This window comes from Salminus brasiliensis, chromosome 9 (assembly GCF_030463535.1).
Source record: "Salminus brasiliensis chromosome 9, fSalBra1.hap2, whole genome shotgun sequence".
NCBI lineage: Eukaryota > Metazoa > Chordata > Actinopteri > Characiformes > Bryconidae > Salminus > Salminus brasiliensis.
This window is the reverse complement of record NC_132886.1, coordinates 12,046,405-12,107,540: the sequence shown is the minus strand read 5'-3', so window position 1 is coordinate 12,107,540 and position 61,136 is coordinate 12,046,405. Positions and strand designations below refer to the sequence as shown.

The window sequence follows — 61,136 nt, the reverse complement described above, 5'->3', positions numbered from 1 at the left end:
GTCCATATATTTAATGATTCTCATTTTCAGACTGACATATGGATATTATAGGATTAATTAACTTAATTCTAATTGTTTTTTCAAAAGTATCTAGTAAAACTAAAACTAAAAAGTCTAAATTACAATCTTTGAAGAGATGCCACGAAGGGTTCTATCAGCAGACTCCAGAGGCCAGAGTACAAGAAGACATTTTGACAGTATATAAACAATTTGATACAAAACAATGTAATTAATTAGCCATAGTGTCACACTTGCCCAGGGTATATAAAGTCCAGGACTGGAAACTGGATTCAAGGTCCAGATTTGAAAACCTCTGGTCTAGATATTAGTCTTTTATGCTTATTGGTGGGTCAAGCCGAGCCATACTCTAATCTTGAAGGGCTTTTGGTGTGGATCAGGTTTTGACAATTGCCATCAGGTAGAGAGGGCATTTTTGGCTTTGTAGGCCAGCATCAGGGCAGCCAGGAAGAGTTTTCATGTGGTCAAGGCCTTTGAAATAACATGGGTCTGAACAAGAACCAGGGTGGCCTCTCTTTTGCTGGTATAGTGGCTTGTCTGTTAGCCAGGTAATCAAATATCAGTTTGCTGCATGGAGAGCTGTGGTGTTACACTCTAATGACTCTGATTTTGTGCACATATACAGTACAAATAGTGCCACTGTACTACTATTCTAGTTCACCACACTGAAGAGCCAAAGCTGTCAATCAAACAAAACCCATGCTGACATTTTCTTCCCATTTGGCATTTCCATTTTGAGAGAACATGTCCCATAGCACCTATAAATCCAACTCGTTATCTATTATCTACGTCTAAGTAGTGAAAATCCTCTGTCAGTTTGTGTGAAATCTACAGCCTAGAGAGACGAAAGTATCAGACAGATTTAGGTGGTCTTATTTAAGCTTCATTTCCTAGATGCATGCTGTTTCACTATCCTAGGGTTCAGTAATATAAGATGGCCAGCTGCCCAGAAGAAAGACATGAGGTACAGTAAGTGCGCTGCAAAAAAGATTTGTTGTTTCAACTTAAGAAAGTAACTGGCTGACTTACCATTTTAGATCACTGAACATTAACCTGACGGTGGTCCAGACTGATAATCCTCAATCATGTAAATGAAAAACACATTTTGCACTAGTTTGCATTATAGTTTGATGTACATATTTAATAATAATGCTCAAGATGTAATTTAAATATATTCAGTGGTTGGTATAGTGTATGGGGTAACAACATGGTTTTCTGTGCTGCAGACTGGGGTTCACTTCCCTACCCAGGTAGGAATACCACACTATACCACTAAGAGTCACTTGACAAGTATCACTGGCACATCAGTCCTGTAAAATGTCTACACACATGATGTCTAACACTCCATTTGCCCACCTCTGTTAAATGACTCTTAACAATTATACACCAATCAGCCATAACATCAGTATCATCCCTAATATTGAGTAAGAACCCCTTGTGTTGCCACACCAGATCTAAGCATTCAAGGCATGGACTCTACAAGACCTCTGAAGGCATCCTGTGGTATCTGGCACCAAGAGGTTAGCAGCAGATCCTTTAAATCCTGTAAGTTGTGAGGTGGGGGCCTACATGGGCATTAGTGAACCAGCCTTAGGTGCCCATGACTCTGGTTCACCGGTTGTCCTTTCTTGGACTACTTTTATTTTGTTACGCTTGACCATTGACCACATCCTGCTTTTAACACATCATCTTCACAAACTGACTGTTCACTTGCTGCCGGATATATCCACCACTTTACAGATGCCACCGTAACTTTTCAGGCTGCAAGGCTCTAGATATTTTGTTATGTCATTCTTTACAGTGTAGTATCTCTACTCCAGTAAATCACATTATAGGCTGAAGATGCCCTGTAAACAGAGGTCTGTGAACTCTATATCTCTGAGTTTTAAGTTATCAAGGTAGGGCAGCTGCCATCATAACACCAACAAGCTCTCAGCCAGGCGCTATCTATCTGCTCCTCATAGCACATACTGCTGGACAAGTGTCAGACATGATATAAAGAGTGACGAGAGGAAGAAAAAGAGTCAGACCTTCATCTTAAATCATCCACAGCTCAAGCATCAGTGGAGTGTGTTTGTGTGTGACTAGTCATGTCTTTGCATAACCAGACTGTCGAGAGTGCTTAGGGTCTGTTGATGCCATTGATGCCTCTCCTATATGTACATTAAATGATTGTCTGTATGTAAAATAATGCAGGATGACTTGGGGCTTTATTTAGAACCTGTTCAGTCCACCAAATCAGATGTAGTGAATCATTTCTGTTGCACTTTCATGTAACTCTATTACTTTTAACATAATGTGTTATTTTATTGCACAAAGACAGTGTTCAGGTATAACTACAATGATATGTAAACCTTTTAACACTCAATAAGAAAAATTGGCTAAATTGGCTATATGATCATCTGCAGTATTTATACTGACCTAACGCTGGCTTCCAATACTGTTTACCATAACTGGGAAACTCAACCGAGAGGTCACATACTTTTTGGGTAACACAGAGATGCTTTTTATCTTTTTGTTTCTGAACATGAAATTAAATCTATTTTTTATGTAGAAATATATTTTTTCTTTCTAACTTTCAGCATAGATTGAAGTAAAAGTCTAAAGAGCCACATCATGCCAATACATTCAGCTTTTAGGCATCCTTTTTCGACATTGCCACCTAGCGGTATAATTGGCATTACACACTCTACTCAATGAGTGGAATAAGGCCAAACAGCCAAACGTCTACTGTGCTGTAACAATGGCGGCTAAAAGGTTAAACAGTTTATTAGGTACCTTGAATCTATGCCATTTTTTTCAGAAACACCTACCAAAGAGGTGCACTGTGTAGGTTTGCAGTTATTGACCAACAGCAACATGACCCCATGAGTATAACAGACTACCCCCATGCTTTGCAGTTGACAAGGTGTCCTTTTCATCAAAGGCTGTGCTTTCATTTTTCAGATCATTAGACGGTTGCTTAGAGCTGTGGTTCCCGGTCCTGGTCCTGGAGGACTCCCTGCCCTGTAAATTGTAGTGGTTTCCTGCTCTGCACACTACCTGTGAATCTGAAAGGGCTTGATAATTGATTTGATCAGCTGGATTAGGTGTGTTGGGAGCAGGGTACACAATAAAATGTGCAGAGCAGGGAGTCCTCCAGGACCAGGATTGGGAACCACTGGCTTAGAGGAACACATGTTTACCTGTATGGGATAATACAACCTATCTATAATTAACCTTTAGCATTGAGACAAATGTAACTATTGGAAGTATGAAAGAAAAAGGAATCTACACAAACCAATAAAATACTAAGAATGCTGGGAAGCTCCATCTTCTCTGCCAGGGTTCCCTGCTCTGTTTATGCCTGCTCTTTTTCATGTGTTCTTGTGGTGTTCATTTTTGTTTGGGCTTAATTAATAATTAATAAACATAAATTAAATGCTACAGAAAGTTGAGATGACTTAAGATGATTAAGCTATCATCAAACTAACTCAAAAATGAATACGTGGATGACATAACTCAACTTTGAGAGAAGGACCATGCCTCAAACTCCTACGCCTGGCCCTCAAGCCCCTTGCCCCTGCTTTTCAGTCCAACTCCATATCAAACAAACGTCGCACCCACCCTCACTCGTCTCCTTCCTTTCTTCCATCACTTGCCACACTAACAGGGGTCTGGCTTCACACGCAGACCACAGGAAAGCCAATCTGGATTCCAAGCCAAAAATATTCAGGGTCCACACTCCCAGTCTGCACTAGCAAATTGAGATACACACCTACTTTGCTTAAGATTGTCAGTTGTTCTGGTGAAATATGGTGACATTTTGTTCAGCTAGTACAACCTTGATGAGTAAAACTAATGGCTCCTGGCACCATACATTTGCAAACAGCCCCCACCTCCTTTACTCACCATCATTGTGTATTCTTTGCCCCCTGGCTACCTTCCCCAGCTGCAATCTATTTTGTGGTGCAGCCGCCTGGCCTCAGTGTTCAAGGCTGTAAGAGCTAGTTACCAATTTCTCTGTTGCAGAGTGTGGCTTTAAGTTGGCTAGATGCCAGTGGACAGTGTCCACTCATGTGCAGAGTTATGCTATCATCATTTGGCTGGATTCCCTGCTCAGTTTTGTGCCATTCCTGCTTAAGCACACCTGATTCAACTCACCTGTTAATTGCTCGGGGTTGTAGGGCTGTTAGAGCAGGGGTATCAATCAACTGTGCTGGACTATGGCCTCCATTGCCCTCCTTTGCAATCTGTCAATTACAATTCACTTTTTTACTTCAAGTGCATCGGTTACCTCAAACCATCAGAGTTTAGATAACACATCAGGTTTTACAGTGTTGGCAACTCGCAGTACACAATGTTCGACCTGTGTTGCGGAAAACAGCCCCCGCCGCCTGCATTAAATCCCCAGGATGCTGTAACATTGCTGACAGCGCTGAGGGATAAGCACAGATAAACAGAAGTCCACTTTTACTTCATCTGCCAGATAGCATGTGACCTTCATGGAAATATATTAGAAGAACCAGAGTGTGACACACACCCCTGCTGTTTTCTCTCGGGCTACGGCTGTGTTGAGTAAAGTTGACACAGTCTGGCAGTAGATACTGTATGAGCTCAGTTCTTGTATTTGTGTGAGTGTGTGTGTGTGTGTGTGTGTATGTGTGTGTGTGTTTGTGTATGTGAGAGAGAGTGACAGTTTGGCATATGGCTCCCTGCTTCAAAAGAAATGGGGATGACACAGCCGCCTCACTGACACCAGCCCCCACAACACACATGCACACGCGCACACACACTTGCATCCCAATGGCTGTCATCGCTCGCATTCTGAGAACTCTTGACATGGCTCTCATCACACGGAAGTTGATGTATGTTATGTAAGCCCTGTGTGTGTGTGTAAGTGTGTGTGCCACTGCATTAAGAGCCAACACTGAATGTAACAGGATTAAACAAGACTCTGATCCAAAATCTAAATCAGACTCAGAGAGGGCAGAGGGATAATTTGGTGCGGCAGAGCTCACACAAATGGAGTGTTTGGAGATCACGCACAAACAACTAATGAGAAAGCAAAGGAAGGGACATGGAGGAGGGAAAACAGAGGAAGATGGAGAGTAGGGGGTAGGTATTAGAGGACAGCAGAAGGATGAATTAGCAGCCAGTGTGCTGGGATTCCTCGCCTTCACACAACTTTAATTGGAATTTTTGTTCTGAACCATTTGTCTTTATCAGGGCTGCTGGAGAGGGGGCTTCCTCACTGAGAGGGAGAGAGAATGAGAGGGACGCCTCTAGGGACACGAGAGTTGAGAGTGTACCTTTCTGGCTCACCATCAGTCACATTTGGTAACACACACACACACACAGATGCTTTTAGCTGTTATAAGAAAACCTTGTTTCTCTAAACAACACCTTTGTAGGTGATGGAACAAATGTTCATAAAAACTGCTGAGAAAAAAATTTTTGAAGTATTGTCCTCCAGTTTATGATCATTATTTTTGTTCATAGACTTAGATCTGTGAGTAGAGATTGAGGCATAGGGGAGTGTGCTAACCTGATATATGGCCATATATGCACATACACTATATGGACAAAAATAGTGGGACACCTGCTTATTCATTGTTTCTTCTGAAATAGAGGGTTTTAAAAAAGGAAGGCATTTCGAGGCATTGCTGTGAGGATTTGATTGCATTCAGTGACAAGAGCATTAGTGAGGTCAGTTGTTGTTGAATGATTACCACCCCAATTCATCCCAAAAGCATTGGATGGAGCACCAACCATCATTCCAGAGAGCACAGTTCTATCTACATTTACATTTATGGAATTTAGCTGACGCGCTTATCCAGAGCGACTTACAAGGTAACTTGTATTACAGAGATGGGCCAATGTAGTGTTAGGAGTCTTGCCCAAGGACTCAGCATAGTCACTCAGACCGGGAATCGAACCCCAGTGTCCAACATGGTGAGGTAGCTCAGTGGCAGGTAGTGGTGTTATCTGTTGCGCCACACCAACCAATCTATCTATCTATCTATATATATATATATATATCTATATATATATATATATATATATATATATATATATATATATATATATATATATATATATATATATATAGATAGATAGATAGATTGGTTGGTGTGGCGCTCAATCTCAATTATGGTAGCTTTATACCCCTTGTGTATTTGCACATTAATGTCAGTTGAATGCATTCGTTAGAAGGGATGTCCACAAACTTTTGGACATGTAGTGGATGTAGTAAACATTGAAGTAAATATCAATAATACTACAGATATGTACAATATGTATGATACATTCTATATGTTGTACACTTGTGTATTTGATATGTGGCTGAAGAAGAGTTTTACAGTTAGTTGACATGGAAACTCAGAACTGGAAAAAAAAAAAATCACTCAATTTAAGTTGCACCTATTGCTCAAACAGATGTGCAAACACTTACAACCTTGTCTAGTCCCTGTAGAGAAGTAAGGCCAATAGAATAGGTCTCTCTGGAATAGGTAAATATGAACCCATAGGCGTGGTGTATGACGATTTAGGCATGCAGTTTGTACAATACTAATTGCTGGGGTATACATTTCCATTCCTACTTAGCAACATTAGCCTTGTAGCTCCAGTTCAAAATATAGAAGCAAACTTCAGACATCAAACAAGTCCCAACTCATGATCTACATTTGGGTTAAGGGGGAAATTGTGTAAGTTTGTTTTCTACTGGACTTTGAGCTGTGGTCTACTTCCAGCCTTCTGGTGCAAACATGTGGGTTTCTCCACTTTAGTGACCGCAGAGGACTGTAAAGCTCTTTTAAACAAGGTGCATCCCTGAACAATACAGGCATTGTCAGACAGAGGTTATTACTGCTTATCTGACAGTCATTGTCAGAATACAAAGCAGCCTCCCTATTTCCACTCCCTTTGTTGGTTCTATCGCTAGACGTAAAATGACCCACGTTTTTCTATGGTGATCACAAGAATGCGCTTATTTACAAGAATATCCAGGTCTCGTTCATGTCTAGCTTACAATAGATTATGCAGATTTGTGGAGCATCTTTGGCTGTATCTCCATCACCCATGTGGGCTTTAGCTTGTGTTGATTGCTCCGTCATGGTTAGAAAGCCAATAGTAACCTTCTAGTGTGTGCTCAGCCATTTCAGAAGTCAATTGCGGCCACTTGTGTTTTGAAGGTCCTATTGATTGTTTGATTGCTGGACTGCTTTGCTTGATTGATTGCCAATACGAGAGGGTTCATCTGCACCATTGGGGAAGCAATGTGTATTCCCCAGAGTGTGCAAGTGGCCAAAAAAAAGGGTGCATACCAGATTATGACCTTGGGAAACAACCATACTCCTGGATCCTCTGTCTGAAGTAGGCCTGTTAGGTGTAACTGGATTTGTAATTGTGTGTGGGGGGGTGTGGGGGTGTGTGTAAGTGAGAGATATATACACACAGCGAGGCTGATATGGCCTTGAGTGCAGTGGGAGATGTATGTACAGCAGAATGAGGAGTGACAGACAGAACTCACACAGCCATCCTCCTGCTGCTACACACGCACAGGCACATGCACACACACACTGAACATAATGTACCGAACATTAAGAGAAGAGTATGGATATGAAGTCTAGTTTAACGAACTTGCTGGGTAAGATAAAATGTAAATAAAAATAAAAATGTACACAGATTACACTACTATTAACTGATTATAACTGGACTTATTTATAAGCTATAACCTGACAAATAACATTACATTGGCTACAATTTAAAATAATTGTCATTCAATTATACAATTTAAAATAATGACATTCCTATTGTTCTTCCACTGACCAATAATAGAGAGAATAACCTATAATCTCTGTTGTTGCTAATGCCATGCTGCAAACTGCACTACGTAACTTTGGTGAAGCAGGAAGCATACTTGTGAGAATAGTGTAACGCTATATAACCCACCTCAGTCCACATTCCTTCACTTTCAGCGACAGTTCTGTATCTTTCAGCTTGTCAACAAATGCTGTGAAGAGCACGTCCTTGGGGTGGCTCAAACTGCAACATACATTTCCTGACTGTAGGGGGAGCCAGGAAGCAGGAAATATCAACATTTAATGGATGGATTTTATGGTTGGATTTTAATGGATTACTTACCTCTCTGTGCTGCTTCCTGAAGAACTGTTTAGCTGATTCTGCCTCCCTAGGTGTTCTTAATTAACACTGATCATGAACCCATTGGCTGGGTTGTTACTACTACTGGGGTAGACAAAAACTACCATGCTGTGGAAATAACCCATCAAAATGACCCAACAGGTCCAAGCCAGCATTTGGCTAGAAAAAACAACTCAGGTCTAATATTACTGTAATAATATTACAACATTATTATAATTTCATTTATTAAATCAAGAAATCATAAGTTCAATGCTTGGTGATGCCACAGCTGTTCATACTGTACCTGGACATCCAAGAAAAAAAGCTCAACCATGGAATTTGTCTTGTAGCCATGCATGTTGATGTTGTACAACTCCTTCCCCAGGTTTCCCCTCGCCTTGTGTCCTGAGAGTTCAGTGGCTGTAGCTCACTCACTTCCAATCACAATGGGGTCACAACACTGTTCACACTACTATAACAACAAGAATAAGTACACTGTATGTCCAAATGTTTGTGGACACCCCTTCTAATGACAGCATTCAGCTACTTTAAGTTGCACCCATTGCTGACACATGTGCAAACACACACACACACTACCTAGTCCCTTTAGAAAAGTACTGCCAGTAGAATAGGCTCTTTGAGGCAGATAAACATGAACCTATTGGCACCATACCTAATGCCGGGCATGGGCTAGAGGGGTAAAAAGACCCCAGCATTGAGCTGTGGAGCAGTAGAACTATGTTCTCAGGAATGATGGTTGGTGCTTCATCCAATACTTTCGGGATGAGTTGGGGAGTTGGGAATGAGGTGGTGTGGTGATCATCCAACACGCTGTGCTTACTAATGCTTGTCACTGAATGCAATCAAATTCCTCACAACAAGTCTAGACAGTAGAGATAGTTACTCCAACAAAAGCAGGATACTCTTTTTTTTAGCTTTGATGTATAATGAATAAATAAATAAATAAATGAGCAGATGTCCTAATACTTTCCCCCATATAGTGTATTTTACATACACATAGCTACATTAGAGGTGTAATGTTAAAATAATAAAATAAATAAATAAATAAAAGTGTATTTCACATCAATGTAGAATAATTGTATAAGAATGAAGCTCAGTGGTTTCGACAAGGCTTTCTATCACCACTAGTATAAATACCAGTGTTAACTTTGTGAAGTCTACCAGATAACATGGCCATGTGGGGCCTGTGTGAACCAGAAAGTTATGTCCATGGGTTCCATGTTGGCCCCACATTTGACCGGGAGGGGTTATGCATGGGTCCTGTCTGATTTGTACACTGAGACCCATGTAAGATTAAGGTAGGCTGTAATTATAAATAAATAGGCCTTTATTTGTGACACATGTACAAACTCACTGAGAACCCATGCTCACCTAGAACCCACCTAGCCCACCCATGTGAGCCTTACACAAGTATGTTGGCTGAGTAGCTGCATTGTATTGTATCTGGTTCTAGTTCACCTTGTTTTTGAGTATTTCAGTAACCAAAAATTAACATTTTACCCTTATTTTAGTGTAAATCAATCAAATGTTAAAAAGCAAGGTCATTTGGATGCCTTTAATAGTGTATTAATATTGGTATGCATGTAATGGGCACTTTTGCCCTGTAAATACACATACAGTTCATACACACCTGCTACTCCCAGCCACTGATTTCTGAAGGTTGATCCTTTCTCACGCTCTGTCCTTCATTCATAGTGCAGCAGTGAGTGAGATGAGTCATCCTATAGTGTAAAAGACCAGAAACAGCACTTTCTCCACCCCCTCCCTCTTCCACCCTCCTCGCGCTCTCTCTCTGCGTGTGCTGCATGCTATGTAACTGTGTGTAATGTAATTGACTGACAGAGTAGCGTGTATGGAGCACTTGGTGTTTCGGCCCTATAGCTCTCTGCACTAATTTTCAAAACTCAACGCTTTCTATATCACTTTTTGTCTCAGCGCTCTGTATGAGGCTACACAACACACAGCACCTCGAACACAGCCTTTAATCACAGCTCTGCCTAAAAACATCAACATGCTCCCTCTCACTCACCTTCCCTTCACTGCCTTCTCTCTCTCTCTCTCTCTCTCTTTCTTGCCCTTCTCTCTCTCTCTCTCTCTCTCTCTCTCTCTTTCTCTCTCTCTCTCTTTCTCTCTTATTCTCACCCTCCCATCTTTCTCTCTTCTCTTTCTCCCTCTCTCCTTCCTTTTACTTTCCCTCCCCCTTCTCTCTCTTTCTCCCTCCACCCCTCTTCACTGTTCTCTCATTCTCACTCTTCTCTTTTTCTTTCTTTCTCCCCCTCCTCCTATACCTTCTTTTACTCCCTCTCTTCTTCTTCTTTATCTTTCTCACTCTCTTTCCCACCCTCTTCTCTCTCTCTCTCTCTCTCTCTCTCTCTCTCTCTCTCTCTCACCTCTCTTCTTACTCTTTCTCTTCCGTGCCCTTCTGTCTTTCACTCCCTCTCTCTCTTGCTCTCTCTCTCTCTCTATGTACAATTTCTCTCCATTCATTTCTCCTCTCTCCCTCCTTCTCTCTCTCTCTCTCTCTCTCTCTCTCTCTCTCTCTCTCTCTCTTTATCCCTATTCTTTCTCTCCCGCTCTCAGTCTCTCTCTTTTGCTCTCTCTCTCTATATATATACAATTTCTCTCCATTCATTTGTCCTCCCTCCCTCCTTGTCCTTTTTCTCTCTCTCCTTCCCTTCTTTCAATCTCTCTTCTCTTTCTACTCCTCCCTTCTTACTCTCTCTCTCTCTCTCTCTCTCTCTCTCTCTCTCTCTCTCTCTCTCTCTCTCTCTCTCTCCTCGCTCCTTGTCCTCTCTCGCAGTGGTTCAATGTCAGTGGCTGCAGGGATACCAGCTCTGCTCTGCGCTTTGAGGCTATGCACGCGCTCCATTACTGAATCCATTCTCTATCGACGCGCGCCTTATTTCAATTCCCGCACGAAAGCGCGTGCATGGAAGTTCTGAAAGCGTACGCGCGACATACAGTAATGGTTTGTGCGTGCAAGGCTGGCACGCGTGTGTGCGCATGCTCACGGCGTGCGCATTTTCATTCCTTCTCAATGACTTTCCATTCTGAGACTCCACTCTTCTCCAGAATGGGACGAAGGAAGGAGGGGGGGGGGGGGTGAAAGAAAGGAAAGAGGCGGGACGAAGGAGAGGTGTGTGTGTGTGTGTGTGTGTGGGGGGGGGGGGGGGGTATAAGTGATATCCCATCATCTCTCTGCTCTACTCGTCTGGCATACGGAGCTAACACTGGCTCTTAAACACACTCCTATTAAACTAAGTGCAATAATAAATACAGCAGCGGCTCCCAGGAATTATTCATCTGCTACCAGACTGAGGGAGAGAGAGAGAGAGAGAGAGAGAGAGAGAGAGAGAGCAATGAAACAAGGGCAAGTGACTATAAGACTGAGAGCGATAAATTAAAGGATAAAAGAAAGAAAGAAAGAAAGAAAGGAAGGAAGGAAGGAGGGAGGGAGGGAAGAAGGGGAGGACAAAAGGAAGGAATGCAAAAAGAAAAGGGAAAGAAGAAAGACAGAAAGAAATAGAGAAAGAAAAGATGTAAGGAAGAAAAGGAAAAGGAAGGATAAGAGGAAGAAATGATGGAAGGGAGGAAGGAAGACAGAAAGAAGGGTAGAACTAAAGACAGAAAGAAAGGATGGAAGGAAGAAAGGGGGAAGGAAGGGTGGAAAAAAAACAAATAGAAAAGAAAGAAATATGGAAAGAAAGAAATGAAATCAGAAAGAAAATCAGAGAGGGGGTTGTGGGAGAGAGGAAGAGAGAGAGAGTTATGTTTTGAAGGAGGATACACAAAAATAAAGCCAAACAAGGTCTTTGGCTCAGAGGAATTTCTCTCTGGTGGAAGCATGCTGTATAGAGGACTGACCAAAAAGCCTGAGAAGGACAGCAAAATGAATAACTGCTATCAGAAAGAGAAAACTGCGCTAAAGAGTGAGGGCAGACGGGATTCCCTTTATTCAGGTTTCTATCAGATGCTCTCGTGCCCTCCTGAGCCACCCATCTCCATAAGACACTCAGACACGTCATAAGAGCATGTATTACACCCCGTCTGAAGAGACTCGACTGCATTTTCATACATTCAGATGTCCACTGGGAGGAGCTAAATGGAAGGGCAAAAATTCTTGGACACAGTTTTAACATTTGTTCTCTTTTTTATGTAAAACAGAATATCTATACCTTCAACATGACTGAAGTTCTGCTGCTCAAGGTCTCGTCTCGCCAGTTGTGCTGGATATCAGTGTAAGGTGCCCTCTTGACTTAACCCTAACAACCCTAAATGCTCTAGGACTCCCCCATATAGCTCACCTTCTTCTCCACAGCTATCCTGCTTGCGCTCCCAGGTGACAGTTCTTCTGATACTTGTCGGTTGGAGGTTGAAACTATGCTCCTTTTCATCCCTCTGGCTTTACACCTACAGGAGCCCCCCCTTAGAAATTATAACTGGACCCACTGTTCTGGGAAGACTTTCTATAAGATTTTGGACTGTGTCTGTGTCATTCATTCAGAAGAGCATTTGTAAGGTCAGACAATGATCTACCTACATTCTTTGTTGTGTAGTTGCTTAATAGTCTTTTGCAGTGGTTTGGAGGGTTTATGTGAGCTGTATTCCTCTCTACAGAACTGTTTGAGGCTATGCATGTTGTTTCCATAGGTCCATACAGCAGTTAAAGAGATTTCCGTCCTGAGGAGGTCCTTTTTTGGATGGAGGAGGTCCACCCTTGACCTGACTTCATTGGAACACCTATCTCCAATTATGGAGGTCTATGAACTATAGACCTTCTCTATAGGTCATTATCCTAAAGGTTTGTATAGTTTTGATCCATATAAATGCAATGTGAACTTGAGCTGGAATTGGGATTGTTTGCCAAACTGTGACAGTTCTTCTTCTACTTTTTCACTCTTATGCAGCAATGCTTTGTGGCTATATGTACATATACAAGCTCAGCAATTTACACACTCATAACTGTAATATGCTGGGGGGAGGGGGGGTGTCTGGCAAATGAGAAAATGTAGGGTAATTTAGTTTAAACTGTTCTGTTACCCTGCCCTTTGATATGGCCTACAGCAACGCTGACTCTATGACAAAGTAATCAATACCAGTCCCAGACCTAATGACTATTCTACAGTACAGTTTAAATAAACAAGGCTAAAGGGCGGTCAATAGCAGAGCTGGGGTTAATTATAGGAACAGCTGGAGGTTAATGTGGCCCTTCAATAATAAGGATGACCTAACAGCAAGCTCTAGTGATGTGAAATTGCTGATAGCACAAGCAGGTCTTAACTTAAATAGGTGGAGCCCCCGTTATGACATGGTTTGGTGCAATGTAGTGTAATAAACCCTAATAGGAGTGAAAGATAACAAAAAGTGACCTATATACTCTAACTTACTCATACCTTTAAAGGATTCTAAAAGAAATCCAACAGCAACACTTTTTGGAGACTGAAAGGCTGACTATAGAGATTATAACAGTATCAATACAGTATTGAATATTAAAAACACTGTCAGTGATCAAAACCTACCATTTAGGTGTATCCAATCAGAGTAAAGGAGGGATTGACGCGGAGCTTGTACTATGCATGCGCACATGCTACAGTGGCTGGGCTTTTTCTCCTAAGTCATGCACACACCCTATTTTAAGGGTGTCCAGAGCATTTACGAGTGAAGTCCCAGGCTTTGCCTCCTGCCGGCCTGGATTTAAGGTTTAGGTTAGGGTTATTGTTAGGATTTAGGGTTCAGTCAAGTGTAAGGTTAGGGTTAGGGCTAGACGTAGGGTTATATTCAATAGACAGTCATTGACATTCAACTTAGAGTTCAATTGCATTTAATACATATTCAGTTGAATGTTACTTGAATGCCAGGTGAGCATCTAGAAGGCAACTATAATGGACCATCTAAGTAAAGTGATACCAATGTAAGACCAAAATGGCTGTAGATTCAATAATTCAATGGCTTATTACTGAGAAACTACATAAAGAGGCCATATTTTATTCTCTTCTCTTCTTGAATCTATACAGATCGATCCAACACTGATAACCAGCTGGATGGGTACTTTTGAAATGAGTTTTATTGTTTAGATGCAAAGAAAAGGCTGAGTGATATTTATGCTCTTTGAGAAATCTCAGTGATATATATCAGAAGCGGCCATCCCTCATAAAGTCCAGGCAAAAACAGATTCTGTATGTTACGTTTATGGAAAATGAATATAAAGGGGCTCAGGATATGGAGTTTATTTTGAGTCATTTTCCAAACTAGATAACTTGCTTAGTAAAACCACTGTAGAGGGTACATCTGACTGATTGTTATGAAGGGTGTAAGTTAAATCATTTTTGAGTCATGAGGCCTAGAAATAGCCATGCAGATTACTTGCAGAATGCAACCTTAGGGTTCAAGTGATTATTAATGGATGCGTCCACTCGCTACCTCATTTGTGATAGTAATAGATACAAGAGAAGGTCATTTAGCACATTTACCGGCAGATTTTGCATTTAATATAGCATTCAGGTGAGATTTAAGATTTGGAGAGACTATTCATGTAACATTTTGCCAATATTACTCATAGGAATTCTTTACAAATGTCTACATTTGAGATTAATCACATCAAGAGTGATTGTTCTAATCTCTCGGGTTAAGCAGAGGTTATTCAGTACACTTCTGCCATTGACTTTCACTGTCCACTGATCTTCTCCATCCTGACACACTGACAAGCAGAGGGCTAATCATTGGGAAGTGCACAGGCTGTATAGTTCCAATTTTAGAGATATGATACATTGCACATGCAAGCTTAATGTAATCTGTGTAGCCTTTGCCATCACGACTTCTGTTCCAGACTGTGGGTCAGTGCTTGTCAACACCCCATTCATATTCAAGCCGCAGCTGGACTCTGTTGTGGTTTAACGTGGTTTAAGTGAGGAAATTGACTGTCTGGGAAAAGACGCTCAGTGCAGTTTACAGGCTAATGCAGCGTGAAGCCACTGTTTGTAAATGCAGTTAGATTGTGTGTTGTCCCCAGGGGCGCTGGAAGTGTTAGCATTAGCCATGGTATTGACTGGAACATACATGGGGCCTGCTACAGAGGGGCTGTTATGCCCCCAGGTTAATGAATGTGGTCAAAGGGTGTGTAAGCTACGTATACACTCACAAATACATACATCACCCATGGAAACATGTGGGAAAATAAAGGAAATCTCCAGTGTTTTTAGTGTAGTCTCCATCTACTGCATCTGTATTGTATGGTGAGTTATCATTGACAGTACATTTTTCACATTTCGCTGTACTTAAGTAACAACTGGAAAATTATTGATTGGATGTCATGTATGATAAAAGCCAATGGACAAGTAATGAAGTTCTTTTTTTTTTCTAAATAATTCATTAGAATCTAAATAATTTCTCATTCATAAAGTATTTAACCGATATTTGATAGTATTTCCCACAATCAACCTGTACATCTCTGCTGCAAATATAAATGAACCTGTTTCCAGTATTTTCTACCATTTGTGATCAATTTGCAGAGTCTGAACTTGCCCCATATGCAGGGTTAATTGTAACAGAATAAGGGGCTAGTTTTACTTGGTAAATGCATGAAAACATAACTAATTCAATACCATTTTATGTTGTTTGAATTACCTAAGCTTTCCAACCTGAATACATAAGAACATTCACATGAAAGTATGTAGGACTGGTGAAAAGAGGCTGTGCCAAATGTGAAAAATTTAAAGTGTCAGATCAATCAAATTATTTTTTTTACATAACTTAACATCTATATTTTGTGTCTGATTAAGCTGTACATTAAACAACTTTGGTGAAAGTTCCACTACAACATGGTGCTATGGCACCTGGGCCGACAGCAGGGCCTACGCCAAAGACCTTAACTTACAAACAAAAATTTTCCTTTTTGTAAGCTCTCTGGAGTCTTCTGGTAGAAATATAGGCATCTGAAGTGAAAAATGCATGTGGGCTGATGTGGTACAGTACTATTATTGGATCTTACTGCACTGTGTACCTTTGGTGAAGCTGGAGAACTGCACAAGACATGTGTAGCGCTGTGTAACCCGGGTCATTTACATTTGTGTAACTGCCAAGAGTAAAAACAACAGAGACTCTATTCTCCCTACTACATGTCAGTGGAGCACCACAATGAATTGGAAGCTGTTATTTAAAGGTACATTTGGTACATAATGCTGGTTTAATGGCTTATTTATACTCTGTGTAGATGCTTTTGCATGTATCTGCAGTACAAGATGGAGAGGGGGATCATCAATACATTACACATGGTGTGAATCTTCCGATTGCTGATTGGCTCTCAGAAACTACTGTAGGCAGGACAATCTAAACTATATGGGGTTTAAAAAAAAGTCATCACACCCATGCCTGTGCAATTACACCTGAGTTTTAATTGTAGTTTTAACACTAACCCCACTGGGTGGAGGCTGTACTCTAGACTGGATAGCTCTCACTGTGAGTTGCAATATGCTTAAAATGGCGCTATACTATTTAGTCCATGTTACACTTTACCACATGTTAGTTTAGTCCCAGCTCTCCTAATATGACAATAATAAACTTGGGACTGGAGATTGCCGGTTCAATCCCCTAGACCAGCAGAAAGTGGGGGTAGCTAAGATAGAATGAACAGCACTTTCTCCTCCCTCAACTTTCACAACTGAGATGCAACCTTGAGCAAGACACATAACCCCCATTGCTCCATAGGCACTGGGATGGCTGACCACGACTCTGGGTGTGTGTTCTCACTACCACAGACCTTACCAGTGTGAGAGTGGTTGTGTGCACTGCCACTGATGGGTTAAATGAGGAGATTGAAATCTGTTGTTTCCTAACGATACAGATGCAGCAGATGAAGACGAGGCTGAAAACCACTGGAGTATTCTTTTAAGGACAGTCTATATTCGGCTACTTTCTGTGTTGTTTTCCTCATTTTCTCTTCTTCCCCTCTTTGTTCTGAACTTCACTGAAGCTATTCCACATCAAAGATTTAGCAGCACAACCAATTTCCGGCAAAGCCTCAAATTCCCTCCTGACACACAGCGTAATTAAAAATTTAATTTAATTAATACCAACCAAAGTAAGGAGGGAGGAAGAGACAGACGGATGTCTTTGAACTGTTGATCAGACAGAATTTGTTGGGTTCGCTCGATGCTTTGGTAAGGACTGCGGTAGGGCATACACATGCTTTTTAATGTTGCGGGTGCGGGCGAGGATTCCTGGGTCCTTCCCGGACGCTGGGGAAGAGGGTATGTGTGAGCGTGTGAGTGTGTATGCCTGTCTTTTCCCAGCAGCAGGGCTGCACAAGTAACAGAAGGTGGAGGATGACTCCTCAGTGCTGTGTCAGCACTGCCTGCTCCCTCTAGAGAAAAATAAAGTTTAAAATCACTCCAGCCGGAACCAGTGTGCTCCACATGCAGCTCTCATTAAGAAACAACAGACAGAAGCCTGTGAATCAGGCTTGAATGCACATCTGTCTGAAACTCAGTGCAGAAGGGCTTGTGTCCTCAATTTTCTCTTTTGGATTTTACTGTTCTCTTATGATGGATACCTCACAGTCTAGTCTATAAACTTAATCTATAACTGACCTGAATTTCACTGAACCAAGCTGGATTTAAAGGCAACACAATGTACTACTACATGTTGCTCATTTGCACTATCATTATTTATATATATATATATATATATATATATATATATATATATATATATATGATTTATCTGTAAATGTTTATATCATCTGTAACTTTCTGTATGTAATAGTTGGTATAATAGTTGGTACAACACAAGTATGACATACAGCAAACAAACAAACTATTTATATATATAATATATATATATATATATATATATATATATATATATATATATATCCAGGCTATGTATGGATATGTAGTATTCATACCTGCACAAGTTGTAGGGAATTGGGCTCAATTACTGGCTGGGGTGACTCGGGACCTCCCCCTGGAGGTTGCAAATAGTTTGTTTGTTTGCTGTATGTCATACTTGTGTTGTACGTAACAGACTTGGCTAAATCTGGAGAATCTTCAACAAAATGGAATTAGGAATCATTTCTTTAATAATATAAAAGCATGTATTTGCAAATTATCTGTAGTATTAATTAATATGTATTTGCGGATACATATTGTTCATTTATTTTCAATTGTAATAAATAATATTTCTAGTGGTTTCACAGTTTTGAACAGTGCTGTATCTAGTTGAATGTAATCACTCATTCACCTGCTTCTTACTGGTCAGAGATGCGGTGGGTTCAGTGCTAACCCAGAATCATTGGGCTATGAGAAACTGACAAACATAGGAAAACATTAAACAAATGTATTGCCAGACTGAATAGAGTCAATCCAGGAGAAGAAACTGCAGAAAGAGAGAGAGAGAGAAAACAGCAGCACTGCAGTGCATCCCAGGCCTGTCGGGGGCAATGGCTGTGATCAATAAGCTTTAATTGCATTCGCCGCTTAAAATGATTTACATCATCACAATCATCATTCGTGTCTTACACTTCATTCTTATCTTATCTGACATCACATGACCTCCGACCTCACTATCAGGGCCTTGCTGCTGAGGCATTCTTCAGCAGGCTTAATTGCACAATATAAGAAAGGTAAGTGTTTTTTCATATCCCGACTAAACACACACACACACTTGCACACATAGGCCCCAAAAAGTAATAGTGGCAGAATGTTCCACAGGGGAGCCAGCCTACAGGACAATGATTAATATCTCCAACAACGCTCTTCTTATAAAAAGGGAAACGATTTGGAAAGGGCTGAAGCACCAGTCCCACAAAACATGATGACAACTCTGAAATAATGATAGCGAACTACAGCAAGAAACTGGGCATGAGACAAGGGGAGAGGGGGGGAGGGAGGGAGTATAATGATCCCATATGAGGAACAATAAAACAGTCATAGCAGGCCATGAGGGTGGGAAAGCCTTTGTCTGTTTGATGGTAAACAACATAAGGAACGCACAAGCAGTGAAAAGCATTCTCCTTTATCCTGCCCCAGAAACTATTAATACCCATGCATCTCTAATGGAGATAAATGTGAACAGGCAACAGAGCAGGAGCACGAGAGAGAGAGAGAGAGAGAGAGAGAGAGAGAGAGAGAGAGAGAGAGAGAGAGAGAGAGAGAAGGGCGGGCACCACTGTAAAAGAAGCTAGAAACGAGAATGAAAGATGGATGGATGAAATCAGAACGGCTGGAGGAGTGAAAGAAAGGAATATTGACCTGGAGGAGGAAAAACACTAGCATAACTAAGTGATAGAAACACAGCCATAACTGATCTGCACACTCATAAGTCAAACGCATACAAACACACACACACATAAGAAATGGATGATCGCCTACGTTTACTGCTGCAACATGCATTCTAATGGGGTGGCGGTAGAGCAACATGAAGGTTGTATGTTCAAGTCCCAGGACTGACTGACTGACTGTGTGGGGAAAAGTGGGACACATACTAATGTGTGTCATGTTTAAAAAGATTCAATTAATTTCATAAGGGTTTAAGATGTTATGAATATTACTGACTTTTCTGCCAGTAGTAACCCATGTCCTCATTGATCGGTTTGATCTGTTCACATTGTGAAGATAAAACTGAATCCAGTACAGATGCCAGAGTTAAGCAGTATGCAATTGTCTGAACAGGCAGTAAGGAGAGCACTCACGTGTTTTCTTGTCATTCAGCTAAGTACAGGCATGAGGAAACCTCTAATCTGTGTTCTGATGTGCCCACCTTCCCCTTTCAGGTATTCGAAGTTCCAGGATTTGCTGGAAACAATTCAGCACGATGAATATCCACACTAATATTACTTGATCATAGAACATTATGAAACAGTTCCACCAAAATAACTATACTATGCTAATGTTAGAGGCACAATATATATGACAAGTGTCTGAATATTAGTTTTTATGAAACCAAGCCTCGATACCAAACAATGATAAAACTGGGCCCACAGGATCTCAGGAACCAGCCATTCCAACCTTTTTGCTTGGTGCAGCACAGCTCAGTGTGGTAAAGTGAGCAGGTACAGTGAGCATTGTTGTTTCAGTAAAGCCGTAGCCTGCTAAACATACAGCATGACAGTTTCCTCTCTAGAGCTCCTAATTATTAGGTGTAGGTCTGTTAGACGCTGGGACTGAACAACATAGCAGACATGCTGAGGGCTCTTATGAGCTGGACACAAGGCACCAGTGTATTAAGCTGCACCTGCAGTAGACGATAACGAACAGCACAGCAGGCGGCATCTGTGTGTACAGACAAAAGTTCAGACTGCAAGACATCTAGTACACTCCATTGTATTACAATGGTGGAAAAAAAATTACATCATCTTTTGCACTGAAAGCAGTAATCTTCTGATGGAGATGTGATGATATTTATAATGGCGCTAGGGTGGATGACATGGCTACAATAGATTTATACATTGCAGTTGAAGTTTGATAAAATCCAGTTTTGGCTGGTTGCTGGTTTCAAATGGTCTAAGCTGGTCTTTGATCATAAAGCATTTCAAAGGGAGGCAGTTGTTTTGAAGAGCAAACCCAGAGCATGATAGAAGACATCATCTTTACTACAAATCATCACGTCTGCAAACTATCTAGACACAGTAAATTGCCAAACACCAAATCTAGCACTCAGAATAAGTGAATAAATGCAGTCTTTGCCATAAAACCTCTACACTGCAGGTAGACAGCGGAGCAAGTCCTTGTGTGTTGTACTCATGTCCTTGAGGAAGTGTGTGTGACCTCGGAATAATGAGGCAAGGTTACAGAGTGGCCTGTTTCCCCAGCTCTGCCTGAGGTTCAGCCCAGCCTTGGCCCACTTTTACTCTGCATAGGACAGGCAATAGAGCAGACACAGCAGACACAGGGAATCACATAGGCACAATTAAAGGGCCCAGGCCATAAAAAAACAGGCCTTGCTTAAAGGCCCAGCAGTGGCATCTTAATGGACCTGGGTATCAAACCAACTACACTGATCAATAACCCAGCGTTCTGACCAGTCAGAATCAGAATTAATTTACACACAGCTTTCTTAAAGGCACAGTATACAGCAAATAAATTAATTATACCAATGGAAATGCTGCCATGCTGCTTTGTCATCAGCAGCTGGAGTCTGAGAGAGCACAATTGGCTGTGATTTCCCCTCTTAAACACACTCTTAAACAATGTTGGCAGGCACAGATGTCTGTTAGCTGGTGTGGCGGAGCTGGGGACAAGGTGCTTTCCTCTTCGAAAAGAGGTGGTGACTGGCTTTGCATGTATCAGAGGAGACGTGTTAAGTTCTTACCTTCCAGATGTCGGTAGTGCTAGTGCTAGGGGGCGCTACATACACGTGGGTTAATTGGCAGCACCAAATTGGGTGAAAAAGGAAAAAATGTGAGAAAAATTGCATTACATAGAGTAAAATCTCTTTGCATTCATTTCCATTTAAGGTTAAGAACATATTGTCCTTCTTCTGTAAAGATGGACAAGTGGACTGCTAAAGAGATAAGCAGAATAAGGGCTAAACTAAAAAGGAAGGCCTTGGTATATGCAGTGCATGTCCTTCTTTTCTACTCTCAGTGCAGTACAACAGAATTTTAATCACCCAGACTAACAGAAGCATTTGAGTGAGCTCTGGAAGAATAGAATGGAGGGGGGGGCGGGTTCAAGAAAAGTGCAGCTGGGTAGCTCCTGCTTGAGTACCTTATTATGAATTTTACTGTGGAAGTGGAGCAGAATGTGGTGAAACAATGTGGGTGACAGTCTGTATTTACAGTGTATTATCCAGGCTGTGTTGATGAGGGGGATTCTGTGTCCCCCTGTGTCCCAGTAGGGGCAGCTGTTCTGGAATGGAAATCCCTCTCCAGCCTTTTTGTACACCCCCATTGGAGCTGCTTAAAGGGATGCTCCAGCATTTCTCTTTTACTGTCTAGCTGCTGTATCTGCATCATACCGTCGTTTTACACAATCATTTTGCATTTAAACAGACTTCAGCTGACTGAAAACACACTTCCAGTAGAATCTAATGGGAAGTTGATGAAGACACTGGCTTCAATGATACTTCATAGTGAGCAGGGAATTCACTGTCTATAGAAGTTGACTATCTGCTATGGAGACGCATCAGATTGAGATTAGTTTGAAAAATGCTGGCTTATCCCTTTAAGGACCACAGCTTGGGTGAGGGTAAGAACAGTGTGTGTGTTGGCCATGTCCTCAGAAGTTCAAAAAGCAGATGACCTTTGTTTAGCCTCCAGGGGGATGAGTCAGGATAATGTTACGTAATGTCCAGCAGTGGCGGAGTTGCCATGCCAATGAGTGACAAGCCAGAGACACACACTGGGTGTAGGCATCACTTTTGGGGGTGATCCCATGAGCCGGATGTGTTATTTTCTTAATGAGACAGGACAGATTGCTATGGTGTGTGTGTGTGTGTGTGTGTGTGTATTAAGTGGGTGTGAATGCATAAGACAGAAACTTCAACTCTGAATCTCATTTCACACTTTGGCAGCCTCAGCGGTCAGCTCCCCTCTGTCCATTTCATTTGAATTGGTCGCCAGTATTCCTCCAAACTGGTTTTTGCAAGCAGGGAAAAAAGACCCAGCAGAGGCAGGTGACTCTGAGCATGTTCAAAGCAAAAGGCCTTCTGTATGAGTGATAAGTACTGAAATAATTAGTGTGCATGGTTTTAAAGAGAAATTTAATGTACACTACATGGACAAAAGTATTGGGACACCTGCTCAGTCAGTTCCTTCCAAAATTGAGGGTATTAAAGAAGAGTTTACCTTGCTTTTGTTGGAGTAACTACTGTCTCTACTGTGTAGGTAAGGTTTTCTACTGGATTTTAGAGCATTACTGTGAGGTCAGGTCAGATGTTGGATGATCACCACCCCACCTCATCCCCAACTCATCCCAAAAGTATTGGATGGTGCACCAACCATAATTCCAGAGAACACAGTTCTACTGCTTCACAGCTCAAGGCTGGGGGGCCTTACACCCCTCTTTCCCATACCTGCCTTTAGGCATGGTGTCAATAGGTTCATGTTTATCTGCTCCAGAAAGTCCTATTCTATTGGCAGTACTTCTTTACACAGACTAGACAAGCTGTGTACATGCAATTACACATGTGTGTCAGCAATGGGTGTGCCTTAAAGTAGCTGAATGCATTTATTAAAATGGGGTGTCCACAAACAAGGCACATTGCAGGTAAGGAAAGTGTGTATTTGTGGTTGACAGAAAGGTGCATGTAGTGCAGTGAGGAGGTGGGATAAAAACAGCACATGTGGAGTGAAAACACCCTTTCCTCTGGTTTCTGTGTAACCTCGGCTTATGCTTTTATCACTACCGTGACTATCTGTAAGAAGCAGGCTGCAGTACAGCAGCAGCAGCAGTAGCAATAGCAATGTGCTGTACCACAGCACCCTCTGTTGGACTGCTACTGCATTGCCGCAGCTGCAACACCAACTGGTGCTTCCTCATAAGCTCTCATTCTGTTGTAGTGTAGGGGTGTAAACAACCCTAACATAACAGAACAGCAGCACAATAACTGGGAAAACTGGGAGATTTTTCATGACAATGTTTTATTTCATGCCACGACCGACAGCATCGCACATGATCCGAAATATAAATAATAAAACAAAATCAACCCAAACACCTTTGGAGGCGCATAACAGCAAAAAAAAAAAAATTAAAAAAAAATAAAAAAAGCATGTGGCTTGAGAGGATTACAGGATATAAACTCCTTGTGGTGTCACTGCACAATTTCATGTAGTTTTAGATCTGGGTTCATTCGGATAGGCTTTATTTCAGAGGTAAAACACGTGTACATTCATTATCACTGCTCATTCAATTACACCCCAACTACAAAACAGCTCTGTACTGTCACTTTAATAAGCGCCTCGGGGCCTGCCTGTCTAGCTGCGATAGCATTACTACCTTGCAATGTGGGGATAATACAGTTTTAAAAACACTGCAACAAACTGTCAGGAGAGTAATGACTACGCTTTGGTTTTTATAAAGTTATCGCATCGCAAAATGCGACCATTAGAATATCCTGTTATCCCCTGAGGCAGAAACTCATCGATTTTTGCCACTGAAATCATTTTCCTCCATATGACATGCTCTCGGTAATTACCTCAGACAGAGCAGGGGCTAATCTCACTGATACAGATAGGCTCCTGACGGATATGGTGAAATTGCATAGGACGATTGTTCATCTAATATTAGGCATTGTGCGGTACAGTGATCATAATCGAGGAAGAGAACACACATACACACACATATACATATATATTACTGTTCCAAAGGTTATATAAATATCGGCTCAAACATTACACAATTCAGGCCTATTAAAACAGGCTGCTTAAGGTACCTAGTGGCAAGCGTACGTTAACACAGCATTCATCCATTGCATTCTGCCTCTACGAACCAAGAGCTCACTAGAAGTTGCCTCTAAACTCACTCTTTGGCTTCATTTCCGTGGCACACTAGACATGATGTAGAGTCCTAGCATACGATGGTACCATGCGCCCATGGCCAAGCACTGCACCTTCAGTATATTCAGTAGTACCCAATCTTTTCTTAAGCCTAACTTCCAGTAATTTGCAGCCATTTCAGAATAAGGAAAACAAATGACATAAAAGAGCTGTTCCAGACCAATTTACGACACCTCTCACACAAGCAAAGGCCTTATCTGAGTCTGACTGCTCTGCATACTGCATACATTTGCAGAGAAAAAGGATGATTGTTGGTTAGAGAGAGAGTGTGCAACTCACACCAAGGGAAATGCACCAGAGCTCATTCTCTGATGGGAAGAGAAAGGGAGGGAGGGAGAGCTGGATGAAAGAGAGAAAAAGGATAAATTAGACACAGAGAGAGAGGTAGACACAGAAAGATCCAGAGAAAGAGAGAAGCAGCTGCCTGCACTCCCAGGAGCCCCATCCGTTCTGGCTAATCTGCCAATGGAGGCCGCTGCTGGCTCTCTCCCTCCATCCATCCCTCCATCTCACAGCTACCAGTGCACATCTGTGGGAGCAAGATAGGAACCAACACACAAGCGCACAGACAGTTTCTCTGAAGATGCTTCACGTGACAGCATTGTGGTTCTGCGTTTTATTTCCCGTCTATGAAATTAGCCTGGCTGACGAATCTACATTAACAGAGTACAGCTTAATACAAAAAGTACAGTAAAAGGAACTGCTGTATTGCACACTCTCCTTCACTCTCACACACGCAACTGTAGAAACAAACAAAATCGAGATTTGCACATTTAGCGTTTTTCTTTTTTTTTTTTTTTACCAGATCTACACATGTAGAGATTACGGTACAACCAAGCAACAAGCTGAGAGCAGCTAAATCAACCATCATTTGTTTCCAGTATCGTACACAATCATATTACACACTACCAAATCAGTTACAGAATAGCACTGCAGCACAAATCTTCAGAAACACTGACATTGCACCATACCTCCATCTGAGCCATTACTCAGATATTTTTGTTATGCGTTTGTGGCACTGACAGGTCTTACTTTTCTTACTTTGTAGTTTGTTCTTGATCATAAGGTGTCTATACTGCGTCAGGTGCATGCATATGGCGATGACTCTCAGCAGTAATGCAGCAGGCCCTGATCCTGCTGTTAGAAACAGACCTGAGGTTTGAACGCTTCAGAGTTTCGAGGCCCATGGCTGATCCTAAATCAGATGTACAGTGCAGCCATGGGGCATCATGGCTTGTGGGAGCAGTGCACTGAAGAGATTCCCCTCACCTTTACTCGCAACCTTCATCATCTAGACATCTATGCAGCCCCTTGATGAACTGTTTTGGGTCAAGTGACAAATTGTTTGAAATAGTGGGAGGCACACAGGCAATACCACATACACACTGGAAACACCATCTTCATGTAGCAGTAAAAATAAACAACTTGAGCAACGAAAAAAGTACCTGAGAAAGAGAATAAGACGAAGAAGAGAGCGATTAAGTATAGGAGTCAAAAGAACGAGATCCAGTGTTGGACTTCCAGAACCTCCTATCCGAAACAATCAGCTAAAAATTACATTCAATCATATGTACCATCTTTCAGATCATTTCCATCATGCGCTTGCTTTTCAGGAATAATAATAATAAAAGTACAAAAGCAAACAAACAAACCTACCATAAACACACATCTCAGTAGTACGTAGCACGTTTCAAACCCACTCAACTGAAGTACTGCTACTGAACAAGTCAGCTTGTGCGAGATGTTATGACTCATAGCAGTTTGCAGGAGTAAGTAAGGTGTCACTGAGCAAGTGAGCGCCAAGGCCACCCATCAAACAGCATACAAGACTTAAATATTGTTTCAGTCCTCCGACAGCTGCTCTTGTCCCTTCCTCCATTTGGTTATTTTCTTTTCTGGTGTTTTTTTTTGGTAGCAGAGCCCTGTAGCTGACAGAGGACTTGATTAGGGTCAGATGGTCTCTGTAGGAGCAGCTTAATCATATTTTGCAGAGCTGGCTTACAGATTGTATCGTTGGCAAAAAAAAAAACAACAACAAAAAATGAAGACATCACCGATTACGCCCAGCCTGCTTTTTGGGGGGCTATTCATTTTGATACAGTACAGTTCAATGCACAGTGGATGAGTGTGCGTGTGTGCTCTCAGCTATAACCATTAGCTTTCTCACTGGCTCTGTGATTCTCTGGCTCCCAGCGCAAGCTGCCGCCATTGTCATCTCAGTAGAACTTATCATCAATGCGGAAGTGTGGTCTTGTGACATCATCAGGGTTGAGGAAGACCGAAATGGACTTGCCAGGATTTTCCGTGACTAGCTGCTGAAGCCTCTGCGCTAGCCGGTCATCCTGGGGTGACCCTGCGGTGGAGGGCCCGCGGCTGGGCGACGAAACCCCGTGCCCGTTACTCGCGCCGGCGGCTTCTCGTTTTAGCTGACAGGCCTGCCTGGCTTGCTCCAGCGCTGCACGCAAGTGTTCGGCTGGATCAGAGCGCAAATGCGCTAGCTTCCGAGCTACCAGCAGGGCGGCGCCGTCAGTAAGGTGCTCTAGCATGTTGTACTGAGGGAGGAAATAGTTGGGGCAGTTTTTACCCAACACGCAGTGGGACAGATCGTCTAGGAGACCCAGGAGAAGGCGAGCAGGTGTCTCTTGATCGGGGCAGCTCAGGTAGGCTGCAGGTAAGCGGTCGCAAGCCCAGAAAAGCAGCGTGCGTAGGTGGTAGAGGCTAAGGCCGGTGCGTGGACGCGCAAGCAATCTGGACAGGACTGCCTTGGCAGCCTGGAAAGCCGCAGCCATGGGATAGGGCACACACTTCTTTAGCTGAACCTCGCTCCGGGAGAAGGCCAACCTCCACTCTCGGTCCGGTCTAGAGGCAGACCCTGCGGCCGGGGAGCAACAAGGCAGCAGATAAAATCCGCTGATGGCTTCCTCCTCAGTGATCTTCCCGTCCCAGAAGTGGTTGGTGGTGAGCCAGCTCTGTGCAACTGCTGGCCAGCCACGAAACGACACTACGGGGAGAAGGTCATAGAGCACACGGCTGGTACCTGCTTTGAGGATTAGAGTGGTCAAAGGTCCATTCCGTTCAATGCGATCCGGCACTGGAATACCCCTCTGTGGATTACGTCGAAGCTCTTCTACTGCTGTCCCAACCACATTCCAGAACCAATCAGTGACCAACAAGGGGGAGAAGTAGCATCCATCCAAAGACTGCGGGGACTGCAGGGATGGAATCGACCCTAGTATGGAACCGCCTTCTTCCTCCCCGTCATCATCTTCCTCGCGCTGCCCATTAGCCTCGTCCTCACAGCAGATACCCCATCGAGCCAGCATGGTGGGGTCACAAAGCCGCAAGCTGAGCCAAGAGTGGCACGGCGGCGACTGGCGCATGTCCAGGGTTACAGGCTGATTGCGGTCATGCAATTTCAGGGCAGGCACCAGCAGGGTGAAGTCCAGGTCGAAGTCCACACCTCTGGCATAGTCACCCAGGTCCTCAGGGTTCAGGTCCAAAACGCCCTCCCTGGCACCGCCGGACAACAGCAGGTACTCGTTTGCCACTGGAAGCCTCTTGTCTACCTTCTGTACCAGGCCTAGGAGAGGACACATTCAATGGGTCAGAAAATATTTAATGCAAGTTAATTACATCACCCAGAAAAAGAGCACCTTGACTATGACCAAAGCACAACATGCAATGTTCAATGACATTATCACTGGGTAGGAATCCAACCCAAACTTGATATCTGGCATTTCTTTGTTTCAAATGTCAGATTTCAAAGCCCAGGGCATAATATTGCTGAGCTATACGTTTTTTATTGTTTTTTTTCTTTTACTTCTCTGTTATTTGGAGGGGTTAAAGCCATATTTAGGTCTAGGCTAAGCTGTAGAGACACTGCACAAATGGAATTCAATGGATATGTTTAAGAGACCGTGGTGTCTCAGTGCGCTGTCTGCAGACTCTGAGCTACATCCTGCAGTTTAAATCTTATAACATGATTTCACTCATCCAATTATCTTCAAACTAAGCCAGCGTGTGAACCCCCTGCTAGTGCCTCAGACGTGGGTGTATACCTCTTGCTGCATGTGTGAATGAGTGTGAAAGAGACAGCTTGAGAGAGAAAAGAGATAGACAGCAAGAGAGAGAGAGACTGTGAAAAGAGAGAGGACATGCTGGGAAGAACATAACAGTGGAAAGGATAACCAAAGAGAAAACAAGCACTTCATGTTCCTGTCCTTTGGACCATGATACACAACCAGGTGGAAACAATTTTTAATGCTTTTTTTATCCATTTCTCACACTTACTTATTGAGGCAGCGCACACTGTAAGAACAATGGTAATTCTGCCCTGCAACTAGGGGTGGGCCTGAAAAACTATTCTATTAGTCAGAATAAACACAGAGGTCAAGTATTGTGATTCTGAAACTGACATACTGTTTTAGGACAGTGGGGGGAAATTGTGATTCTTAAATGCAGCTCATTTAGAAAATGGAAGTGAATCGATTCAGAATCGCAGAAGTCAGAATCTTCCGAATGTCAAAATTTAATTTTCTAAATGTTAACTGATAACGTAATGTTGGTGGAATGCAAAAGGCAGAACTCAGACGTGCAGTGCCGGACAGTCTGTGGATGTAGTTTTAGTTACTGGTAACGCTCCAACATGGTGGTCGCTGCTGAACTGGGTAAATTCCTACATGTGAAATGGTATGTCCACAAGCTAAACCTGAGGTAATATATTTTTTTCCAAATGACATCTGTAATGTTTGATTGATTTGTATGGGGAAAGAAATCTCAGACAATGTCCATGATACGCTCAGAAAATTGTAACGAGATGAAAAACCAAGTGTGAAGCTTTTCTTTAGTTGTTCTTCAGACAGCGTGAAGAAGAGCAGAGGGCAGTGCAGCAAAAAGGCCCGGATTCGGGTTTGTTTTATCTGTGAGAAATAAATTGGGTCAAATGGGGGAGCAGAGGAAGAAGGAAAACTGAAAGAAAAACTGTTCAGTGTGTCGGCTTTGCACACACGCACAGACACAGAGAAAGAATGCGGTCAGTCCATTAGACCAGCCTCAGCCCTCCACACTCCACATCTGAGCCTGGCAAGGAGGAGGGGAAAGCACCCCCCCACCCTTTTTTTTTTTTTTAAGTACTCTGGGGTGGCGATGAGAGCTGTGCGTCATCACACACACCCACCCACATACAATCACAGATCTCCCCTGCCTACACTGCAAACTTTCAACAAATTCAACACTGACTCTGCATCTCTCTCTCTCAAAAACTACCTAAGCGCTACACAAAGCCTTGAGGCGATTTCTGTCCGAGTGGATAGATAACACCTCAGTAATAATTCCACTGAGGTAATAATTAAAACGCTAAGAGCTGAAGATAAGAAGGTGATAATATGCAGACTAAGAGTGTTGGAGCAGCTAGGATTTCAGGGAAGGCTGTCCGAAGGTGCAATAGCTATGCAAAGCAGAACAGAATTAAACGGAATACAGGCCGAAAAAGCCGCAGGTACATCTCAAATAAAGCCTTGGTGTCACATCGATTGAAGTGGCTCCACTAATATGCGAACCTTGATATTGAAACATTGGCATGTTCAGACCCAGAGATCGGTTCTCTGGGTCGCTGCCAGGTTCCAAACCAGCTTTTTGACCAAATGTGAGTTCAGTTATTAAAAAAAAAAAAAAAAGCGTTAGTGTTAAAACGCCCAGACACACACCGAACCTGAAAGGCATGATTGTGTTTTATGGAGACGACGAGCAAAAAAGACAGACTGAGACAAATGAAGATGAATCCATGCCCATTTGCAGTAGAAGACAGGCATCTCCTTTGCCTGGTTTAACAGAAAGAATTGTCTCTCTGTCTTTAGGAAAGTCAGATTAGTCTCAGAAGATAAACGAAAAGCCTCACTACATTCCGCATTTATTGAGTCAGGCCACGTTTGTGGAACAGCTATCGCTCTCCAGTCTAAATTAGCTGTACGTTCAAAACGCAGACTCCGCTGTCAGCTGTCTGATCCTTTACACAGAGTTTTCTGTGCAAGAACAAGAAAAAGTGGTGCAGTTGAAATTCATCTTTTTTGCCCCCTTTTCTTTCTTTCTTTTTTTTTTATATAAAGAAGGCAAACTCAGTCTTTGGTGACATTTCTAAATACATGATCTGTCACATCTAAAGCACTGTTGGGCAGCTGTTCTTCATGCCATATGTTTGGGCATATGCTGTTCAGATATGCGATACCCAGAGCACACTTATAATTATGCAAATGCAACCCCCAACGGATTGAAAATCAACACTTAAAATGATTTACATCAGATCATGAATTAAGGTTCATCCAGCTTGATTACATTAAGTCATACGAGCTACCAAAAAGTTAAGGAGCTAAAATAGCTGTAGATAAGCATGGAGTGCTTAGTTTAGTATCAATACCTTTAGTACATATTCCACCATTTGGTACAGTGTCTGTGATCGATATCTGTGAAAAGATGGACAAAAGTATTGAGACACCTGCTCTTTCATTGTTTCTTCCAGGAGTAAAAAAAAAAAAGAAAGAAAAAGGAAGAAAAAACAACAGTTTATCCTTCTTTTCCTGGAGTAACTGCCTCTTCTGTCCAGGGAAAGAGTCTTTGAGCAGCGCACCTACCCCCAACTGCTCCCCAGGCGCTGCAGCTAGAGCTGACCACTGCTCTGGGTACATGTGCTCACTGTTCCCTAGTGTGTGTGTGCTCACTGTAAGGATGGGTTAAATGCAGGGGTCAAATTCCCAAGTGTGCAGCACAAATGGCGATCGAGTGGTTCATCCTTCTTCCTTCTCCTATTTTTTTTAACCCCACCTACTTTCAAGGGTACTGTGGTGGTGTGAAGTCCTGAATTAATAGCCCTGCCGTTACACTGGCAGAAAGGCTCTTTAATATTTCGATGCTCCTGCAGGTATTTATTAACTACAAATGGTGTTTTGTGGGGTAAGGCACCTCTACTTTGGAACCTACAGGATGGCTGGGACCCTCTGGTCATGATGGTTTTCCACAGTTTGGTCATTTTCCTGCTCAAACCCACTCAATTCCATTCAGCAGTTAATTGTCAGGTTTAGTTGGCATGTAAAGCAGGAAGAAATCAGGCCCTCAATTCCCTACCCTGACCTATAGAGATATTCTTCAGTGAAGATGATTGGCAGTAAGGTGTTACTCAAATCCATTGCAAACCATTACCCGTGACTGGCATACGCTACTGACATGTGCTGATGGATTTGGAGGTCATGTAATTAGACTTCTGACTGACATAAAGGACGGCCGGTTTGGGACATGCCTATTAAATCTGCAGGTAAGAACATGGAAATAGCCAGACCAGAGTGAGCCAGCCAGTCTCTCAGCAGTAGGCCGTCTGAGTACAAGACTGCTTCACCACAGGCATTTCACATAAAACATGCACTGATCACCTAATTAAAAGCCAGTTAATTACTCGTGCTTCTTCAGTGTTATGATGGGAATCTATGCAGCTGTTATGTACAATACTAATCACCACAAAGCACCACACCAGTAATACCTTTTAACAAGGTATTAATTCAGCACCATGCTGGGTATTAGAATGTATCCAAAACATTTTTTGGACACATAACACGGCTACAGCAGTCGGTCTGAACTCAACGGCCCTATAATCCATTCATACCACAAAAAAGGATTTTTTGAACCACCAGAAAATCAACATAATATATGCTATAACTACCAAAGCACATACTCAAGGGTGTAAGATACAGATCAACGCAGATATAAATGTGATTAGACCACAAATTAACACAAGCTGTGATGGAAATCACATGATGTTTTACCTCATATAAAACATACACCACACAAAATCCTACCTTAAAAGAAAGAGTCCAGTCAGAAATCCTCATACTACTAACAGCAAATGAAAGCCAATAGCCACAAATGGCCATGCCATCATACCAAACGGACACTTACTGCCTTCTATTGTAAAAGAGTCCACTTGCATTAGTTTGAGGCATTTTACCATGCCGGATCTTTGGCTTGTGTGTGTGGGCGTGTCTCACATTTTTTTATGGCCACAAAAGTAGGAAATCTTGGTTTTAAGGTTTTTACATTTTAAATCAATTGAATTTTAATCTAATTCTGGAAATCCAGATACTGCCGTTAATCAGCTCTTCCTCCATGTCTGAAAGGCGACTGTTCTGTGTAATCATATGATGTACCAGCTTATTCTTACTATTATCCCTGATTGGCTAGAAGCAATGTGCAGGTCGAACTCATTTGCATAAAGTAGAAATCTGCAGAACTTTTTCACTGAACGGTGAGGTAGCAACCTTTCATGCACCCTGCGTATGTGGCAGCTCTCTCCCTTCAAATGAATAGGATATGGAGAGGCGAAGTGGCAAGTGGACATGTACCGTAAGCCATTTCAACATATCTGGCTTGACTACTCATCATACTTTGAATTCTCCCCATCTAAAAAAACAAAAACAAAAAAACACTGCAATTCTTCAGGAAAGGAGGAATTCTGTGTAGGCATTTGCTTCATTTAACAGGAAACCCATGACCTTTATCACACAGGAGACCAAGTGGGCTTTTCGTAAATAAACACTCTGGGACTGCAGTGGGTCAGCTATAATGCTGTTATGATGCTCCTATATAATGAGCTCTCCAGGAGGAAGAGGGTCGAGGGTTAGGCTTAAGTTCACAGCAAAGAATGCCGTAAATATGCTAATGACTGTGGGGCACAGAACTGCACGGCAGGGTGAGCGAGTGTAAGTGATGGATATAGGGATGGTGAACGCAGCTTGTGATGCGACAGTTTTATCAGGCTGTGAATTTCCTTTCATTATCCAATTTCAGAACTGGAGCAGAATAAATTTAGAACTCGTAGCCTAAACTGTGGGTTAGAGCTGATGGGGAGAAAAAAACATCAAAGCAGTTTTCGGAGGGTATATCTGCGCTGAAAAAAAAGAAGTGAGTAAGTAAGTAAATAAATAAATAACAACAAGTTGTAGTTTACTTAAACTGCTTTGATTTATCAAGTGTGTATGCCTTGAGCAAAGTTTCTGACCAGGATTGTTTTCAAATGGTCTACACATAATTCTAATTATATTTATCATAAATAAATAAATGACAGACTATACAAACAGATTGAGCAGAAATTCAGAGTTCTCCTTTTAAGGACTGCCGAAAGCTCAAGAGAAAAGATTGCTGCAATTCGCAGAAACAACTGGAATCCAGGCACCGAAACATGTGGGAGCTCACTGATGGTGAAGTCAACCTCTGTAAACAGGCGGGAGAGAAAAAACAAGAACAACGTAATTGCAAAATTAAGCGACATGCTAAGTTTGATTAACATGGAAAGCAAGAGTAACCCTGATTGAAAACACTGTTTACTTTCAACAACCATTCAAAGACCATTCACTCGACTTTGTGCTCTAAAGGTGATTGTGTGATTTGAGCCTCAGTCAGCTAGACGTTCCTGGCTATACTTTGCTGGCCATGGACTATTGGTTCTTTAGTAATTTGGTTGGATCGCTGTTGAGTCCAGCTGCCTTTAACCTGAGCAGATAATCGCTTGTTTCATTCCTGGTTTGACCGTTTCCCCTAATAAACGCAGCCGTGCTGCAGAACGCTCAGTCAGACTAAAGGGGGGATTGTGGGAATGTGACGTCAATGCCTACCATGCCTGACTCTGTCTCACCAAGTTTAAAAAAAAAAAAAAAAAAAAAAAAAAAAAAAAAAAAAAAAAAAAGATCAGTCGAATTCTAGGTGGCAATAAAAAGTGGGACATGAATGAAGGAAGAGAAAGAGTGAGAGAGAGATGAGCAGAGTGATCCAAACAGATGGAGAATCTGTTTGCACCATGAGCAAAGAGGGTAGAGTAAGAAATACACACTAAAAAAAAAATAAATAAAAACATAACTGGGGGAAAAATAAAATTGCTCCAGCAGACAGAATAGAGGACAGAAAATACTAGACCGACAAAATATTGTGAGGTATATTAAAGACACTGACAAAAAAAAAACAGGACAAAAAAGAACCTGGAGGCTGAAAGTGTGAGAAAGGAACAAGAGAAAAGAAAGAATACAGAGGAAAACAGCACGAGAGGAGACGGAGAGAGACGCATTACAGAGAGAGAGACACTGAGACATGGAAGCTGTCTGTTAACTAATCCAGTTTTTGACAAGATTATGTGAAGCGGCTGTTATGATATTTTCAGGAGAAGAATGAAAAGCTCAGGCAAATCTCTCTCTCCCTCTCTGAGCTATTGTCACACAGACTAGCAGAAGGAGACAGGATGACAGTTACTTTGTGCGCGTGTGGTGTGTGTGTGGGCTGGTGTCTAGGTGGGAGAAGGAGACGTAGCTCACAGTGATGAGAATGGGAAATTGAGAGAAGAGAGAGACAGAAAAAGGAAAAGAAATGCAGGGATTTAAACCGGAACGGCTCTGGCTAGCGACACCGTTGAACAGAAACAGACAGGGCATGGGAACAGTGCCACCTATTGGTCAATCAGGTCCCCTTGCAATTAACAGCAAGAGATCAAGCCAGGGGTTTATGTGGAAATCTTGAAACTGCATGATGTAAATGAATGTGTTTGGATACACAGAGCAAAAAAACAAATAAAAACAAATTTCAAACATACAGGCAAAGGTTTTGTTAAGAAAACTGCAACAGTCTGCTTCCTGATCATATTCAGATTTACCTAAATCCTAAATGTGGCATTTTTCTATCCCAGTCTCTTGTCTGGATGGAACTGAAAGGTGAGTGCAAGGGAAGGTTAATCACAACAAAGGATAGTATGCACAGGGCAAGCCATTATTAACAAAGTTGGACTGCCACAAGTAAAACTAAAGACAGTCTAGGCATCTGATAATATGCTTTTGCATAAGCATCTGATTTTGTTTTTCTTTTTTTCTTAAAACATGTATGGATCTGGGAGAGCACACCTGTGTGTCTTTTTAAATGTACAAATATTATTTATTTGCTCAATTTAAATTAAATCAAACTTATCTGTATTGCACCTTTTACAACTGCCGTTGTCACAAATCAGCTTTAGATCAACACAACAGAAACATGAAATCCCCAGCGTGCAAGCCAAAAGAGACAGTGACAGAACTACTTATACATTATTGATAGTCACTGTACCAATACATCAGACTGTTCTTCTGCTGAGGTGTGCTAATATAAGCATGACATGACAACTAATATAATAGTAGTGATGGTACAAAGAATGAAAGTAATGATGGTTGATGGTGGTAATAAAAATTATAGCAGCAAACAGTTTTTATAAATTTAACAAATTGGTTTATGGTTTAAATCCTAATAGTTTAACTAATTATTAAATCTGTAAAACGATGCAGTTTCAAAGGTCTCTTTTTTAAACAAAAGAAAATAAGGGCCTAAACTTCGAAACAACTGTACTTACGTATAAGCTTTAGTTTTGTCAAAATGAACTTGGTTACTATGTCATTTATGAAGGTATTGCAGACCAGTATAATAAATAAAATGTGTGTATAATAAAACAACAACAACATGGTCATTTATCAGTAAAAACTATTTTAAAAGCTAGGTTTATTATAATGTTATTAGGATGATACATGATCAAGGTAGGTAGGTATCAGGGAGTGCTGCAAGCCAGACTACCAGCGTTACCCACCACACTACACCAACCATATGTTTCTACCTAGCATCTAAACACCTAAACACAGCAATCCAGCTACTGCATCTTACTGCAAAGACTCCTCACAGCAGGCAGAGCGGTTAAACCTTTGCAAAACAGCGTGTCCCATCTGACGGATTAAAACTGGTGCCCAAATGGACAAAAAAAATTAACTAACAAAACTCATTAGTTGTGGCCAGATTAGCCTGCAACAGATGGCAAACAGACTGTAGGTTATTGGGCAGAGCATTTGAGACTGAAACTATGTATGAGGCAGCATTTGGGACTTATGGCTAACCTGTAAATGAGATTACTGATGTTAAAAAGGTTCTATACACAATTCTTACCAAGCATGTTGAAAATGAAGTCTTTGGCAGTGTGCACCTCAAGTGCAGTCTGGTCCCCGAACTCGCCCTGCTCCAGCTGAACGAGCTCCTGCACCTGCGCCGCCAGCTGCTCCAGCGTGGTGCCCGAGCGGAAGTCCACCTCCGCCACACGCTTCACCGGGGCAGCCGGCCGAGCAGCCACAGCGCTCATCAGCGTCTCCATCAGCACAACCTGAGAGAGAAGCATTTGATAACCATTAGATTCACTACAGGGACAAAAGTATTAAGACACCTACATGAGCTTTTATGACATCCCATTTTAAAAACATAGGGATTAATATGGAGTCGTTCCCCTTTTTGTCCTCTCTGGCATTGAGCTTGGTTATGTTAAGCTTGCATGCAGCCGTTCGACCATGGGAACCTATGCCATGAAGCATGAAGCTCCCAGATGCTTTTTATGCTGATGTTAATGCCAGAGGAGCAGTTACTGAGTCTGCATAAAAGTCTGGTCACTTTTATGCGATCACACTTTCTGTAACTTTACGTGGTCTGCCACTTCTTGAAAGAGTTGCTGTGGTTCCTAAATACTTCCACTTTTCAATATCTGTGAGGGAAGAAATTTCACAAACTGATGCTGCAACAGTGGTATCCTATTACAGAACCACGCTGGAGTTCAGTGAGCTTTTTAGAACCACCCGTTCTTTCACTAATGTGTGTAGAAGCAGACTGCACGGCAAGGAGCTTGCTTTTATACACGTGTGGCAATGAGAAACACCTGAATTCAATAATTAGGAGGTGTGTCCCAATACTTATAACCCTAACCCTAACCCTAGTCCATTTAGCATACATGACAAGCAATCAGTTTATTGGCAAGGTGACTATTGGGTGAAAACAGTGTAGTAGCATTAATCAGTGCAGAATTTATAGTACATTATTAACAGCATATGTTTTTGCACATTTCCAAACTCTGTTGAAAGGTAGATGTCCAAGGAGTATGGTCGATTAGAGCTGGGGAATATGACAATATTTTACTGTATCGTAATCGATTTTGTTAACATTTTGAGTAAAAATCATGGTACTCAGTATGGGAGAGTATTTGGATAGCATTGTTTTATTATTTATTTTACGCTGTTGGTGCATTTTGCGTACATGACAAATTTTTAGATAAATATCATACATTGTAAAAATGTTTTTAAATATCATGATATAATTTTTTCCATATCGCCCAGCTCTACGGTCAATATCACTGCTTTAAAGGGTTTCCCAAAACATGCCACATCCTAAAATCGTGGCTTTTAGTGACCAACATCTCAGAAAACAAAATAAGAAAAGCATCCAACTAAAGCTGGGCAATATGACAAAAATGTACTGTATCATGATCAGTTTTACATCATGTCTTTTCTAGGCATATCGAGGATATTGTTAGTGCTTAATAAACACTGACCAGCTACAGGTTGCATTACTAGCAGTGTAATTAGACTGGTTTAATTAGAAGATGATGTTGAATAAAAAATCACTGTACATGAAAGCAACTGAAAAGCAGTTTATAAAAATTTGTTGATAGTAATTTATTTAGTCTGTGATTACATGCATCATGATAAATATCGTGAAAAACATCTGTAAATATCACGATATAGTATTTTTACCATATCGCCCAGCCCTATATCCAACCCTGCTGAGCCAACTTACTGTGTAAGTAAATAGCTAACTAATAACATTAGGGCCCATTAAGCTAATATCCTACTTTAGCACGTCTAACAGAGTTTATATCATATTTTAATGTAAAAATATAATATTTAGAGGCCTAAACAGACTTTACTGATGTACACTGTGTATGACTGTAGGTACTGACAGGGCTAGGGCTGCGTTCACACAGCAGCTAAAGTGGCCCAAATCCGATTTTTATGGGTGTTCAAACAATCCTTTGTCCATTATCAAATATTTAATGAAAATTAAATGTTAATTTAATTCCGATCTAGCTGCATTGCCTCGTATCGGATTTCAATACTGCACTGTGTGTGCTGAGCCGTTCACACTGCTTGCTAGCTAGATAGCTATTAGCTATCTGTGTGATATATGACGAGAAAGCTCGGATTTGGGCCACTTTTACTTGCTGTGTTAATGAAGCCCAGCACTCTGTCCGATTACAATTGGGTCAGTGGGCTGATTACGAAGCAGGCTAGTTAATTAGCCAGCTAATGTCCAGCTAACTAGCCGGATAATCATCATATGTAGCAAATGCGGGGCCAGAAAGTAAAAATCCGCTCCAGGTTTTTGCTCCAACTGCCTGGGCAGCGCTGCTGCAGCAGCGCTGCCCAGGCAGTTGGAGCAAAAACCTGGAGCGGATTTTTACTTTCTGGCCCCGCATTTGCTACAATTGCTGGTAATGTGCCCAGGCTCTATCGGCATTTGTCGTTAATGAACCCAGTCTCCATGAAACACGTCTGCGCTGAGGTTGGCACAGCCTGGGTCAGTCAGGAAGGGAAAAGACAGACAAGTTAACACATGTAAAAGTACCGTTAGCTGCTTCTGTTTCTGCAGGGGGAGAGTCACATTCCTCAGCTTTGCTCAAGCAGCTCGGATTAGCCGCCTCGCTAGCAGGTGTGGGACAAGTGCATGAAGCCAGCGGACACACTTATCAAAACGATGGCTTAAATACTCTGTTTCTACGCCCCGGTTCGTTTGCTCGCAGGTCTGTGTGTTATGCTCCGCTGTGGTGGAGGTGGTAGCTAGCTATGTGATCTGGAATCCAGGTTCAGCTCCCGTCATTCCCAACTCCAGTCCAGACACACGCCTTCCCCCTGGCAACACCAGCCTCGGAAATCATGGGCCACCTCTGAGGATCCTGGGATTAGTAGTATTTTAACGAGATCAGGCTAGCACACCGTGTTCTGCCCTTATCCCGTATAGGGGGCTGCATTTTAACATACATATATACATGCAAAAGTATTGGGACACCTGCTTATTCTTTGTATCTTCTGTAATCAGGGTATTGAAAAAGAGCCTATGTTAGATTTGGGAGGATCTCGCATTGCTGCGAGGATTTGATTGCATTCAAGAGTTTTAGTGAGGTCAGGATGTTGGACTTTATCCCCAACTCCTCATCCCGAAAGTATCGTATGGAGCACCATCTGGAGTTCCACTGCTCCACACCTCAATGCTGGGGGGCGTTATACCCATCCAGCCCCCGCCTGGCTTTAGGCATAAGGCCAGTAGGTTCACGTTTAGAGCCTATTGGCTATTCTGCTGGCAAAGTGTCTCTAGTCTACAGGGACTAGACAAGCTGTGTGTGTGTGCTGGCAGTGTGTGCAAACCTATAGTAGCTGAATGCATTCATTAGAAAGGGTGTCCACAAAGATTAGGACAGATAGTGTATATTCAGGGGATTTGTGGGCCAATATGAGCTTTACACATATATACATGCGCAGTGTATGGACAAAAGTATTGGGACACCTGCTTATTCTTTGTATCTTCTGTAATCAGGGGTATTGAAAAAGAGCCTATGTTAGATTTGGGAGCATTGCTGCGAGGATTTGATTGCATTCAAGAGTTTTAGTGAGGTCAGGATGTTGGACTTCATCCCCAACTCCCCAACTCATCCCGAAAGTATCATATGGAGCACCATCTGGAGTTCCACTGCTCCACACCTCAATGCTGGGGGGCGTTATACCCATCCAGCCCCCGCCTGGCATTAGGCATAAGGCCAATAGGTTCACGTTCAGAGCATTCTGCTGGCAAAGTGTCTCTAGTCCAGGTACTAGACAAGCTGCGTGTGTGTGCTGGCAGTGTGTGCAAACCTATAGAAGCTGAATGCATTCATTAGAAAGGGTGTCCACAAAGATTAGGACAGATAGTGTATATTCAGGGGATTTGTGGGCCAATATGAGCTTTACACATATATACATGCTCAGTGTATGGACAAAAGTATTGGGACACCTGCTTATTCTTTGTATCTTCTGTAATCAGGGGTATTGAAAAAGAGCCTATGTTAGATTTGGGAGCATTGCTGCGAGGATTTGATTGCATTCAAGAGTTTTAGTGAGGTCAGGATGTTGGACTTCATCCCCAACTCCCCAACTCATCCCGAAAGTATCGTATGGAGCACCATCTAGGGACTAGACAAGCTGCGTGTGTGTGCTGGCAGTGTGTACAAACCTATAGTAGCTGAATGCATTCATTAGAAAGGATGTCCACAAAGATTAGGACGTATAGTGTATATTCAGGGGATTTGTGGGCTAATATGAGCTTTGATATGAGCTGAGAGAAATGGAATAGACACACCAGAACATGGAGCTACACTTAAAGCATGTAGTGAAATCAGTTACATTTTGGTACAGTGGTGACTACAGCCAGTCTTGTTTTAGTGAGGACAGCGACCAAAATGTAATCTGTCTCAGGGTTCTAGCAAATGAGGCCTGATTAAAAATGATTAGAAATGCCCTTATTACACCAGCAATTGCAATAACCAGGAGTGCAATCTTCAGAAAAAAACGAATATACCCATTTTAACTTCAAATTAATATTTGTAATTTGGCAAATCTGTGCTGCAGTTGACTTCTTAATAACATTTCAAATTATTTAAATGGGCATCTGATTTTTTCATTTAAAAGAATTTAAAAAGCCAGTTAAGATCATTATAGTGAAAACATTAGAATAGCATTAGGATTATAATAAATATATTATTTCACAGTTTCAGGTTTTAAAAAAGGTTATTGAAACAGGCCCTAGAAAAATGACGATCAGACAATTTGGCTGTAAATATGAAAACATGACTGTAATTGGCAAAATCTGTATCTGTGGGGGTTCATGGAATGTTCCATTTTTAACAGCTGCCTGAATCCTACCCAGGCTAACACTAATATGTGCAGGCATTGACGTATATTGGCTTTCCTGAAGGCCCAGAGTGACGTTTTTCCAGATACAACCGGTCCCACCCATTGCAATGGAGTCTGTGATTGAGTATGCTGGTGGTTAATCTGACACTTTAGGCTTTAACCTCTGGTTTTTATCCAACCATCCTAATTTTGAACAGTGGATTTTAAAAATATGGAACAGTGATTTAAATATTTTGAACAGTGATCCAAATGTTTTGAAAAGTGATTTAAATCTTTCGGATAGTGATTTAGATCTTTTGAGCAGTGATCTGAATCTTCCAAACATTTTAATCTTTTGAAAAGCAATTTGAATATTGAATTTGAATATTAAATAGGTTCTAAAACTGATTTAGATCTTTTAAAAAAACTGATTTAGTTCTTTTGAAAACTGATTTGAATCTTTTAACAAGGTTCTAAAGCTAATTCAGATCTTTTGAAAACTGATTCAGTTTTTTTGAAAACTGATCTGAATCGTTTAACTGGGTTCTAAAATTGATTTGTATATATTTAAAAAAAAACTGATTCAGTTCTTTTGAAAACTGATTCAGTTCTTTTGAAAACTGATTCGTTCTTTGGAAAACGGTGGAAAATGGTGATTCTAAAAGAATCTAACTGATTTGAATCTTTTAACAAGGTTATAAAACTGATTTAGATTTTTTGAAAACTGATTTGAATCTTTTGATATAACACTCATATTTACAGTTAGTGACATTGAACAGTTGAGATTGTCCTGAAGTTTTAGACTAGCTACTGTTTGTTAATACACTGTACAGTAACAAATACGTGCACCTTTACCTTTACCTTTAATTTGATCACTGGAATCCAATAGGCATCTCTGTGATATTACTATGGGTCTTTTTTATTTGCTTGTTTGTTAGTTTGAACTGTTCTTGTCCAACCAGTTAAAACGCTAATAGAAGTAATCCGTGCATGTGTGCGCACTATAACTTTAATCCTACAAGCTTTCTATGCATATGTGAAACCATATTCCATCATAAGAGATGAAGTGGGCTAGATAAAACCATCTCAGGCTTTCCAATGACAAAATGTCACCACTGGCATCTCTCAAGCGAGCCCCATGACAGCTTTTAAACACTCCCTCTGCTCTCCCTTGCTCTTCATCAGGTGAAATGTGATCAAAAGATGTTTAAAATTACTGCCAGGTTCCCCCATCCCATCCCATCCCGACCCCCTCTACTGAGGTGTCACCTTGAAGCGCCTCCCTTTTGAAGAGGCATCTGAGAGGCTGGCAGTGCAGATAATTGGGGCTGCAGAGGCAAGGCCAGAAAAAGAACGAGAAATGCTCCAACTTGGTACTTCCCTCTGAGCAGTCTTTTCTCAAAGTAGCATAGCAGAATCAGAATCACTTTTTATTCCCCAAAACACATCGCATACACATGAATTCGTCCGGATCTGTACACTTCTTATCAAAAAAGTATATAACCTGTGTGCCCAAATGTTTTAGGACACCTGCTCCTCCAGTGTTTCTTTCTATTAACAGAATTTATCCTTCCTTTGCTGCACTGACAGTCTCTACTCCTCTGGTAAGTCTTTTCACTAGATATTGGAATGTTGTTGTGGGGATTTGATTGCATTCAGGCATGAGAGTATTAGTGAGGTCAAATACTGACATTGCACAATTAGTTATGGATCACAAATGCCAATCCAACTCATCCCAAGCGTATTGGATGTAGCTCCGTCACTCCAGACATTCCAGAGAATGACATTCCACTGCTACATAGCCTAGCGCTCTACACCCTTCTAGCTGATGATTACTGTTTTGCATGACCTTAGACCAGGGGTAGGCAACTGGGACCAGAGTCCAGCACAGTTTGCTGATTTGCCAGCTCTAACAGACCTACTAAGGCAATTAACAGGTGAGTTGAATCAGGTGTGTTTGAGCATGATTGTGCAGCAGTCCAGCCCTCCAGGATCAGAATCGCCCACCCCTGTGGGTGCCTTAAGTGAGGTATTTAGAAGCGGTGTCTGGATACTTTTGGACATGTACTATACCATTGAAAAGGACTGAATTTGATTGCACATCTCAATAGACCTTTAAATCAATTGTGCAGTAAGAAAGATGCTCCAAGGTTTTAAAGCATTCAGTCAATTTGGTGGTTGTCTATTTTTGTACATTTTGGGTAATGTGTCTAGCGTGTTACAGCCTCCATTTGAGCAGACACAGAGCACAATGGAGGTCAATAGTAGGATTGATGATCCAGAAAAGCTTAAATGACAGTTTCAAATGCCATTTACTTTAAGGGGGGGTTACTGCAAGCCATAAAAGCCCTCTAGCCGTAATGGTCACCTTCGGAAGCCATAGAGAGGTTGTAAGTGAGATGCACTGTTGAGGTGTCCTGCTTAAAGATCCCACTGACGCTATATGGACTACACTGCTATGATTTATGCTTCACAGAAAAAAAGAGTATTTTCACTGCGCTTTTAACACATTATACTGTGTGTGTGCGTGTGTGTGTGTGTAGGGGCTTTGGGTAATCGCATCAGTGTGTGGGCAAAACATTTTCATTTCATTTCAAAGAGGGATGACTATATCCTCCCACAAACTCCGACAGAATCTCTCTGAGCCTTCTGTAGTGATGGGGTGTATGTGTGTGTGTGTGTGTGTGTGAGTGTGTATGCATGTACTTATTGAGGGCTAGTGTCATGCAGACTTTGACCGAAACCAGAAAATCAATTGAGCTCCAAACATAGCTAGTGCCAAGAAGCAGGGAGGTGAGGTAATTACAGACTGGCTGGGTGCGCAGAGGAAGAGGCCTAAGGAGATGTGTTTTGTATATGTAAGTGAGGGAGGGAAGGAAGGACATGGATTGACATGTCTTAATTTCATTTGTTTCTTCAAGATATCAAGTCAATTAGTCAAGTTTAATCATATAGCTAGGGTGGTTAGGATATTGTGGCATGGCACTGTGTGTGTGAGGGTGGGTGGGAAGTAAAAATACCTCTAAAATCATGCATATGTGTCAAATGAACTTTAATATATAAACATTTACTCATTTACAAAGATCAATAGAGCCTTAAATCATCTCCTTCCATGACAACATCTTCTTTTACTGGATACTTTAGTCCTCCTGGTCTGAAACTTTTGCTCTACCACCACAGGATGCTTTTCTATTACTGATTTGTGTTTATTTACATTCAGGACCAGTTGTGGCGGCAAGAAGGCATGACCTATGTATGTTTACACCTGGCATTAACATGTGTCTTTAATCCAGATGGTATCTGGATCTAATTTGACCAGGTTCTGTTTACATTTGTCACTAAAATGCTTTCAGTTTCTGTTTAACTTCTGTTAAACATTGTCTTGTTAATTGTGGATGAGATTTGTCTCTGACCACCTCCGAATGTGGTGCATCATGGTCTGATCACCTAAAAAGAGACATGTTTATAGTTGTACAAACCCACCCAGATCCCGGCTGGAAAAAAACCCCACACACATACACCCTACATACAGTACTCTTAAACTTGTCATAAACCAGCTTTACAGAAATTCGAGTCCGAGCCCCAAGTAAGCAAGTCAATGGCAAGAGTGGCAAGAGCAGGAGGAAGTGACCTTAAAAGTAGCCAAGACACAACAGGGAAACTCACCATCCTCCTGTTGCACCAGGGCTGAATTAGATCTATCATTTATATCATTACCACAAGATACCAATTGCTGTTTTCCCTAGATAATGCAACAATTTGGTTGAGATATCAAGACTTGGTTCTATTAGATGCACTAATTAGTATGCTAATTATGTTCTTAGAAGATGCTCTGATGTGTATTTCTCTAGCAAGTCACAAAGCTGTTTCAACATGTGTCAGGCTTTGACTGATAAGATTTGCGACATGCTGATCAACACAAACTGGCTCCTCTGACATTGCTACACTAAACTGTGTGGGAATGAATTTTAGCATTGGTTTTCAGGACATAACTTTTATTATCTTTATATCTTGAGAAAATTATTCTGTTATCTTGCGAAAACAACATTTGCTATCATGACAATGATATTGAAACACCACAGCTCTGCCCACTCCCTGCAAACTACAAAATTCTGATGCAACAAATGAAACTCATTAAGAAGCCCTTCCTGACGTGAACTGGGTTTTTTAGGCCACGTCCACACAGGCATTTTGAATAGGAGTTAAAAAAAAGCACTGCTTGCCCTTTATTTCAAAGAGATTGATGCATTGATAGACAGCAATGTCCATTAAAGTTCACCAGAGCTGAACTTTTGACAGAGCGTAACCCGACGTACCCATGTGTCAGCTACTAGGAGACTGAGGCTTCAGTCAGTTATGGAGATTTTAAACTAAACAGGAAAAAACTAATGGCTGCATTCAGCTCACATCCACAGCAGTAATAGACAAAGCAGGACAGGGACAGGTTTGATAAAAAGTCTTGTACTGCCTTTAATGAAAAGTCCAGTGACCACTTACACTTGCTTGTGAGAGTTCATGTTTAAATGTTCTGAATCCATGCATTTTGTTTATTTTAATTCATGCTTAAAATGTTGTGAGAATGCTGCCTTATAGCAAGGACAACAGCAACATGCGGTGCAGTGGTAATCCAGGACCAGGAGTAAGAACTGACATAAAAAAGACTATGAAAATATCTGAATTCATAGCCTTTCAGAGCTCCCTTGTTTGTTTGTTTGTTTGTTTTGTTTTGGGGTGTTAGTTTAGTATCTTGAACAACAGTGTGAACAGCAGAACAGGCATTTTCATATGTGGTACTAAAAGACTGGAATTTGACATGTACATCAATCCAGCTCAGTCTTCATCAATACGTTGTGCTTGGGAACAGACTCCTTTACAGCAATGTCAATCATAATGCCTGAAGTGTTACTATAGTTACACTTTGCTTTTTTTTATTGAACAGGGCAACTTCAAAGACCCATTTACACCTGGTCACTTCACCTGACTAGCATCTGGATTGTATCCTAATAAGATTTTAGCCACATGCATTTATACTCAATATGCACCTCCAGACTGAAATCCAAATGCTGTGTGGGACAGAATACAAAAATATGCTTGTTGTATTACTGGTGTTTCGGCTGCACTGGGAGGAGTTTTGGATGTCGAATGAGTCTTGCAGAAACGGATGTGTTTACACTGCTATAAGTTGTATCAAAGTGATTTGAGTGATCAGATTTGGATCTGGTTTAAATGACTCTTGGGTGTGTTTACACTTGCATTTTTATGTGGTTTGGTCTTATCCAGATATAATCCTGATCCTCAAGATGGATGAAGTGACCAGGTGTAACAACTTCATGAAAAAACAGGGTTACTTTTATTTATTTTAAAATAATAAAAGAAGGAGTTAAAGGAGCTTCTGCATGCAGATTAAGTCCCTTTTCCAGTATATATGAGTTTGTGTGCATTTGCTAGCTCACTTTCTTCTACATAGCAGGTAAACAAAAGAAATAGAGATTCTGTTCTCTGTCTGATCATCTTCCACAGTTAAACACAAAAATCCATCATCCATCACCATGTTTTCTATATGCTGTATTTTTAGTTTTACTGCCTGTCTCACAACAGGTTTTACAGTGACACTAGTTGATTTTCATGTCCCATGAAATGGATGGACCATTAGGATAGCTGTGTGTGTGTGCATATGCGAATCAGTTCAGAAGCATGATCTGTTCCGACTGTCAGATGCAGGCCACATTAAGAAGACAGTGTGAACGATCAGATTTGGGTCACTTTCATCTGCTGTGTGAACTCAGCCATAGACCTGTCAAACTCAGAGGAGACCATTAAGTACATCTTCCATACCCCAGTACTTCAGTCCACCCAGCAGACCGGACTGTGGTGTTGCTACAAACTGCTGGGGCACCAGGGTAATTGCCCACAGTGCTGTGGGCTACATCTGAGCTCCAGCACCCACAGATAACACAAGCGCGACGGGAACTTAACAACAGAGTGACCACAAGGTCTCAGTGATGTGTTGGGTACTTAAAGACATTGATTTCTGCAGTGTGATCCTTGCCAAACAGTGAACGGAGGAGGTAGAAGAGAGAGGGAAGAGACACTTAACATGGTCTCCTGGAGCAGAGCGGCACGCTACGGCCTTATGGATTTTAACAAGGAGACGCCGATCTGACTCTGATAATGAGCGGCTGGCGAAATTCCCAGCACTGCCGAAATGTCAGCACTGAGGGAAAAGGGAAAAAACAGGAAAGAAAACAAACTAGAAACTTATCAAAAAACCCCAAAAAGTCCTCCTCACATAAATTCTAGAACCTTCTCTCAGCCTATAGAGACAGCGCTCACTTAGGAAGGCCCAGACTCCTAATTAGACCCAATTAAATGTGGCAGTGACATTTAAAGCCATGCTAAAACATAGTTATATGATGTTTAGCCCCTTATTTTCAGGATAGATGTCCTATTTGTGTGCTCTCCCCTAGGTCCCATGCAGGGAAGACTAAAGTGGTTTTGATTGCTTGACCCTGATTTGCACAGCAGAGCTAATAGCCTCCGTTAATGAGGGTTTTACGAGAGCCGATCAGAGTTTACTGGGACTTGCAGGGTCTATAGGACACTCTCTTCTCCGTGAAGTCAGCTTATGAGGCTGGCCTCACAAATTGACCCAGAGATTTATTAACCAATTTCCAAAAGGTCCCCAAACTCAGCGCTCTGCCTACAGTCAGAGTCTCAGGAATTAGTGCCTCAATAGATTTTGCTTTTTCATTTGAATATAGATAGGTTGGAACACTGGCAGCTCCAAATCGAGGCTGCTAGTAATGAACTGCTTTTTTGCCATCACACTCAGAGGATCAAAGCTGGAAGGGTTATTGAGACGTTTCAGCGCTGACCTGCGAGACTTCTTCACAAAGCCTTTTCCTCCACAATATCAGAAGGTCAACCTGGCAATCAGTTTCTCAGACAGCTTTATTTTTCATCCCGAGAAATAAAAAGAGCAAAATTACATAATTTCAGGACAGCACACTTTATCACTCACTCATATTAAGTCACAGCCCTGCAAAGTGTTTTCATGCATATACAATGAGGATTTCTGTAAAAAAAAAAAAAAAAGACAAGTGTGATCCTCAAAGCCTTATCATCACCTGCCAGACATGACTGAGCAACTCCACCCTCTACACCGTATCTCTGTTTCTTCTGCTCCAGCAATCAAACCGAACACTCCCTGCCAGAGTGGCGACGATCAAGTAGTCGGGGGGCCATGTACCAGAGAGATGAAAGGCCGAAGTTCAGAGAGCCATGGCAAGCCAGCCGACAATGAAAAGCACACCCCCAACAGGTGCCAGCTTGCTAAAGGAGGGGTCACCCGTTAGGGCCTGGTGGTAAAGAGGACCACAGAAGCAGCCCATGCCTGCCAGGAGAACAGTACCAGCCTGCAGACAGAAAAGAGACATTAGGGCTAATTCATAATTAGATTTACTAAGGCCTGTCACACACTGTGATATAGAAGAGAGCAGGGCCCAGCCTGACACAGTTTGGTTTTTGCTCTATTAGATGAACAATATTTCAACACAAAACAACTAGAGACAGACCATTCAGCATTTCTGCAGCAGATACAGACCACCGTTAAGCCTGACTGGCTGATCGCCGATACCAATCGAAAGAAGGCCTGGATGCAACATTAAACTTTCCAGGCAAACTTGGCAATTTGTCATTGTGCAGGGCTCTCAAGATTAAATGCACTTTTTGACACATTTAAAACGCTGTTAAACTCTAACCACTCGCTGCAAGAGCCAATTAATTCCAATGCAGAACAACACTGTGGAGCTCGGAGTGGATACACAACTGAAAAAGGCTGGTTTTAAAAACGCCATCACTTTGGACACGATTCTTTTAGCTTTCCGACAGCTGCTGCTGTACTTTTGGTGAGGGTTAAAGTGTGGTCTAAGTTGTTTTGTATACTCACTGTACTGGGCTGAGTGATGTGCTCTCAGTGTGGTATCTGGTTAGTGGTGTTAAAAGTAATGTTAAAAGTATGCTGCCTCCACGAGGCACGTTACTTTTACACATACTACAAATATGTGAGTCAAAAACTGTAAAACAAAGGCAACAACCAAAAATGCCTGAAAAAGGCACACAGGGCGAAGTACAACACTGGCTTTAATGGGCTTCTATAGTTGTGTGTAATCTCCGTAGTTCCATGTAGCACTTGAATAAGGATCTGTAGTGTTCTGTGACCGAGGAGCCTCACACAGCCTAATCCCAAACTTGCGCATATGATCTGACCAGCTCTCCCGATTTTGGCTGAAAATTGGCCAATGCCGATATGAAGCCAATCAATCTATTACTGTGACCTTATAGAGGAGGTTTTATTGTTATAAGTTCACAAATACAGCATAAACACAGTGTTCTCACATTTTCTTAGGCTGTTATCCACTCATTAGTAACCCATGCACCACATCTCACTGAAATCCTTCTGACATTTATGTTCCAAGTCATAGATTAATGTTTTAACATTCGACTACAATACCCCACATCCCACACATCACTGAATGTTAATGTTTCATTCCATTTTGCCTTCCTTGTGCTCTGGAGGTCTTTGCACTACGTGGTGTGTAATTAGGTGTATTGATTCTGTTCATATATGCCCATGTTCGTCTGCTGCTGTACCATAATTGTTCCTTAAGGATTTCCTGAAGCACATCTGTGCACTCATAAATTTTCAAGTAGAATCACAGCATGGCTTAGTGATAGCTTTTTGCCATTAATGGAAAACCTTTCGAAAATAAGAGTGTCATATAAATCACATGCATGTCATAAGGGCTTTATAATAACACGCCAAAAAAAATGTAGCACATGGTCCTTTTAACAACAGTGCATTATGCTGTGGTTAGGCCTGTCATGGACAGCCTGATGACATATTTCTTATTGCAATGAAATATAACATGCCGTTTCTGCAGCAGTGCGAGGTCAGGCAGGACATGCATGAGGGCCCAGAACCTTTCCACAACGTTTGTTGTTTTACAACACGCTACACACATGTTGCAAGGCTAACACGATTTTTGTCTTGTGTTGGAGTACAAGCTACAAATGTTAGTGTTAGGCTTGAATGAACGGTGTGAAAGACTAAAGCAGCAGTAAAACTGTATTCCACACTGTTATGGTTAAGCCTTTGACAGTTAATCCGGGAATCCGTACACGTCACAGTCCGCTCTGTATGCATGGAGGCGCCATTATTGATGAATTGGTCATTGTGCGCACTGCACTCTTTTCCTACACGATAGATGTCGCTGTCTGCTTACAGTCTCTTCCTCTACTCCGACAGAGAGCAGATGAGAGAACAGAACAGCAAGAATGGCTAAAATCAATGCTTTTGCTAAAATACACGCAGGTAAACACAATGGGCAGCAAAAATGGTCGAGGTCATGTCCATATATTGTACGATAAGTCGATAACGTAATTATCGTGACAGGCTTAGCAGCGCTATCGACTGTACTTACCAGAGCAGGCTTCCTGCACCGAGAGGCTCCTAATAGGGCCAGACTGTGGTAAAAATGATAGGTATTGGCTGTGCTGTACAACTAAGGGCAAAATGAAAATTGTTAGATTAGTTCATAAATGTGATTTTATTTATAACAGCAGTGTATTTGTCAACCTTTCTGAACTGCTTAACACACATACGCACCTCTTTTAGGTATTCATCCCTGTCGCTCCGCCTAAAGCCTGAGACAAAAAGTAAACCTTGAATTACTGACAGCAATATCCATGTTAAAATTCACAGTGTAGAAACAATTACTTTGTTATAGTCACTTATTTGTCTAATGGTCTGAAGGCCATGGGACAGAAGATAAAAAGTGAATGTAATACAAATATTAACTGAAGTTGAAGATGAGAATGTTGACTTTTGCACCTTTTAAAGCCCCTTTATTTCATTTAATTACTAACTAAAGATATACCACACAATGTACCAGTGTTATATTTAATACATATTTATATATTAATGCAGTTTAATCATAGTAAAATGCTTCAAAAACTGCAAGGGTGTGTCAAATCACAGAATGATTGGCAGTGGCATTAAAATGGCAATGTTTACAACCTTGGTGGAGCAGCACGAGAGCTCTTACAAGAACTGTGTTTAAAAGCAGAATTTGTATTTACTCCAGTGGTGTAAAGGCAAATTACACTTCCAAACTGTAGGGGGAGTCCAAGGAAGTCTGTGTCTATGAAGGCACCGCTGTCAACGCTTTTTTTGCCGTAATTGTAGAATTATGCAATGGCTAATCCCCTTCAGTGTCGCCATGTTTACATTACACAGAAGTGTTCGCTGATCTTCCCTCTAGTGGAATACACCAGTAATACACATAGCACACAAGCAAGTATGTGAGCGGTGACAATCACGATGCAGCGGTCTACCTAAAATCATGGCCAAACATCATGGCTAACCTAATTGTTTTAGGGCAGGAATAATGTATGTGCCATATTACAGAATCATCCAATCCTAAATAAGATCACAAATAACACACAAATAAAAAACTAATAAAACTGTAGTTAGAAAGTTAACATTATTAATAAAGGAAAAGAAATGAAAACAAAAACTAAAGCATGATGAACTGGACTGGAGTAACTTTGATCAAAGAAAGTTTATTTATCAAACATATTCCAGCTATGCACATTCCACTGTTAAATGGGGTCTCTTCAGCTCAAATTTCATTTCTCATTCCTATTTTGGTCTCCTAATTATTCACTGGCAAACTTTTATCAATATTAACACACAGGTAGAGAATGGGGGAGAGTAGAAATATACACACAAAAAACACTGAAAACAGTGAAACGCTGCCATTGCAGTATGAATGAACAGCATTATGTGGCAGTGATTACTACTGAACCATCACTTTGCTGCTGAGGAAAACAGCATGGATTGCACAGGCTGATGGACTGAATAGGGTATGTATAGGTTTAAGTTTGGTGGTTTAGCTGATTGACCTGCATAACCGAGTTTATCAGAATACCCAGCGTGACCAGCATAACCTGCAGGAGTGTGCTGTTTGACCTGGATGACCAAAGGTCATTACCTGAAACCACATTCTTTCACATTCTTTATTAGTAGAACTGCAGACAGTATAAAAACTGCTTTAATATTTAGGGAGAAGATTATTAATGTGAGATGTTTTTCTACAACAGCTTCCACCCTAAATTCAGTCCTACTCAGATCCTAACTGAAGTTGTCATGGTGACTAAATAGACAAGATTAGGATCACAGTTAGGATGTTTCTGTAAAAGGCGCCTGGCTGGAAATAGCTCCAATAGGACCGATCAGTTCCAGCTTCTGGAGGAGGAAGAAGCGCTCCAGTCATTATCAGGTCAGATTGTCATTTTTTGCAGATTGCTGGAAGCGATATTGATGATATTTATTTCATTCAGAGTCTCACGTGATTGGCTGATCGTCATAAACGTCACACTGTCATGTGCACGCGCACAAGGGTTGATCCCAGTCTGCGCGTTTAGAGCAGGAAAATACGGATTAGCTGAGACCCAGTTAGGCTGTGTGAAGCTAAAACCTAGTCAGGAACCCTTTATTAGTGGAGCATTAGACCTCGCTGCTCAGGCCTGGATGATTTAGCTAGTACACTAAACTAAAGTGAGGATTGCTCAATATAGGGATGACCCTACCTCGTGCCCTATTGGATAGACTTGACTTTTTTTCTAAGTGGTTTTATTAAATCCTGCTTGGTGAAATACTCCTTCCCAAGTCCGTAACCAAAATAACACAAATCTAGCTTACCATGAGCTCCATATGCACCGGCACCGACCGCAAGAGCGCCGCTTACAGCCGCTAACCTCTGCACAGCTAAAGACGCGCTCATAGCTCCTGTCTGTAAGTGGAAGAGCAGCCGAGACGCAGCTCAACAGAAACAGCTTTCACTCTGAAACCCCACCACCGCTTCCTACATCCGCTTCCATCACGTCTGAGCCAACATGGCGCCTCACGGCTCAGTTTCAACATAAGGGACTTTTCCCCTCCACTCAGAGGAGTCTGGCTGCAGGATAGCGCTGCCCAGCGCCGCCTCAGTCAGACTCTGCCCGGGATAAAATATGACATTCCTGCCTTAAGTCGCTGAGCTGGGTGTGCCTTGTTGTAAAGTCGGTAGCATTATGATGTAGGAGGTTTTCGTTATCATAGTGAATTACGTCACAATACACTTTAAAAAGTTTCCATCATTCTAGAACATGAGACGATTGCGTCATAAAGGCAGATTTATGCTGCGTTCATGTGCTATCAGAATTATAGTAAATACGAGTTCCTGACTGGGAAGTGGCACATGAACACCCTCTCACCCTTCTAGAGGGAAATTCTGAGATCATTTTGATACCTGAGATGATACCAGAGTTGAGATCAGGTCATCACATTCAGCCTTTTAACAGGGCAGATAAGACACAATCAGTGCTGGATGGTAGCTGGACATAGCTACACATTTCTTTAGTTTGATAATAATACATAAAATGACATGTGTATGCACGGATGTATGTGACTACATACATTAGTGAATTTGCATTATGGAAAATTCTGTAAATCTATTGCTGTTTTAAAGCTTTTCAGTTTTATCATGTTTTCGTTGTTCATTTTGTTGGATATATGAATACTGAAATTGTATATCCTACTCTTATTTATGTTATGACTTTGTTTGACTGGATGATAAATCCATAAAAAAATTAAAATAAAAAACAAAGCACCTGAATGTGACATTTTTGTAATTCTGAATTCACAGTATGTAAGCAGGTTATTCCGACTAGCACCTAAACACAGCGTTAAACCAATCAGTGTTAGGATATAGAGCCTATAAACAACAACAGGCAGAGTCCAGTGCCAGAAAGAAATTGGCCAATCCGTTGTCAGCCCATTATGATGTCATAATGATCTTGTTTTATTTAATTAATTTTCTTTCGATTGATTTTTCCTGTTGTTAAAAAAAGGACAGTGGTCATTTATTTATACTTGATATTTTTTCTTTGTTGATTCATGTACCTGGTCATATCATGCTTACTTTACCATTTAAACACTTAAAGGCCAAAAATCTTGTTTTACTGTAATCATCCATTAAAATCAGCATCTCTAATTTATATTTTTGGCTCTGTTATCATGCACCAGCAAGAGGGGCAAAATATTATTAACCAATAATATCATGTTGGTGATATTGTCCCTCTATCACCAAGCTAAATCATTTAACTAGCTGTTTTACTCAGACATATGTCATCATAGGGAAAGACTTTTTTTTTAAATGATTTATGAGGAACATCTGACTTCAAATGTGGCACAGCTTTGCTGATGCATTTTGTCTGCACCAATTCCAGAAAAAAATTAAATATCATTATATATACTGTGCTGTATTGCCCACCTTTGGTATAATGGTCTTTTATATTATCAGATTTTCTGTGTGGTTAGTTATGGAGCATGTCAGAAAGGGCTTTTTTACTGTCGAGAAACCTTATAAAGAGATGGTATGCTAAAAAAAAAATAATAACAGAAAAAAGAAAAACTGGAATATAATATTACGTTTTATTGTTTCTGTCAGGCTTTAAATATGAGATATCTGACACGTAGTTTACAAGCCTAGAGAAAGTTCACAGTATGAATAGAAATGATTCTCTAACCTTAAATCTTGGCAGAATAGGACTATTAAAGCTGGAATTGAATAGTCCACGTTAAGATTGGAAGCATACAGGTTTATAGCAGTGTCTTAGCTCTCTCCCAAAGAGCACTGTGAGGGGAATGGGTTTAAGGGAAGGATTTACAAAAAGAGAATATGCTAATTTCAGGAGTATATGGCTACGTGAATTGATCCTGTCACCTGAATTGTAAAATGGACAGAGGCATTAAATAAATAACAGTCATAAAGAAAGAATTGGGTTGTTTTGTGTTTACCATGCCCACCCAACAGGTAACAAATTCCCCATTCTTTCAAGCTCAACCTGCATGACCCCAATTCACTGTTTGGCTTAGCAATGACTAGAAATGCTTCCAATATCAAACCTTGATAGAAAAGGACTATTGTAGCTTGAAATAAATAATCTCGAAATAGACGCTAAGGTTGGCCTGTGACCATTTTTTACACAAACTGCTGATCATGATCATTTTAGCCGACTGCAGTTGTTTTCCACAGCCGTTAGATTTCCCAATCATAATATAAAAAACAGCGAGCGTAATGTGAACTGTGAGCACTGGCTTTAGGCTTTAGGCAAATAGATGTAAATTAAAGGATGTAATTCTAACTTATAGTTACACAAGACTAAAAAGCAGTTTGTTTGCCGTCTAACTTTACTGTTTGTTTGCTGCTAATTCCTTTAGCATGTACACTAGTAGCGTCTGCTTATATTTTAACACTCTCAAGAGAAAAATATAAGCTTTGCTTTGGTGTATAACATTCTGTGTAACCGTGGAACTGGAGGATTGTTCACACACGTTAGTGAAGTATCATTAGCAGTAGTAATGTATCACTAAATATAAGCCAATTTAGATGTTTAGGCCTATCATTGAATATACATCCATCACTGTATTTGCTTCTTCTTGGCCAGGGTCGAGGTGGGTCTAGAGCCTACCCGGAATCATTCACTAGTGTCTGGGTTATTTGGCACAGGTGTTCATTTACCATGTGTATACTCATCACAGTGACCAGAGCAGGACTTTAAATATGTATATATATATAATGGCAGGATAACTGCTCAGCTGAAAGTGTTTGGCCCCGTTTACACTTGGTCATCTGGGACGGAATATGCAAATTTGCTTGTTGCCGCTTGTTACAAGTGGTTTGAGTGATGGGACGGGTTGAGTCTTGGGTGTGTTTATACTTGCCTTTTTCTGTGGTCTTATCCACATATAATCCTGATAGTCAGGACCAGGTGTAATCAGGGTCTATGATCGTGATAGGACTAATCTAAGACAAACTAAGCTATAAAAGCAAAATCCAGATGTTAAATCAACTCTCCCTCTGTGATAACCAAGAACACAAATGAAAGCACTTAAATGGACATTTCCTAAAAAAAAATAATAATAAATAATTAATAAAAAATTTTCATTTCAGAAGACTAAGTGCCTAAAAGAATGATTCTGAATTATAAATGACAAAAATGGAAATATATTAACATTGTCCACTCAACAGGTAACATATTCCCCATTCTTTCAAGCTTTATATCGACCTACATGACCCCAATTCACTGTTTAAAAATCAAATAGCCCTTTTTACCTTGCCTGCTCAAAGACCAAGCCCTAAAAATGCATAATTCATTCAGAGGGCTAAATTATATGAATGTGAGTTTTATGAATTATTAATAATCTGCCATTTCACTCCAAAAAAAGTTATTATCTAAGTCCCCGGGTTTGTGGAGGCCGACACAGCCCTTTGCAGTCTTAGCCCAAAATAGCAGTGGATAGTGTGCAGCTCTGACTGTCGTGTTAGACTCCATAAAACCAATTATACTCGCATAATAAAATGCAGAGAAAATGCGCAGCGGTTTTATTTCCCTCTGCACTTGTTTGGGGGGATGGGAGCTTCATGTTTATTTAATTCTGTCTCTCGGCAGTGGAATTCAGAAAGGAGCTGATAGATTAGATTTCAGAGATTCCAGCGGGGGGTGCTGTTTTCCTAAAACCGTAAAGAAAAGCCCCTGTTTATTAGCCTAAAAAAATGATCTGAGGTTACACAGTGAATTTGTGATGCTGCAAAATCCCACACTTTAAACAATCCTGTCCTTGGGTGAAAAAGACACATTTTTGTCACTTTTTCTGTAATTAACACATTTTAATTATGACCTAATTAAAAACGTGCCTGTTAGCCTCATTTGTGCATCTGGGCAAGTCTGGCCTGGGGTGAAAACCACTGCAGATATCCAGATATCGTTTAACTTCTGCTTCACGGTGAAGTGATTCACACACAAACATACCTGCACATACCCTGTATGTCAAAACTTACTGACTGCATCTACTTTAAAGTGCACCCACTGCTAATCCAGATGTTCTACCGTGCACTGGCCGTTTGTACCTCCATAGAAAAGCACTGTCAATGAAATGGGACGCTCTGGAGCAGCTGTACATGAGCTGTACATCTAAGATCACCATGTGTAATGACAAGGATTGGCTAGAGGGGAAAAAAGACCCCTAGCATTGGGCTGTGAAGCAAACTGAATTTTCTGGAGTACTGGAGCTCCATCCATACCTCTGGGATGAGATGGAGTGTTGTCTTTGATCCAGAGTTAATCATCTAACATTAAAACCTGACTTTGTTAAGACTTTCATGGTTAAATGCAATCAACTCTTGACAGTAATGTTCCAACATTTAGTTCAAAGCATTTCCAGAATCGTAAAAGCTGTAGTGGTTGGTGTAGTGTATTGGGTAACAACACTGTTCTCCCCATGGTAGACCAGGGTTTGATTCCCCAGCCAGGCAAGCACACCCCACTACACAACAATCAGCCAAATGCCTTAAATATAAAAGTATGGGGAGACACTAAATGAGCAGGTGTCTAGAAACCATCTTTCCCTCCTGCAGGTGATTATAACAGATGCAGAAAAGCCCCCCTACCTTCACTTCTATACAATGTTATTCTATTGCCAGAGAAGCTAAAGTACCCCAGCATACCGGGTGTGCCGTGTGGCGCCATTATTTTACTCCCTGTGTTTTTTTTTTCTGTGCAGCCATTTAGGGAGCACTGGTATGTCAGTGAGTGGGTCTTCTAATGTCTGAGAACTACATAACGTGGCAGTGTGCTGCAACAAAATGCTCTTGTACTTTCGAAATCCTCCTTTTTTCTTTTATCTGTGTGCAGGCAGAGTATCAAACAATGACACGCTGTGCCAAAAAAGACAATAGAGCAGCTATGAAACATTCCCTTAGTCAAAGCACAAAATCCAAAGTCACCCTGCCAGTCTTTCACAAGGGTTTCCAAGCATCCGTTTCACCAAAGTGCATCTGTTTTTCTGAAGCTTGGGACAGATGTTCCTCTCTTAAAACCTCACTCGCAGTCAGTCATGTCAGGATATTGTTTAAGAAATTTTAAAAAGTCACTTCACAATGCTCAGAAACAGATAATAATCCAAGCGCTCACAAGGAAACTCTTTCCTAATACACCCTGAACTTCATTCCGTGCATCATTCTGTAGTCAGAGCAATGCCCATATTAGAAACCTTCTGTGGGTTTAGCAATATTTGTATTGGACTCATTTTAACAATGGTGTAATTTTACTGGATCGTCTTAATGGGGCCCTAGAATGTCAAACTGTAATTGTGTAGTTGAATAATGAGAGTTCATTTCATGGAACAGACATACTGTGAACCTCAAACACTGTTGTCTCTTCATAGAAAAGAAAATCCGGCACACCAAAACAGGGCCAATTCTATAACCCGTCTTGACCCGTTATATTTACACCCCCTATTATTTACACACACCCAGCTCACGAGCAAAAGCCCTAGTCACAACCGATAAAGTCGGACAAGATGATGGTAACTACAGAAGAATACTGTGTTGTTGATACCGGAGAGCAGCACATCACCACTAGACTCTGCTAGTTATTGGAATATGGGTTGCTACGTGAACCAGGCCACATCCTGTTCCCGGATCCAAAGATCCATCTGTTCTCTCCAATGTCCGCTCCCTCAGAAACACACTGGACTAACTCAGCTGACCACCAAACTGGAGCTAATCAGTAACACACATCAGAAAGAAAAACCCGGGAAGACCCGAGAGCCAAACCCTGGAAAGTGAGTGTGGGCAAGGCTAAAAGCTAACACTGCTAAATCTCTTCAGCTGGCTAACAGCACATTGCCCTGAGAGAAAACAATGAGCTGTGGAAATAATTACAGTGTTTTTGTTACAGTATTAATATAATAATATTTGGGTTCTGTGAGCTGTTGTAGTGCTATAAACCGATCAATAAAGCCAGAGATTATAGCCTCTTATATTCTGAGGCAAAATAACAGGGTTGTAAATAGGCTTGTAACATCGTATCTGGGTGTTTTTCACATACTTCATATTTATTTACAAAGAGCAACTTAAAATACATGGATACATTATTTTGTTCCTTTTGGATATCCAGTGGCTGTTTCTAACAGGGGCATGATGATACGACTTCAGAGATCCGTCAGGACCTTGAGGTACAGCTGTTTCTCCTACTAACTGTGTTGCAGTAGCTGAAATCTAGTTCATTCTGTCCTTGTAGCCTCGTAGTCCTTGTGGCTGATGGATTGAGTCTTGTGGTGCTGAAGTAAATGTTCTTTTGACCGTAGAGTGGATTCGTGACAATATGTATGTCAGACATGATTTTTTCAGGCATTTCATTTTGAGCTCTATAACCTACATCTTTAGTGTTATTTTAGAGTAACAACATGCTACTCTAAAAGGTCAGGAGGAATTGACCTATCCATGACCAAGTCAGGTATGAACGATTTTACATATATTTTCAGATATTTAATACATTTATTTTTTACATGTGACACATTGATTAGAGATGTTTTGGTTGACAAAATAACCCTGGGTAACATCTCATCTAATGCAAACATCTATGACTGACTCTGTCACTGTCACAGCACTGCTTAGCATTATTCATATGGGGCTAGGCATTTTTTCATGACTAGGGATACATTTGTGGTCAGGTCAATTCCTTTTAGAATCGAAAAATTCTATTATATTCACAACAGCTGTAAGCAGATTAGCCCTTACTAGATGCATGCAAAATGCATTCTATGATGGTGTGCCCTATTTGCAAAGTTTTGAAGGATACCCTGTTTTGGCTCCTGCTTACACTTGACCTTGGCTGCGTGCTGAAACATAGAGCTTTTAATAAAACATTAGAAGCAGCAGCATTCACTTACTCTGTGCTGGTGTATAATATCTGGATAACAGGCATAATTTTAACACATTATGGGGAAGTATTACAGGGTGCAGGAGGCAACCCCAGTCTTAAAATTTGACAAAAGAGGCAGCACTGGCACTAGTATTTATTTGGGTTGAGATTAAAAACAAACAAACAAACAAACAGATGACCTACTATCTTATTGCTATTGATGATTAAAATAAAAATAAAAAAAAAACTCAGATTCTACACAATTCCAGCATTATTTATTTTTCAGCTAGCAGGAAATGTTTTTAAAAGGTTCGATTATTTCTGTAACTGAACAGGTTAGCCTCACAGCGTTATTATTCCCAGTTAGACAAAAACATTATGGAAGAATCTGAAGTAACTTTCCTAATGCCAAAAATACAATAAATAACAGACAATACAATAAAACACTGATAAATCTGACACATAATCACACTGATATCACACTGATGTATAATATTAAATGAATGTCTCATAAAATGTTTTCCAAACTTAAGAATTAAATTTGACTAACATTTACTTAAACGTAGTATTAAATGTTTGTTTACACTGATAATGAAAATATGTATACCTACTGTGAAAAGCCCATATTTAATTGTCCAGAAAACACTCTAAGACCAAATATTATACCATTTCGAATGATCACATAAAGTTCTACTAACCAGAAATGTCTAGCTGGGTTGTTAGGAAATAAAGGAAGTGGAACAAGTACAATACTTTGCAGTCAATTTACTATGCTCAGTATCATTTGAGTAACAGTGAAAGTAATCTACCTACCTTGCTATATGAGTAAAAAAAAGTTAGTATCAAAAGTGATTGTAGATCTTCTATATTATCTTGATTACCAATTGCTTTATTTA

The 61,136-nt window shown here is 41.2% G+C and overlaps 2 protein-coding genes across 2 annotated transcripts; both read right to left on the bottom strand.

Moving 5' to 3' along the window:
- Positions 1 to 23,718: 23,718 nt before the first annotated feature.
- On the bottom strand, positions 23,719 to 39,407 carry tmem102 (transmembrane protein 102). Its single transcript, XM_072687423.1, has 3 exons — positions 39,131 to 39,407; positions 36,635 to 36,845; positions 23,719 to 28,232 (listed from the first exon to the last, which is right to left on the bottom strand). Exons 2-3 carry the CDS (start codon positions 36,834 to 36,836, stop codon positions 26,869 to 26,871), a joined length of 1,566 nt encoding a protein of 521 aa, XP_072543524.1. The 5' UTR covers positions 36,837 to 36,845; positions 39,131 to 39,407; the 3' UTR covers positions 23,719 to 26,868.
- Positions 39,408 to 48,360: 8,953 nt separating this feature from the next.
- tmem256 (transmembrane protein 256) lies at positions 48,361 to 53,360 on the bottom strand. The gene is made up of 4 exons (XM_072687422.1): positions 53,192 to 53,360; positions 51,095 to 51,132; positions 50,910 to 50,990; positions 48,361 to 48,842 (listed from the first exon to the last, which is right to left on the bottom strand). The coding sequence occupies exons 1-4, from the start codon at positions 53,271 to 53,273 to the stop codon at positions 48,699 to 48,701; spliced, it is 345 nt and encodes a 114-aa protein (XP_072543523.1). The 5' UTR covers positions 53,274 to 53,360; the 3' UTR covers positions 48,361 to 48,698.
- Positions 53,361 to 61,136: the final 7,776 nt, after the last annotated feature.

Bases quoted from the DNA above. Each gene is read 5' to 3' on its own strand.
- tmem256 (XM_072687422.1), bottom strand. From the start codon at position 53,273: ATGAGCGCGTCTTTAGCTGTGCAGAGGTTAGCGGCTGTAAGCGGCGCT. The intron at 51,133-53,191 runs GTAAGCTAGATT...TTTTTGTCTCAG, and splicing joins CGGTGCATATGGAGCTCATG to GCTTTAGGCGGAGCGACAGG. The intron at 50,991-51,094 runs GTGCGTATGTGT...TTTTGCCCTTAG, and splicing joins GGGATGAATACCTAAAAGAG to TTGTACAGCACAGCCAATAC.
- tmem102 (XM_072687423.1), bottom strand. From the start codon at position 36,836: ATGGAGACGCTGATGAGCGCTGTGGCTGCTCGGCCGGCTGCCCCGGTG. The intron at 28,233-36,634 runs GTAAGAATTGTG...GTCCTCTCCTAG, and splicing joins CTTCATTTTCAACATGCTTG to GCCTGGTACAGAAGGTAGAC.